At 34.8% G+C, this 51,343-nt stretch overlaps 2 protein-coding genes and 2 pseudogenes across 5 annotated transcripts; 2 read left to right on the top strand and 2 right to left on the bottom strand.

Moving 5' to 3' along the window:
- The first annotated feature begins 928 nt into the window (after nt 1-928).
- LOC145077172 (uncharacterized) lies at nt 929-17,883 on the top strand (annotated as a pseudogene). Its single transcript, XR_013692996.1, has 4 exons — nt 929-1,431; nt 1,542-2,386; nt 2,923-3,032; nt 17,623-17,883. The product of XR_013692996.1 is annotated as an uncharacterized LOC145077172 (transcript).
- A 10,928-nt stretch (nt 17,884-28,811) lies between these two features.
- LOC145075724 (putative ubiquitin-conjugating enzyme E2 26) lies at nt 28,812-31,747 on the bottom strand (annotated as a pseudogene). The gene is made up of 8 exons (XR_013692499.1): nt 31,704-31,747; nt 31,507-31,629; nt 31,336-31,431; nt 30,686-31,231; nt 30,029-30,092; nt 29,802-29,941; nt 29,327-29,637; nt 28,812-29,237 (listed from the first exon to the last, which is right to left on the bottom strand). The product of XR_013692499.1 is annotated as a putative ubiquitin-conjugating enzyme E2 26 (transcript).
- An 11,339-nt stretch (nt 31,748-43,086) lies between these two features.
- Nucleotides 43,087-46,363, top strand: LOC145076807 (uncharacterized). Of its 2 annotated transcripts, none has more exons than XM_079022599.1 (2): nt 43,087-43,966; nt 46,168-46,363. In XM_079022599.1, exons 1-2 carry the CDS (start codon nt 43,275-43,277, stop codon nt 46,208-46,210), a joined length of 735 nt encoding a protein of 244 aa, XP_078878725.1. In that variant the 5' UTR covers nt 43,087-43,274; the 3' UTR covers nt 46,211-46,363. The 2 variants fall into 2 exon arrangements, with proteins under 2 accessions (XP_078878725.1, XP_078878726.1); XM_079022600.1 differs by having other exon boundaries at nt 44,374-46,363.
- On the bottom strand, nt 44,260-47,136 carry LOC145076806 (diphosphomevalonate decarboxylase 2-like). Its single transcript, XM_079022598.1, has 10 exons — nt 46,794-47,136; nt 46,287-46,485; nt 46,130-46,193; nt 45,997-46,060; nt 45,823-45,903; nt 45,618-45,704; nt 45,241-45,398; nt 44,934-44,982; nt 44,718-44,842; nt 44,260-44,592 (listed from the first exon to the last, which is right to left on the bottom strand). The coding sequence occupies exons 1-10, from the start codon at nt 47,007-47,009 to the stop codon at nt 44,370-44,372; spliced, it is 1,266 nt and encodes a 421-aa protein (XP_078878724.1). The 5' UTR covers nt 47,010-47,136; the 3' UTR covers nt 44,260-44,369.
- Between the last annotated feature and the right edge of the window lie 4,207 nt (nt 47,137-51,343).

The raw sequence follows: 51,343 nt of genomic DNA, 5'->3' as shown, positions 1-51,343 counted from the left end.
GGTTTATGATTTCAGTAGGGGTTTACGATTTTAGGAACACCAACATTTTAGTGGGTTTATGATTTCTAGGTTGCTCTATTGCAAGATCGAGTTCTAATGTTTACGATTTTTGAAAAATTGTTTTAAGAACTACTCAAGAACACTATGTTTTCAGACTTGCAGTTCAAAGGTTTTTCTTGCTCAAGAAAACCATTTTTCAAATTCGAAAAAATCATACTTGGTCGGAAAATATGTCGGAAACCGAAAAACCCATCTATTACCTGTCGTAATGGTATATTTTAAACTAAGAAACAAGTTTAATGGTTAACAATGTATGAAAAAATGTTAAGTGACCAAATATGTAGGGATGAGAAAAAACTGAACCGAAAACCAAAAAACTGGAGAAAACCGACATAACCGAAACCGAAAAACCGAAACCAAAGCAATAACCGACGGTAAAACTGAACCGACCCACGTATATATTATTTATTATGTTTTAAACTTTTAGTTTTAGACTTTAGACTTTATCTATTTAGTATTTTATGTTTATTTTCAACGAACTGTTAATGTTGTTAAACTTTGATCTTTTGAACACTTTTATGTTTTTAGAATACTAGAATCCATACTATTGATTTTAGTATATTTAAAGTAAATACAAAACTATTTATCACTTTCACTGGATTTGAACCTAAAAACTAGAAAAAAAAAAACAAGAGCTCATAAACTCATGGTTTAAAACCGAAAACCCATAAACATAACCCGTAAAAACTAAACCATGCAAAAATCAAACCTATATGAATTTAAAAACCTAAAAACCGACTTTCTACGGTTTGGTTTGGTTTTAGAAAAAAAAAAAAAAAAAAACAACCCAAACTCCATCCTCGTCACTACAAATATGTACAAAGGGTATAAATCATTATCCCAAATTTAAATTATGCTGGGCTAAATTGTTAATCCTGCCCCGCACTTCTTCTTCCGTGAAACCTTTCGTCCTCTTCGATCAAACTGTCGATCATCGTTGCTTCTCTCATGAAATCCTTCAAAATCTTCTTACGTAGGGTTTCTTCTTCGATCTCAGATCACCTGAGACCACCGTCATCATAATCACCAATCTATTAATGATTTCGCCTCCAACACTCAACCCTGAGCTGTCAATCGCTTATTACAATCACCACCAGCGCCATGACGGACTTAGTAGACAATCTCGGAGGAGGATTTGAAGGAGATCCGCCGGATTCATGGGAAGTTGCCGACATAGACGCTACCATGAGCAGGTTAATGCTCTCCTCTAAGCGGGAATCCAACAACTCATCCCCCACTTTGCCTTCTACTTCGTCTCGTTCAGAATTCACTCCGGCAAGGTCATCGTATGGTGGTGTACTGGAGGACATGGTGAATTCTGTTGATCAGTTCGCCGTGAAGCTGTACAAAATCCCAGGGAACGTCTAGTAGGTGTGTATCCTGTGACTAGTTCTTTTCAATCATCATAATGCTTTTCCAGGAACTCTTATGAATCTGTTACTACTAAGTTCCATCAACATTAATGTTTATGTGAATTTCAGTGCTAAGATTGGAGCAGGAGGTAGAGAAGTTCATTAGAGATCCTTCACAACAACAAATGGAGTTCCAACAGCTGCAAACTTCTTATCTGAGGTTAGCTGCACATCGTCTGGCTCATCACTATTCTCTTCACTCCATGGTATCACCAGACAAAAACCTTCCTGATGATTCTGGTTCCAAAATTATCATCCAAAAGACTTCTGAATCCCATCTTCCTCTAATACGTTTGGCTGATATCCCTATAAAACAATCCACCCATAACTCCACCACCAAAGTTGTCAAGGTTGCAATCAAACAAAGGCCAAATAAAACATCACAGATTTCTTGTGGACCAAATTCAAATTCACCAAAGAGCAATAGCTTAAAAAGTGTGGAGGAGAGAAAAGAAGAATATAATCGTGCACGAGCAAGAATATTCTGCTTCAATGCAAGCAGTTCATTAGAAGAAGACATGGATAATGTAAGGTGTACAAGTAATAGTAGAGTGGCTATCTTTCGTGATCATGAAGTTGAAAGAAAGGATCCCGATTATGATAGAATCTATGACAGATACATACAAAGATTTGATCCGGGCTTTGGGTTTAATGTAGGCTCGTATCTTGTACAACCAATGTACACACCTGTCTTGAACTACAACACCGAGTTTCCACAACTTGGGTCAACTCATAGGGCTCCATCTGAACACCAACCTCAATGGGTTGCACCATCCTTACGTGGTTACAGACCTTCAGAGTCAACGGTGACTCCATTTAATCATGATCATGGTGTATACATGCAGTACCCTTCTCAGCAGCCTGGGATGACATTCATCCATCCTCATGAACACATACACCAACAATTGGCACAGGTAACATATTTCTAGTACTTTGGGATGACATGTGGCCGAATTTAGCTAGATTTTGCATATATTTTCAATATGTTAATTGCTAAGTTTGTTCCTTGAATGACATGTGTTTGCAGACTCAACAACAACAATTTGATGAGGGTTTTGGATTAGGGCGCCCCCGATGAGGGGTTTGGGCCATGCCTCACCCTGCCAGAGCAATGACCTCCCATGCTTATCTGGCATGGGTGCAGACTGGGACAAAAAACATGTAATTTTTGTCCCATTTACATCGATCCCAGAGTTCAATGCATGCCAAATACAATACAATTTGTTCTGTCTTATTCTATCGTTCTGACAAATGGTCCTTGAAGACTATCACAACTATGAATGTACACTTCTTTTCCAAGTGCACTTCTTTTTAATATCTAAAAACAATTTCATTTGATTATGTATTTACATCATGGCTATAAATGCCGCTCTATTGCTTGCCTTTTTTTTTTTTTTTTTTTTTCAATATTTTGTGAACGTGCTTCAATTTTCTTGTGCTTTTGCATTAGTGTAAAGCATGTTTGGGGATGAAAAGGAACATGATAATACCTGCTTCTGGATCAAAAGCTAGACTAGAGACGGAGATTTATCTATTTTTGCAAGCCTGCTTGTTGTGTAGGTATGCTTTCTTTTCTTTTCAAGTTTTTATTATTTTTTAGATATGCATCCTGTTTATTTAGTATGAATTTCACATAAGTAAAAAGAAACACATGCATTTATTCCGAAGATTAACATCTTGGGATCTCATCTCAAAAAGATCAAAGGTCAGTGTAACACTTGTTGACTATTTCTCTTATGATCTCTTTGGTGAATAGTTGTAAAACTACATATACAAATTTAAAATTTGTCATAAGCTTAGAAACCAGTGACTGAAATCGAGTATTCCCTTATTTTGGTCAATAAAAGTTGGTTTATAGAAACATGAATATAACAATAGTAGAAGTAAGAAACAACACTTGTTGTGTGAAAACACCAATGAAACTAAGAGTCCGTTTGGTTGTGGATAACTGTTTTCATTTTCAGAAAATAAAGTTGAGTTTTCATTTTCAGTTTTCAATGAAAATTTTAGAAAAAGCGTTTGGTTGGACCGGTGAACTTTTCATTTTCCATCTTAGAAATTTAGAAAACTTTGAAAATCTGTAAAAATCATTTTCCTAATTTACATACAATTTGGAAAACAAATTTTTTCATTTTCTTGGATTTTGAAAACTAAATCAACCAAACGCGTTTCCAAAATTTTCATTTTTATTTGAAAATTTTCATGGAAAACTAAAAAATTTCCCGCAACCAAACGCACTCTAAATCTTTCTAAAATTTAAGTAGTTTGATAGTTGAAGTAAAATCAATATAACTAACATAAATCCAGGACAATATATGAATCAAACCAAACTTAAATCAAATTATCAAGTGATCAAGTTCAACATACTAACCATGTAACCAAAGTCCAAATATTCAAGTAAAAGAATCTCGGGTTGTCTTGGTCGACCTTTGCTATGACTTAAATTTTTTGCCACATCATCTTTGTCAAGGTCTACAATTTGACAATATAAAACAGTTATGTCAAATATTTATTGAAACATTTAGTGTTAAAAGCAACAGGATTACCTTCTTCAATAGCTTTAGGATTTTCCCAACTTTCCTAAATATCCATAGGGATCGAACTTTCACGGACCCAATCTTGTGAATAAACCAAACATGTAATCATTTTAGGAGTCAAAGAATTATTAAATGGGTTTAAAACTCTTCCGCTTGTGTTAAAACCCGACTCCGAAGCCACATGAATCGCCAAGACCTATTTAATAAATTGGAAACCTTGGGCTATACCCCCCTACCCACCAATTCAAGATGTCAGACTTTGGAGAATTGGTTTTATCATCTTCACTCACTCTACAACTACCTATTTTCATCGTCATCTTCATTAAGAAAATTCTTTTACGAACATTTCAGGCTCGATATTGGCTGGTGTTAATGATCAAGTTTAGGAAGCTCTAGAAATAGAATGTGGAATAAAAGAATAATTTTATTAGATTTTAAACAGTTCCTCGATAGCATTTATAACAATGTTAAGAATTGATACTTCATCAACTTTTCCATAAACCTCTAAAAGCAAAACCTCCAAATACTTTTTTTTGGATAATAACCGAAAACAACATACAACAACATATGGAACTTCTCAATATTTCTATAGTGTTTATCAAATTTACTTTTCATTAACTTGGCCATATGAAGAAGATTGATATCGTTAGCCCCATTTAAGAATTTCTTCAAAACCGCAAAAAATAGAATTAATGTGATCCAAAAAAGTTTGGCGTTACATAATGTGTACCGAAAACTTTCAAAGTAAGGTCATGTAAAAGTTTAAGGAAGCCACTGTTTTTCTAACATTTGTACGAACCAATGATGTTGACGCCATTTTTTTTCTGAAAATCATCCCTAAAATGGCGTTCTCAATCGTACCTATAAAATGATCTTTCATAAAGTTAAGCTGTTTCTTACATCAAATAGGTATAATACTATCTTGTAAGGACAAAGCCAAACTTTGTTAGTTTTATACTTTTTAATCTTCACATACTGTTTCAATCGACCAAATCTAGACGGAAATTGACGAATATATTTCACTGCACCTGTAACAAATTCGACACCTCTATCAAATTCAACATGTTCTTATGTGACTTAAACCATCTTGGACAATCAAATTCATAATGTTACTGTAGTGAACTAAGATAGAAGAAAATCTAACAGATTCAAGATAGTTTGTATTGCTTTTTGAAATAATTATAGAATGAAAACAGAGGAATAATATTGAAATAACAAGGAAAATAAGATAGGATTGGCACTTTGAGAAGCTAATGATCTCTAAAATGAAAGAAACTTCTAATATTCTCTAATGATGCTCTCTAGGTCCTTTTGCTATCATATATACTCAGTGATGAAAACGTTTGCACTACTTACCATTTTGCCCTTGTTTTGTCCTCACGATTGTTGCTACCTGATGGTTGGCCGTGGTCCCTTTTTAACGTGTCCTTTTTGTTGTTTTCTCCTCTTATACATGAATTGAATTGGTGGGTGCACCACATGACTCCTTTCCTAAAGATTGACTTTGTCCTCAAGGTCAAAAGGTCAAAATTTATGGTATGACCATTCTGCCCTTGTACAATAGCCTTCCATTTTCTATGGTGTATCCGGATGTACTTTTTCCCCATTGGTTATCTCATCTTTCACCTGTTGTATGAAAAGGTCAGCCGCGATTTTTTTCAAAGTCATCCATGGGAATGGACCAAGTTGTTGTGATAACACCCAATTATGGGCTCGTAGTAAATCTTGGGAAGGGGGATCCGCTGCCTTGTCAGTTTATAGTGAATTTCAAAATCAAACTAATAATAACTTGTACATCCATTTTTTTTGATACTCTGGGCCTACTTCACATTGTTCCATTAGATACTTAGGTTATATTGGTCAGTTTGGATCACACAAAGTCGGTTCATGAGATAATGACACCATCTCTTGACTGCGAGGACAATCTCCGTCAACTCTTTTTCATAAATCGACTTCATTCGATTTCTAACCCCCAACACATGGTTGTAATAAGCTATAGGGTGTGCCATCTTGAATTAACACAACTACTAAGCCCGTCTCCGATGCATCCGTTTCAATTATAAAAGGTTTTGAAAAAGTTGGCATTGTTAGTATTTGAGAGTTAAGGGTGTTAAAAGCCTTAGACACTTAGGAATTCCACCCGAAACAATCCTTCCTAAGCTGATTTGTAATAGGGGTTATAATGCTTGTGAAACAGGATATGAATTTTCTACAATATCTTGTAAGTCCCAAAAATCCGCAGAGCTCTTTAATGGTAGTGAGGATTAGGCCTTACAATCGGGTTGGGTTCAAGTAATGGGTTGGTGGGTCAGAAAACATAAACTCAACCCAACCTAATATAATATATGGGTTGGGTTGACAGGTTGGAAACCACAACCCAACCTAACCCATTTAAGTATATGTGTTTGCGGGTTTACAAGTTAGTGGGTTGAACCCAACATGCAAAACCCGTTTAATAACTAAGCGACACATTTTAAAAAACCGAGGTTTTTTCAACGTAAAGTCATAAAGTGATTAAAGTTATTAACATAAAAAATGTTTTAAACATAAAGTCATATAATTGTCGATTTAGGGTCGGAGCAGACATAGGAGCAAGTGAGCGAGAGTGGTCGATTTGTGTCGGTTGGTGATGACATGTAGGATAGTAGGCGATCGACAAATCGGCGATGAGCGGCCGTCAGCCAAGTGGTAGTCTGAACATATAACACTGATGAATGCGTTCTTCGTTCGTGACTTGTGAGTATGTGTGTTTTCTTTTTTGATTAGGGCATCGCAAAAAAACTAAACACACGATTATACAAATATGGAAGGCGAATGAATACAATGATACGAAATATTACGGAAGGAAATAAGATTTCATTAATAATTAAATATATCTATTGTTTTTAAGTGTGTGTGTGTGTGTATATATATATATATATATATATATATATATATTGAGTTATTGTACGAACCAAAAGATTTGTGAGAACTTGCAAACTCATAATAAACTCATCATTTTTCAACACCAAAAACACCAATCTTCTCCAAATGATGCATCTAAGCCAAATCTAGGCTAAAAAAAGATTTGACATTTTTTTTACTTTCGAAATTTGCATGTATGCACAATCAATAGTCATATGGACTGTTGATGAGCATAATAAGCAGTCCATATGACTGCTGATTGTGCTGATCAGCAGTCCATATGATTGCTGATTGTGCTCATTAGCAATTCGTACAACTGTTGATTATGCTCATCACAACTCATATAAAAAAACCGTCAAATCTTTTTTAAAGCCTAAATATGGCTTAGACACACCATTTAGAGAAGATTGATGTTTTTGGTGTTGAAAAACGATGAGCTGATTATGAGTTCGTAAGCTTACACATCTTTTGGTTCTCAAAAGAACCTGACTCTCTCTCTCTCTCTCTCTCTCTATATATATATATATATATATATATATATATATATATATATATATATATATATAGGGCTAGGTTATAATGTGGATGGTAAGTATTGTATGGATGTAGGGTTGAATATGGACCAAGAGTTTAAAATATATATTCTAATAGAATATGTATTCTGATTGAATACAAATTCTGATTAAATGAACATTTTGAAGAATAACAAATTTTTGAACCATGAGTTGTAGAACAACAACATTCTTAAAGAATAATCATATATTATTAACATTATTGAAGAATCTAAGGTCAAAAAATAAACAAAAAAATAATTTTTACCGTCACATTCTATAAAAATACAATGTTATTTTTTGAATTTTTGCCACATTCTATTAGAATACAAGCTTCATAGTGAGTCATTCTTGAAAAAATCTTCATTCTATAAGAGTACAATGTCGTTCATGAAAGAATCTTCATTCTCATTCTTGTTTCATGTTGTTATATTCCATCCACCATTGGTCAAATCAGCTGGAACAACATACATAAATTGACCAATGGTCAAATCAGCTGGAACTAGATATCTGAAATAAAAACATTAACTTGTTACCATTTTGTGGGTCCTATCACATTCATATCTTTTTATATAAATGACACCATAAAAAGAAAATGTAAAAACTGTAGTGATCTAATCAAATCGATGAAAGTAGTTTGTTATTTCTTTCATATAATCCTATATAAACTAACATAGATACAACAAATGGGAAAGGTTAACATTCATACTTCTTTTGGGAAAATGACGTATAGGCCCTATAATGTTTCTAGGGTTGACCCATTTAGCCACTTAATTTATTTTGTGGCTTAATAAGGGATCGAATTATTTGTTACCTAACAATATAGTCCCTTTTACCTATTGTAGCCGGTTAACGTTGCCACATAAACCTAGCTTAACACGTAAGCGATGACATGGCAAGAAGTTAAATCGTCCAACAACCGCAACGACACCGTATTGAAGGCGAATCGTAAGGAGCAAGGATCGACAGTTCTAGCGCCTCCATATAAAATGAAGACTTCCTTGACCTAAAAGGGCACATCTGCAAACTTCATTACCCCAATCTCGTCTCTAAGTTTACTCCAAAATGGCTTCGAGCGAACGTGCAGAACACAGCTGGTCTCCAAATTACGTCCGTCACATGGATGACAATCATTCGAATGGTGTAACCAACGAAGCCATGGCCATCAGTTTACTGCAAACCCAGACGAAACTGTCTCTTATACGGGAGGACTTCTAAGACCAGTTGCGTGAGCTCCGCAGTTAATCGACACTTAGATGCCATGAACCTTGAGGTCGATGACGTTCACGCTGGTCAGATGGATATCTCACATATGGTTGCTGATCTTAAAAATCATTTCGTTTCTCTGCAAGGAGCATATGTGAAGATGGTCTTCAAGGACAACAAACGTAAGAAGCTGATGTCTTGTGTTGGGATTTTTGGTGTTGTTTGTGCGTCTGTGGTGACGTATTTGGTGTTTAAGTAAAAAAATTTGTCTAGGTTGAAGCATTTCACTCCTGGGTTTGTGTTTTGGTGTGTTGCCTATGTTGTTTAGTGTCAATATTAGTAGTAGATTTTGTGTGGGTTGCTGGTATTAGTTTGTGATGTTGGTCTGTAGATTTGATGGTGGTGTTGCTGGGCTGCTGATTGTCATCGTTTTTTGATGAAGTTTTTTGTCGATGATCTCTGTAATAGGTTATTGAATAGCAGAAAGCGATGTAAACAAACCCAAGGGTGAATTGTGTTTTAAAATGTTATTATTAAAAAAAAATTTGTCTTTCACCTGTATCTGTATGTATGCATGAAAGAAAGAAACATTTGGGTATTATATATGTTTCATCGACCGGGACGGCACCACAAGACAAATCAAAATGAATTTACCTTCTTTATGCGCATAGACAGGGACCACAAATGGTGCAGTTTGGGAAAAGGGACAAAAAATACCTTTGCACACGATTGAACCATATTTGCTTGTCTGCAAACCTTTTTTGGAAAAAAAAAAGGAATAAAGTTTTCTAAAGATAGCCTTTTCATGTTGAATGGATTAAGTCACAAGTCCCCTGTTTTTTACAATGACTTAATTACCCCTGCATGAAAAATGGTCAATTTACTTTGTAATGACTTAATTACCCCTGCATCCAAAATGGCCAATTTACTTTGTAATGACTTAATTACCCCCACATCCAAAAATGGTTTTAATTTCTAATGACTAAAATGCCCTCACATCCAAAATGTTAAATTTAATTTCTAATGACTAAAATGCCCCCACAACCAAAATGGCCAATTTAAATAATAATAACTCAAATACCCCCACATCATAAATGGTCAGTTTACTTTGTTTTGGCTAAAATGCCCATAATACCCCTAAATATTCGTAGTACACCATAAAAGAACATACAAAGATCATTTGCTGCAACACACATTCAATACAAATAACAAACAACTACTTAATCCAAGTCCATGGCCGTTGCAACACTGCTACCTTCACCTCCCACATTTTTTGCAAGCTTCACTTTAATGATTCGTTCTGACTTCTTTCGCATTTTAGGTGGTTTAACATGCTTAACTCGAGTATTGACATTCACCCCTTCATCCCGTCCATTGACTCCCACCATTCGCTCTTCATCTGTAGGCCTATCCAAAGCATCAGTAGCATCTACGATTACCTCATCATCCCCTACTCTTGTGGCAACGTTTACAGACTCCTGCGTAGGTATCATTTTTTTGTTTCTTTGTTCCATTTTGTTTGGATGTTCCTACACCTTTACTACAAGTAGCCTTGTTGTGTCCTTTCTCCTTGCATATGTTGCAAGAAACTTTCTTCCCTGCCTTGCAGACGGTATGTTTTCCCATCCGTTCAGAAGCATCTCTTCTTCTCTTTATGGTTGGCCTTCCTGGCATACGTCTTTTCAATGGAGGCAAAGGGGGTATCAAGTCAGTAGAAGGCAACATATTTTGTCCATTCATCCCATGGATTGGCTGTTTGTAAGTATTATGGTATAATGCAGCCAAGTACATTGGATCTACATATGGACCGTCAGGGGTCAAATTTAAGTAGGCTAAGGTGGCAACTGAGTGTACGCAGCCATATCCATTAAGTTGCCATAGCCTGCAGCTGCATTCCTTTTTTTCAACATCCACAGTAAACGCCTCGTCCATCTTCCTTGCCTCAAACTTCATCCCCCCACAAGAAATGACATGCCAATGCCTACATATATAGATGAAAACCGCAAATATCATGAGATGTGAAGAGTAAAGTACTAATGTAATTGGATAAATGTACAAACTTCATCCCCCCACAAGAAATGACATGACAATTGATCCGAATTTGAAATTCTTTGCACAATTATGCTCACTGATAAGAGATTTTATCTGGAAAGACTTATCTTCACTCATCCAAGAACCCCAAAGCCTAAAAGTACATTTGCCATCACAACATTTGACAAGTAATAGTCTAGTATCATTCTTAACAAAACATAATTGATAACCATTCGTGACAGCATAGTTACAAAGCATGTGTTTCAATTGCTTAGGACTCTCAAACCTCATACCTAAAACAGGTTCCTGCTCCTTCCAATTGAGCTTATCATTGAAAATGTTTGGCAATTCGGGATAAACATCTTCATTGTCACCCATGTCTTCTTCGAAAAACTCACCTGCACCTGCTTTCTCACCCATCTCTACCTGAATCTCATTACCCTTTATAAAAAAATGAGGCTTCTGATGGTCATCCTCATCGCCATCGACATCCTCATCCTCGTTGTCATCATCATCGCCATTCTCTACCTCATCGTTCGTGTCACTGTCACCCACATCCCGATACCCTGGTGCAACTTCCTTAACCAGTCCTGCACCATCAAGTACTTCTTCCTCAACATTACCAACAAACTCGTCTGTGTGTTCATCCAACCATTCCTGTATGTTACTATCCCCAAAATGGTCTACATACATAGGGAGTATAACACCACATTCATATGCAATTTCAATGAAGTCGTAATAATCGGGGTCATTGCAAATTATAGTCAAACCTTTTGGAAAATCAATATCAGGTTGGCAGTAATAGAGCTTCTCACACTTTTCCCCAGTGAACCTTTCGATGAACGCAACACACCCATCCTTGTAGATTCCTGTGAAATCGATGTCCGAAAACCTCTGAGTAATTCCACCGGTGTAGCGTATGGGGTTTCTGGCGAACATTCCTTGGAAGTGGACATCTACTTGTAAGAATACGGGTTTCATGCTTGAGGATTCAGAAGCAGCTTACAAAAAAGGGTTTACCGATGAAGTGTTGAACAATGGATGTAAAAGGGCTCTTTTATAAAGCATATACCGACATTACGAAGGAGGCGACTAATTAATGACATGGCATTAGACGAAAGTCACAGTCAGCATCCGATGTGGTGTTAGTAGAAGGAGGTGGACTTAAAATGACCGACTAACCCCTTTAAAATTGAAATAAGGACTTAATCGACCTGACAAAGACTAATTCGTTCCCTTATTAAGCCACAAAATAAGTTAACTGGCTAAATGGGTCAACCCTAGAGACATTATAGGGCCTATACGTCATTTTCCCTACTTCTTTTTGTCTATATTAGGAATGTCAGATTTTTCAGCTTTCTCAACAATCACCTAAAACCAAAATTTTACTTTAGAGCTAAGAGACAAATAGAATAGCATAAAGTTTGATTGATAAATAAACAAAATGTCTTACTGAAACTCTATCTGGATACTTCTCTCTGATGCAAGAGAATTCCGATTTCCTCTTCTCTACATAAACAAAAAGGAGAAATTTAGGTTTAGCAATTGATCTTATTATCTAATTGCACATCTTGATGCAATAATCGTTTAGAAAACAGACATCGAAACACCCAATTAAACAAATATTCTTATCTAATGATCAAGAATGAAACAGGAAAACCACAAAAGAAAAGGAAATTGTGATTGAAGGCACAATACCTAATGGGTGTTCAAGCTTGAACGAGCATTTAGCCAGACCTGCACTCTGATTACTTTCTACAGATTTCAAACAATTGAAAAACATTACAACAAAACCCACAACAACTAAATTGAACGCTTAAAACACGATTAAAGAAGAAAACAAGGCTATCGCAGAAAAAAAATAGATGAAACGTGACAGAGTTGCTTCTTTAAACCCAATGAAGAATGTAACTACAAGAAATTAAAATTGATGGGTTTACCTGTCAAAATTAAGAAAAGAACAGAGAGAATGATTGGTATAATCCAACTTTGTAAGACTTCTTTAAAGGAGAAATTAAGTACAAGGAAAGGGGCGGGATTCTTGATTCCAACACGGAAGAAAATGAAACAAATTTTGGGTTTTCCCAACTCTACTTAGAATCTTTGCGTTGCTGATGAACAGATGAAGGGGTAGAAAGGGTCGACGACTAAAGAGTCGACGACGGACACTGTAGTGAGGATCGACGACGAACTCAAGGGCTTACGGCGACCGACGACGGCGTGAAGGTCGACTAATAGGGGCCCAAGGTCAATGAAAACGGGAGGGATACGATTGTGTGGGTGTCGATTGAAAAGGAAATAAGGTTTTAAATAAAGTAATTTGCCTAAATTAAAGGGTAGATGATTTAGTTAATTAATTATTAAAATTAAATAATACTTGACTCATATTAATCGCTACATCCACACAATATTTGTTCATCCACATTTGAACCTACCTCTCTCTCCCCCCCCCCCCCCTCTCTCTCTCTCTCTATATATATATATATATATATATATATATATATATATATATATATATATATATATATAAACGGGTTGGCAAGTTGGTGGGTTGGCAGGTCAAAAGTCTCAACCCAAACCCATTTATTTTCAGGTTGGGTCAGTGTCGGGTTACGGGTTGGGTCGAGAGTTTCCACCCCTAGTGAGGATAGGCCATGCTTCCACCGCCTTGACTCTTTCATTGTTAACTGTCACTCCTTGTTCAAATATCACATGTCCCGGATATGCAATTTTTGACTTTCCCAATTCATACTCGGACTGGCATAAAGCTTTTGTTTGATCAACGTTTCTAGAACTTCCAAATGTGCTAGATGTTTCTTCTCATTATCATTATAGATTAAGCACTACAAGAAAAAGTTGATTTTGCTAAAAGAAATCCGTTGCAAAAAGCTGAAATTCCGTTGCAAAATACGAATAGCAATGAAATTTGCAACTACCAATTTCCGACCCAAAAAAACCCATAGCGAGGGTTTGCAATGGAAACTATAATTTCGTCGCAATTGTGACAACCGAATATAATTCGCTGTAGATGGTATTCTGTCGTGTATTTCGTAGTAGTATTCCGTTGCGAAATCCGTAGTTCTTCCATCACAAATTCCGTTGTAGTGGATATGTAGCAAGTTCTATGGTCATGAATCCCTAGCAAAATTTGTGGTGATGAATCCCTAGCAAAATCTGTGGTGACTAATCCCTAGCAAAATCCGTGGTGATGAATCCTAGCTAAATTCGTTGTGATGAATCCCTAGCAAAATTCGTGGTGATGAATCCGTAGCTAAATTTGTGGTGATATATCCCTAGAAAAATCTATGGTCTATATTCTATAGCAGATTCTATAGCAAATTACGTAGGAATATTTTCGTTGCAAAGCTAGATATCTACATATGGATAATTAATTTACAAACTAAATCCAAATTATTTTGTACTAACATATAAAAACAAAAATAACAAAAAATCAAATATTATTTATATCAAAATAAAACAATAAATATTTATTACATCAAAAATGAAAAGTGTCTAATCTAAAATACATACTTTGTAATAAACAAATTAACACTTTATGATCTACTAGTTTTGTAGTTGTTGAAAAGCACTAGTAACAACCAATGTTGATTGTAGTTGTTTATTAAGCTGATCAATTCTTATGTTGTGTTGGTCATCTTTGGCCTTCATGATCTCCTTAAGTTCTTCATTTTTCTCTTTTTGCTGAATAATAAGTTCCCCAAATTCTTCCGATTCAACATTTTTTTTTCCGGAATGTAGTTAGATACTTTCGTTGTACTGTTAATCATAGGAACCACCTTTGCATATAGTGAAATCCATATAGCCTTCTTTTGTTGTCATGACCACCAAGAAGGCAAGAACGTCATAAAATATTAGGTCATCCTCAAATTCTTCACCTACAGCTTCTAACTCTTTTTTTCTTGAAAGGCCATTTACAAAATAATAATAATTTAAAAAGATATCAAAGTTATGAATAACATGAAGTCTACAATATAAAACTTTGCACTGACATGATTGTTATATGAATTTTTATATCTTTTTTCATTTGTAAATGTGACTCCATCGTGGTTCCTCGTATGTGTGCACAAAAACAATTCACTATGTGGTATATCACGTCCTAATTTCCTCTTCTGTATAAATACCATAAAATGTAAAATATATATACACATAAACATAAACATACAAATTCTGATGAACCATTAAAAAAAACATAACAAATCAGAAACAACATTCAAATGAGAAGTGAATCCAATGTTATGTGTAGGCTGTAGTATTCCATCAGCCATCCCATTACGTTTATTGATCTTGTTCTGATCAGATTTCTGCTTGTATTCATCAGCCACCCCATTACGCTTATTGATTTTGTTCTGATCAGATTTATGCGTGTATTCATCTGCATTCCATTTTGATTGCTATGAGTTCCATACTTTTACTGTGATATGAGGTGTTTTCCTGCTAGTTTGGTTTCTTTTTATGTTCCGGATGTTGTAGAGATATTAGCTATAACTTTGTACTACTTTACTTTCCTAAGCTTTCCTCACTTGTGTGTTTTTTGGTTCATTCCAATAACAATTTTTCTACACATAAGAATATATACATAATTTTAAATGTAAATGTTTACCAAATAATAATTTAAAACATATAATTAACTACCTTGAACTCCTCAATAATATAATTCATGCATTTCGTTGCTTATTTTTCCCTAAGTGTACCCTTTTGCATCTCCTCTTTGAAGAAATGATTTACTAATATAGTTAGCATAAAGTCCTGGTGGTAGTAGCCTGCAAATAATATGATAGTTTTAGTTTTGAATTCATATGTATGTGTTAAAAAATGTTATATATTGAAAAACTTGTTTAAGGTATGATTGGTGACTCACAGTTTTTTCCAAACATCAATATTTAAGGGTCCATCTGGTCTATAAGCAGAGGAATTGTTTTGACCGCCTATGGTTTCCACAACAGATCCATTAACATTTGTTGTGGATGTAGTCACGGTTGTTAGTGTTAGTGATATGGTAGATTTTGGGGTATGTGTTGGGATAGATGTATCTATTGAGGATATGGTAGTTGGTTTAGGTAAGGAGGATGTGGTAATTACTATAGGTGCTGATGATACCGGTGTCGATGAAGGTGTTGAGGTTATGGTAGTCGATGAAGGTGTCGATGATGTGGTAGTCGATGTCGGTGTTGAGGATGGTGTTGATGATGTAGGTGCTGAATTTTTGGTTGTAGATGTAGGTGCTAAGGATGGTGTCTATGATGTAGGTGCTGAATTTTTGTTGTAGATGAATTTGTTAAGGATGTGGTAGTGATCGATGTAGGTGTTGATGATGGTGTATTGGTTGTGGTCGATGATTTTGAGAAATCGACATCTTCATCAAGTAAATGTTTGCTTAAAAATCTTGCAGTTGAAGTCCTGTTGCGGTTCAAAACTTGAGGTGCGATGAATCTTTTTGACTTAACATCAGATGCTCCTTTTAATTTCAAGTTCGTCGTCTTTCCTGATTATATGAAAAAAAAGTAGTCAATACCAATTTATTGAAGATGATAAAATCATGATGATAACAGAACAAGAAACGATGATCACAACAATAGTAAATAAAAATATATATTTTAGATGAATGATCATCATGATTTTATCATCTTCAATATATTGGTATTGACTACCTTTTTTTACATGGAATCAGGAAAGATGTCGAACTTGAAATCAAAAGGAGCATCCGTTGTTAAGTCAAGAGAATTCATTGCACCACAGGTTTTGAACCACAACAGGACTTCAACTGCAAGATTTTTAAGAAAAAATTGCTTGATGAAGATGTCGACTTCTCAAAATCATTGACCACATCCAATAAACTTACGTATACTACCAAAATCTCTAAACATAAATCATCGACACCATCCTCAACACCTACATTGATCACTACCATATCCTTAACAACTCCATCTACAACAAAAAATTCAGCACCTACATCATCGACACCATCCTCAACACCTACATCTATAACAAAAAATTCAGCACCTATATCATCGACACCATCCCTAACACCTAAATCTACAACCAAAACTTTAGTACCTACATCATCGACACAGCACCGACATTGACTACCACATCATCAACACCTTTATCGACTACCACAACCTCAACACCTTCATCGACACCGGTATCATCAACACTTACAGTAACTTCCACATCCTCCTTACCTAAACCAACCACCACATCCGCAACAGATACATCTATCCTAACACATACCCAAATATACCCCATCACCAAACCAACAACCGCAACTACATCCACTATAATTGCTAATGGATTTGTTGTAGAAACTATAAGCTGTCAAACAATTACTCTTCTCATGGAGCAGATGAGCGTTTAAATATTAGATGAGCGTTTAAATATTGATGTTTGGAAAAAATCGCGAGTTACCAGTCATACCTTACACAAGTTTTTTTTTTCAATATGTAACCGTTTGGTCTACACCTACATATGAATTCAAAACTAAAACTATCATATTATTTGTAGGCTACGGCCACCAGAACTTTTTGCTAGCTATATTAGTAAATGCTTTCTTCAAAGAGTGGATGCAAAGGGTACACTTAGAGAAAAATAAGCAACAAAATACATGAATTATATTGGGAGGAGTTCAAGGTAGTTAATTATATGTTTTAAATTATTGGTTGGTAAGTTTTTTTTAATGGTTCATCAGAATTTGTATGTTTATGCAGAAGAGAAAATTAGGACGTGATTCACCACAGTGAATTGTTCTTGTATACACATACGAGGAATCACAATGGAGTCACATTTACAAATGAAAAAGATAGAAAAATTCATGTAACATTCATTTCAGTGAAAAGTTTTATATTGTAGACTTCATGTTATTCATAATTTTGATATTTTTTAAAATTATTATTATTTTGTAAGCGGCCTTTATGGAAGAAAGGGAAGAGTTGGAAGCTATAGGTGAAGAAGTTGAGGATGGCCTAATATTTTATAACGTTGTTGGTAGTCATGACAACAAAAGAAGATTTTATGAATTTGGCTCATATGCAAAGGCGGTTCCTATGATTAACGGTACAACGGTAGTATCTAATTACATTTCAGAAAAAAAATGTTGAATTGGAAGAATCAAGGGAGCTTGTTAATCAGCAAAATGAGGAACTTAAGGAGATAATAAAGGCCAAATATGACCAACACAACATAAGAATATTAGTGCTTTTCAACAACTACAAAACTAGTAGATCATAAAGTGTTAATTTGTTTATTGCAAAATATTTATTTTAGATTAGTCACTTTTCATTTTCAATGTAAAAAATATTTATTGTTTTATTTTATGATATAAGTAATATATTTTTTTTATTTTTGTTTTTATATATTAGTACAAAATAATTTGGATTTAATTTGTAAATTAATTTTCCATCCATTGATATCTAGCTTTGCAACGAAAATATTCCTACTTAATTTGCTATGGAATCTCATATAAAATATAGACCATAGATTTTGTTAGGGATTTATCACCCCGGATTTAATTAGGGATTCATCACCACAAATTTTGCTAGGGATTTATCACAACAGATTTAGCTAGGGATTATTCATCACAAATTTTGCTACGGATTAATCACCATGGATTTTGCTAGGCATTCATCACGATAAAATTTGCTACGGATCTCCACTATAATGGAATTTGTGATGGAAGTACTACAGATTTCATAATGGAATACTACTACGGAATATCATCTACAACTGATTTTATTTTGTTGTCACATTTGCGACGAAATTATTGTTTTCGTTGCAAACCCTAGCTGCGGGGTTTTTAGGAACGAAAATGTGTTGTCTCAAATTCCATCGTTATTCGTCTTTTGCAACGGAATTTCAGCTTTTGCAACAGATTCCTTCCCTAGCAAAATCGAATTTTTATTGTAGTGATATCAAATATCAGATAACCTTCAAACTTCACCTGTTTGTCACCCTTTTGGTTCGTTGCCTGTGTTTGTGTGAAGTCAGACTTTGAATCGGTGAGTTTTTATGGGAAATATTGTATTTCTAACCATAGTGATTAAAGGAGGTCCGATTAAGGTTCTAGTTGAAGCCAATTGATGGGTGTTTCTCATGTTGTACGTATGTTGATGTCTTCCGATGATGGGAGCATAATTTCTCTTCTACCTTAATCACGAGATACATAGCATGGTGGTCGCTATGGTCTACAGATCTAGGATTCAATAAACGGACTTCATACCTTATATCCGTTTGGAGCCCATTAATAAATTGGCCCATGGTGATATCGTTGGGTAGGTTGTTTAATGGGGCTAACAACTCAATAAATGATCGTTGATACTCATGAACTGACCCGACTTGAGTTAGGGATAGCCATTGTTCGTTAAGCGTACATGCGTTCACTGCATGACACTGCTGAAGCAAGAGCAATTTCATCTCTCTCCACCATGTAATAACACATAGGTCGTCGTTTGTGTTTCCACTGCTCTAGAGGAGCGCAGGGAGCGCATCTCGCTCCTCTCCTTCCAGGGACACCATTGCCGCCTCCACCTTGTATGTTTATAATAATTTATAAAAGTTGAAGAACCGTTCTGCTCTTAAAAATCACCAATTGGCTCCATTGCCATAGTCATCTCCTCCAGAGCCACAACCCCTACTAGAGCCACCATCGCTCTTCGGGGTTCCTTTTGGAGTATCGTCTTTTCTTCTGATGAAGCTTCCAGACTCAAATATAGTGGTTGTAATGGTTTATGTTGCTATTTGTGTCAACTTTTTGGTAAGTTCTTCCATTTAAGATCTGAGTTTAGAGTTGAGCTTTCAGATTATCTTGTAAGCTTGCCATTGTTTCCTTCTTGGATTCAATTTCTCCTTCTAGAACCTCCACTCTAACCCCCACTGTATGGCGGAACCATTTTTCTCTCCAAGGAAGGACGTGCTTTGATACCACTTTGTATTGAACTAAGATAGAATACATTCGTACAGATTCAAGATAGTTTGTATTGCCCTTTTGGAATAATTACCGAATGAAAATAGAGGAGTGATTGAAATAATAAGGAAAATAAGATGGTATTATCACTCGTGAAGCTAATGATCTCCCAAATAAAAGAAACTTCTAATATTCTCCAATGATACTCTCGAGGTCCTTTTGTTATCGTTTATACTCAGCGATGATGGCTTTTTCACTAATTACCATTTTGCCCTTGTTTTGTCTCCACGATTGCTGCTACCTGATGGTTGGTTGTGGTCCCCTCCTTAACATGTCCATTTTGTTATTTTCTCTTCCTATACATGAATTGAATTGGTGGGTGCACCAAATTGAGCAACACATTGAACATAAGTCAATTTTACAAGTAGAGCACATTTTCCTTAATTTCCACACTTGGATTTGAGGTATTAAATCGCCACATCATTAGCTCAAACATTATTTTTTCATAACAGTGCATACATCGTTTATCCCTCACCTAAGAAGACACATTAATGTGGCTTTGACCATGTTTTTCGTAATAGTACACATTTATCTGGACTTCTATTCATGAATAGAAAAAAGTTTGTGCTTTGTTTGATGGAAATATTGGAAGGATTTGTCAAACAATCGACACTTGAACTTCTGTTCAAAGAATAAACTACATGTGCCTTATGGCTCATGTCATAGACAATGATTGGAACTTAAAGAAAAAACTGAAAACTTTCTGTCCCATTTCAAGTTATAAGGGGAAATATATCGGTAAAGCCATTAAAATATGTTTCCATGGATGGGGAATAATCGATGCTTTTACTGTTATGGTGGAAATTGCTAGTGATAATGATGTGGAAGTTGAATACTTGAAATCCTAAGTTTGGAAATTAGGGGATGAGGATTTAAAAGTATAATGGAATCATGTTGGATGTGTTTCACAAATTATGAATTTAAATGTCCAAGATGGTTTGAGTCGCTTCGAAACATCTGTTAGAGTGTGTTTTAAGATGCATGTTGATTGTGTTTTAATGTACTTGTCAATCTCTAATTAGATTTAAGCATTATGTCAAGATTAAAAAAAATTGTGAAAGTACCAAAAGTTTGGTTTTAGATATCTCTGCGAGATGGAATTCTACCTATTTTATGTTAGAAACGACTCAACCTAACCTTATAACCGAACAATTTATTGGTATGATTGCGAGGTATGCCACTTAGGGACTACTTAAAAAAAATGGGGTGCATACATATCATGCAATTGTTAGGAAATGACATCCTTAAACATTATCATGACCTTACTATAAATGTTTCTAGAACACGTATTATGTAACGTTACACACTTTTTTTAGTGACATCACTACTAATTCTTTGGTTTTGAAGAAATGCTTTAATGACGTAGATGATATTGATCTTCTTGACATAGACAATTAGAAAGCTTAATTTGTGTTCTTTTATGAGTTTTCAAAGATGATTTTAGATAATATATTAAAATCGGTCTTTTTTTTTGATGTAGTTGATTCACAAGATTTGTTGTTTACATAGTTGCAGTCTACACTTGAGAGTTGGCAATTGGGATATTGGACTTTTGGCACTTAAAGTTAATACATGGGACAAAATATTTGATAGAAAGTTGAGTTGATGCAAATTTGGGTTAATTCATTTGTTGAGGTTGTTTTATTAGTTGAATACTTGAACTTGATTGGTTTGTTATATATTTCGCTAATCGTATTCGAACCCGCGTCAATGGAGCAGGGGGTTTTCGCTAGTTAGATATTAAACCTTAACTTTTACAAAAAAAGGACATTCAGTGAAGACAATTGCAGTGAAAGAAAATGAAAGAGATTTTAAACTAATCGCTGATAATGTTCTTTTTACATTAAACACTATTTCTTTTATTTTAAAAAAATGTTATATTAAACGATATATTTATTTTAAAAGAAAATTATAAAACTACTAACAAAATTTTTATCTTTGTAATTTAATATTTTATTGCAAATATTTGATTAGTTAATACGATTTCGAATTATATAGTCTTTTTCTTTCTCAACCGTAGTTTCCACATGCTTAAAACTAGTTCATTATAATTTAATCTAATGCATCAATTCACATTACCATTAGTTTAAGGTTTCAAACCTTAACTTCACATAAATAGATTTCACCACTAAAATCACACATAAAGCTTGTTCAAAGATTTTAAACACTACTAATGACATCAATTAACAAGCTTCTTAAGAGTGATCATTCATATCTAATTCAATTACATTGATCACCATTAAAGCCCTAAGAGCTTAAAGATGAAGGATATGATTACCTAATAAGATTTTGATGGCTAATCTAAGCCACAAGCACCCAACACCACTACTTGATCCTTCTTCCTTCTCCAAATCGCTAGAGCTTGGCATAGGAGGGTTTGAGGTTGCTTATAACGAGAATGAAAGGCTTAACAACCTTTAATCTGATATGACAACGTTTCATGGTGGTCTATTCACCGTGCCGCAATGACCAGTTGACTCGTGATCAATGGCAGCCTACTTTACACCACCGTGTCGTGGCGAACATCTTGCTGCGCCGCGGTCACCTGGAGATCAGCAAGTATATTGCTGATTCCATTCCAACTTTGGGGACAACTTTTCCCCCAACTTTTAACGCACATAACTTCCTTGTTTTTAACCCGTTTTCGATGTTCTTTATAACCACACGAAAGTGAGAATACTCTACAATTCTGTTAAGTCATTTCTCATTGACTTAATACGGGCCTCAATCTATTAAGTCGCAAACTTGGCCCAAAAAGCATAAAACTCTCATTTTACCCTTTTGGTCAAAATGCATCTTCTCATGCTTTCTTTCTCTTAAACTTACTCCTCTAACCTCTTATAAGTGACTTAAACTGATCTTGGCCATTTTCATGAAGTCGTAACTTCATAATCTCATCTAATTCTCATTGTTGACCATTTTGCCCCTTTTAGTCAATATTTGACTAAAACTCAACTTTCTCTAAATTTTAGGTTCTTACATGCAAGATCAGGATTCTACAAAAGAAGGGGAACTACAAAATCAGGGCAAACCCAGAAAAGTAAAAACAACATTTTACTTGATTTTACCTAAAAATAAGAACATCCCCAAAACCTTCTAATTGGGTTGTCATGTGTTCTTGAAACACAAATTGGGCTTACATCCCCATATTTGCATCTAATTACGGGCCTGTATTTGTTGTGCAAAGCTCCATCAAAAATTGTGTTGGTTGAAGAAGTTGTCATCATAAAAAAAGAAAAGGTGAAACTCGATTTAGTAAGGGATAGAACATTTATTTAGGGTATGGGGTTGTTTTATGACATGTCTTAGACACAATGGCTTCTAACAAGGTGTGGTTACCGACAAATGGGTTGGTAACATGATAAAAGAAGTTTTGTAACGTCCCACAAATATAGAGTAAAATTTTTCATTTTAATAATAATAAAACATTCCAATTCCTTCTCGAATAATCAGATAACAGATATACGAGTTTGAAATTTCAACATAAAATATCAGAGTCATGAACATAAAAATTATAAAGTGCAAAAATCTTTATTAGATGCAATACAATCACATTGTGCTCTCCCATTTGCAACCAAAACAACCTACACCATTTAAACTTAAAATCGTAAGCACAAAACTTAGTGAGTTCCTCAAGGTACCACATACATCACAAGTAATGGCCCCACTTTGAGTAATGGACTCTGTCTAGTATAATAGGCCCTACCTAGCAAAGCATATCAACGAGCCCCACCCAACAAACATATAAACATACAAACAAGATTCACAAAGACAACAAGCATACAATGACACCCTGTGTCCAATCATAATATAGTGAGAATACTTTCTTCACAGAAATTCAGACAATCAACACAACTCATAGAATGTGAAGGCTGGAACAACAACCACCTAAACATGAAATAAAAGGTCAATCTAGCCCATGACCTAAGACCGTAAAGTTTGACCTAAAGTCAAACCTCGTCAAAAATTCAACAAAGTGAACGGTGGGTTAAAAAGCATGACACACTTTCTTCTGTGCGACCCACACCTATAAAAGGATAAAACAGTTAATGGATTAAAACAAACGCGACCGAGGAAACCCTAACAGTGTGTCGCACTTAAGAGGGCGCGTCACGCCCAAGCTGAATTCATAAAGTAGACCGAGTTAATATATTAAGTCAGAACCCCATCTTTCAGATATGAACTCCAATAGTGTTCAAATGGATAAGTTTTCCAACTTTATCCATTAAGTCCTCCCTAAACTCATAAGATCTAGAATTTAAAGTTCAAAATGACCTAAATCAACCAAAAAAATTGCATGGCTTAAAGAGCATGCCCAAGATACCAACTTTTCGGATCTAAATGGTTCCAATAACAACCTTAAGTGCTTAGAAAGAGCTAGAGTTTTTCTCAACTCCATGCTCATCACCAAAATAGGACTAAAGTGCATAAAAGGGACCATTAGCAAGATCTAACCAACCAGAAGGAAAGTTTGGAGCTTTTCACTTACAAAAGTCTAGAAAAGGTGTGATATTTATGGATCTACACTTGAAACTGCCATCCATGCAACCAAAGAAACCCTTTTGATTTTCAAGCTTCACTAAAATACCCAAATAAGCACCAAAATGGTTCAAAGAGAGAGGATAAGCTCACAACACTCAAAGGAGGCTAGGGTTTCGCTCAAGGAATGATCTAGGGGTGTTAGAGGTTGAGAATGAACAAACTCTAAGGGTTAATGGCCCTTAAATACCCCTAAAACCGTAAAAAAAAATGGACAACCACTGGGTCGGAAGCGCTCCACACTTTTGCCGATAATTCTAGATTTAGTTTTCAGCTTAGAACAATCATAACTTCTTTCTTCTAATCCCGTTTTCAGTGACCTTTATATGCATGCGAAGGTATTGACAAGCCCATAATTATATAAAATTACTTTTTACTTAATTCATTAATACATGCAAAAATTCCGCAATATCACTTTTTCCCATTATACCCCTTTTTGGCTCAAATACACAATCCACGGACTTAAATCACTTAACCAACATTATCAACATCTAATAAGGTTCAAACTTTATCCTTTAAATTCCTAGACCTGCTCTTGACTAAATTAAAGTCCGCCATTCCAAAAACAAACTTCTTGAAACCAAATGTTACATATTTTTGACAAACGCCTTTTGCTTATTAGGCATAAACAAACAAGCAATTGTAGCTAGGGTAATTTTGTTCAAAAGTGACAAAATTAAAGGCATTTCATGTCAAAATCCATAATGAAAATGGTTCATAGTTTAGGTCATTTGAAATATATGCTTCCGAAGTTGATGACAACTAATTAGTATAAAGCAATAACAATTTTTTTAAACCACAAAATATACTACTCCATAGTTACTTCTTTATAAAGTACACTACTCGTTAACAAATTTTCTTTTATTGCCAACCTTCAAAATCACCGGTGAGATCGATTAAATCTTTCCGATCAACTATCGTTGAACTTAGGGAAAGATTTTGAGGATCTTTGTATCATTCATCATCGAATTAACCCCTTGGGTTGATTAGCTTCAGTAATTGATTACAATGAAAATAAGATTTAATGACCTTGGTTGCTGCCACATCAACTACATATTTTAATTACGACTTTCTTTGATGATAGAAACAATAAAAGGGTAAATTTGTTTGAGAACAAGTGGATATGGGGTTTTTCTTGATTTTGCTAAATTGTTATGATATTTTGGGATGAAACTCTTGATTCCCATACTGTTGCAACTATCAGTCACCGATAAAACACAATATACCCATACTTTTATTTCGATAGAATGCAACTTTAATAACCTGTGATTAAATATGTCATGGTATGGAATCGATTTTGGTTTGAAGCATGATTTCTAGAGGGTGGATGTGGAAACTAGAAGATCTTATATGCCTAAGAGTCATTATAGAATGATATTGCTAATGACAGATGATCCTATAATGTTGCACTTTGTAGCGAGTTACTACTAATTGATTATTTATTAGTATAATTTGATTATTAGTAAATATAATCAACACTTGTATTTTATTGGAAAAATATTATTTTATGAAAATAATATTTTCCAACATATTGAGAATTATTGTTTCTAGGAAATAATAATAAAAGAGAACAAAAACTAGCTTAATATCAAATGATATGAATTTAAATGTTATCTACAACCTTTTGGACACTCAGAGTAATCATCTAGTTGGTATATAACTATCTAGTTGGAAGAAAAAAACAAAAAGAATTAAACGGTTATGTAGGTCATGTATGGGTTGAAGTTTCCAAACCTCCAACCCACCAACCCCACCAACCCGAAACCCTCCAACCCACCAACCTGAATACATATATGGGTTCGATTGATATATCTTGACCCGCTAACTTGCAACCTGCAAACCCAAATCCGACCCAATTGCCACCCCTAAATTTTATCCCTCTATATATTATATAAATATAAATGTATTTCATCAATTAAAAATTGTTTAAATTTGGTGGAAATGATAAAATAAATAAATAATATTTATATATTAGGATTATGTAAAAGAAAAAGATAAAAGATATTAGAAAGGACGAAAACGTCATTTTATGTCGGTCGGGAACCAACCATGCATGATTTTGAAACCATAAAAGTCTTTCTTGTCAAAAAAATGTAATAAGAACTAAATTTATGACTTTTTTAAAGCACAATGACCTGTAATTTTGTCTCATTGCTCAAAAAATATTATAAGTTGACAATAATTGTTCATGTACGAATTTTAATGACAAAAAGCCAAAAAAATATTTATGTAATTTTGTCTCCTTGCATTGGAAACAATCCAATTTAAGATCTTCAATCCCAATTTTCATCAATCATTGTTAAGGATGTTTGGGATTGATTTTCAAAATAATTTATTGACTTATTAGTTTTTCAAAAAGTCAATAAGTCTAAAAACGTGTTTGACTATTGCATAAGTGATTTTGAAAGTGACCTTTTGACATGCTTTTAAATGGAGTTTCCAAAAGTTAAGGATCCCAATTTTTTTGAAGTGCCTATGGCCTTTTAAACTAAAAATGACAATAGCACCCTTAATGAACTCTCTCACTCTTTTTTTTTTTCTTCTCTCCTTTCTTTCCATACCCTTTTTAGTCATTTATAATTATAAAGCTTTTTGCCCTCACAAAAGTTGTTCTATACACATTTTTAAAAACTCATATTGTCACCACCATAAGTCAATAAACACTTTTGCCCCAAAACACTTTTTAGATATTGTTGTTAGTTATAATCAATATCACCATCGCCGGTCTATTGATTTTGAAGGCCTTATGCAAAAACTAAAAATGGGCCCTAGATAAGTTGATATGTGTTATAAAATTAATAAAACAAAAATTGTCACCGATTCTATCAGTAATCTGTCACTAGTCTAACTTTTGTTCTTGGCTCACCCTCATCATCATCTTCAGCATAAAACTAATAAAGCACATGTAATATTTTGTAAGTTGAGTTACAAGGTGCATAACTATAAACTGTATATGGAGTTATAAGAATTACATCTTCAAGCAACTAAGTTACGATAAGTTCAACGACTCCTTTTAATCAAAATTCAAGGAATATGTCTTTGGTGAACAAATTCAAAAGTTGTGTGTGTGATACAGGGTCTACTGCATAAACAACATGAGCCCAAACTCCAAGCCTCCTATAAATCATGAAAAAAAAACATCAAGACTCTATCTACGAATTGTTGGCACTGGTATTTAGTTCCACTTTTCATAACCACTAAAAATGAAGCCATAGTTGATCGATATTAAGGACAAAGGAAACACGTTTAACTCCATAAAAAACATTACCATAACCAAAATGTGCATAAATTTGAAACAAAAATGAACTTACCGATATGATGAGGACTTCTATAAGAACCATGTCAAATTAATCCACCTTTCATCCTCATGGTCAAAATTACATTAAATATTTCAAGCACAACTACGTTTATCCGAAACAAATTCAAAATTTAATCTAATTAAATATTTTAAGTGTGTACCTCCGAAAAAAAAATATGGTTATCTCAAGGAAACTTGTAGAAACAATGTGGAGCAAACTCAAAGAAAAACTACACTCCAAATTCATGTGGGCATTTTATCAAATGGTTGTCATGCACATTCAAATCTATTAAACCAACTTAATCAATTCCATGAACACATATTTTTTGGTTAAAATTGAAGCCTTGAAAAAGATAAGTACAAACTGAGAACAGCCTTACCGATTAGCAAAAGATAGAGAACAAGGTGAGTAGTGGTGGCTGTAGATAGAGTTGGCATTGACAGGAGATAACCAAATCAGCCATGGGTGAACACAAAATCAAACCACATGTTTCTAGGAAGAATTAGGATTGAATCCAATACATCAAACAAAGTCTACAACACAGTTTGTTCCTTTTAATATTCCCAGCAGCATAGCTATCAAATTATATAAAAAAAAAATGCTGAATCGGTTCCTGATTTCTTGGGTAATCAAATAAGAAAGGTAGAATTCAAACTGAAAATTCTCTGATATCACTAATTAAGTGGCTGATTTTTAGGGTTGAACATGGAAAGTCTATATCTAATACAATTTTGTAATGGAATAAGAGGAGAAAAACAGGAGTTGAAAAGGTTTTCGGAGTGAGCAGGAAATAAAATAGCAGACGCATATAAGAATGACACGTGGCAGAAATGTGGTATAGAAAAATACCATGTGGCCTAAATAGGATTCTTTAAAAAGATACATAGATATTTCAACAAGTCTTCACGAATCACAAGAACATGGTACTTAATCATTAACATTAGAAGAAAAAGTTAGTGAAACAATCCACACACCCTATATATATAGAGCATTATACTAACTATTGGGGTAAGGGAATAAAATCTGAAAACATAAAACATCCAAATCCAAAATCCAAAATAAGAAAATAATATCTTAGTCCTATCAAAATCCCATATCTTTTCTTTCACCAATAATGATTCTGAGTTCAGCTTAACAAGAGAAAAGAAGAGAAATGGATGGAAGTGAGAAAAAAATAAAAGATTTTTGTGTTCCTGAGTTTCATTAAAGGATAAAACTAGAAGGAAAATGAAATGATCACTTTCCCTCCTAAATTTCCTTCCAATTTGAAAGGATTTGAAGAGAAATGAACAAAATGTTTAATTTTCTTTTTATTTCTCCTCAACTCGGAAACACAAAACACAAATTTATTTTCCTTTCTTTTCTCTTCTTTTCTCTCCTTACTTTCTTTTCTTTTCCTTTTTTTTCTTTGCGAAAATTCGGGAACCAGTAGAAGGCGCTGGTGCATGGGATGGAAGGATTTCCTTTTCACTTAACCAAATAAACTCCTCAACTTCTTTAGCTCCAATGCTTTTAAAAGCAACCACAAGCCTCTTAACACACGCAACCACATTACCTTTAAATTTATCCGAACAGCTGACATCATTACTACCCTCATCCACATCCTGTACACCTCCTCTCACAAGACACCCAACTTGCACACCTTCTGTATACGCCTTACACAACATCAAAATATCACGCACGCGCTTCCCAAAATGCCCACTCACCAAATCCTCAAAGTTCTACACCATCCAACGAACCCATTATTAACCAACATGCAACGTACTCTTAAAAGAATAAAAAATGTGAATATGTATTTTATTAAAATTACCTTGGGTGGTTTTTTCATGGTGTACACCATGGTTTTGAGTGATAGGATAAGAGTGGATTCATTGTATTGTATGGAATTTTTTCCCCATACACGGACCCACTTGTTTTTGCATATCCAGGTTCATTGAAGTAAGGCTTTGCATTGAGGATGAGACCCTGTATAGACACAAGGACTTGGAGCATGGTGGAGGTCCCAGGGATCCACATCTCCTTTTTGCCACCATCCCATGTGTTCAAAAGGCTCAAGCAGACGTAACCACAATCGTAGAGATTCGGATTGATATGAAGGCCACCAGAGTGATAATGCACAAGCTGAAATAAATAATCATTCAAATCTATCAACATCAATCACATAACATATATATATATATATATATATATATATATATATATATATATATATATATATATATATATATATATATATATATATATGGCATTAAGAATTAAAGAAGACAAGACAAGACAAGACATACAGGTGGGGTGTTAGGATAGCTGCTTGGAAAGCAGATATCGAAGAAGAATAAGCCATCATGATATGGGGTACCCTCTGCTCCAATAATTACAGCTCTTAAAAGATCCATCCTTGATTCATATGCCCTAACAAATATTGTGTCTGTATACAACAAAGCATCTCTTCTATTAATTTCCACTTCTAATAAATTAATCAATTTCAATTTGTGAGACATACATACATACATACCAGGCAAGTCTTTATCAAGAATCCTCCACTCATCCTGTATCTTTTTAGCCCAATTTTTCGATGGCTGAAACACATATCACATATATACATATGAAAATAAAACAAACAGCATATTAAGTATATTAAATCCAATAAAGAGGCTGTTTCTTTTTGACTTAATTAATAGGCTAAGCAATTAATCTGGACAGCTATATATCGTTGTTTCTTCTTTGAGCTAAATCTTGAAAGAACGACTTAGGGGGTGTTTGGGATTTGCTTATTTAAAAACTTATGCTTTTTTTTTTGTAAAATTACTTATTAGCTTATACGGTATCAAAACGAATTTTAGGAAAAATTAAAGTGTTTGGATATGGTTTCCATATATAGTAAGCACATTTAAATAAGATAGAAGAAAACAACGTATTAAACACTTCTTACCTAAGTCAATAAGCAACTTTGATTTATTTTCATCCACACACTCAAAACTGCTTATTAAAAGTACCAAACCGCAATGATGTATTCAGACACGAACCCTTTACCTATTTGCCATTATTTTTCCTCTCAACTCCTCTCACGTTAAAATTGATTAATATTGTCAAATTTGTTTTTTGGAACGTAAGGGTAAAATATTCATTCGGTCTCTTTTAATGGAAAAAAAATCCCCAAAATCACACTTACTTGATTCGTTCATGAACTCTGTGTTGCATAATAATGATCAGAAAAGTCAACGACCGTATCAAACTTCTTGAAGCTCTCATATCTTTTGATAACATCTTCATTATCAACAACCTTTGTCATGCTAGAAGAACTTCCAGTTAAACTTGAACTCCTAGGGTTATTGAAGGGCACATTTTCATTTTGGTGTTGGATTTTTTTTGGGGTCTTAAGAAATGAAAGATTCTTTGAACTGTTATTTGCATGTAGACCAGAATAACTAGAAGAAGCCTGAACATGTTTAGATGAATTCTTTTCCATTGGGAAGTTATCTGGAAACCAGGGAATTTGAGCTTCGATACGAGTAGGTGTATCCATACTATCAAAATGGGATTGCAATTTCAAAGCCAAATCCATGGAATCATCATCCTCGAAAGCATAATCATCTAAATCGAAAAAGTTTTCTGCTACAAAGCTCTTTGAAGAATGACTGGGCCCCACTGAATCCATTTGCACACCACTGTGCCTTGAACCTTGTTCTGCATTACTATTACTAGGAACCAAAGATGACTATAGAACAAGATGCAAAAATACAAGTAAGGAGAGTACTATATCATATATATTTCAAAAGGTCAAGAATCATAATAAAGTGGGAAACAAGAAAATTATTATACCTTCATCTTTTTGTTCGATTGCACCTTCCCTTCCATGAATACTACATCATTGCGGTCTTCATCAATGTCAACGTCAATTATTTCATGATAAGCAACCTGACAAATTAATGATGAGATATGAACAAGTTTGATGTAGCCAAGAAACCGGCATTGATGATACGAGTTATGTACCTTCTTTTGTTTAAGCGCCTTGGCCTTTGATTTCGAAGTCTTATTACCGGAAGGAGCGGATAAATTTCTATCCCTTCGGGTTCCATATACGAAGATTTACTACTCCTCGGAAACTCTCTTTTACTAGAAAACAGAATTTACAAATATCAATACACAGAGATAACTCAATAACAAGAACCGATATGAGGATGTTTTACTTGTATTTCGGAGGGTTGTATCTCTCCATATCGGACGACTCCATTATTCGCAATTATCAACAGTAAAACAGAGGATAATGGGGGAACTATAGATGATATAGATCCCCACAAAATCCTATTTTCCTGGGCTTTCTCACTCGGATCAACAATGTTTTTTTTTGTATACCTTTCGGTTTGTAGCATTGCGGGCTTCTCAACCTTCTTATCAGCCCATATCAATAGTTTAGTTAGTTGTTACTTCCACGACATAACGTACCAAAATAAAATTGTTAGGTATGTTAAATCATAAATGGAAAAAGTAATATATATCTACTGTCCGTTCTTGTATATTATACTTGTTTTATTCTGGTGATTGTTAGGAAGAACTCATTACTCAATGAGTACATTACCGGTATCTTACGAGCATCTTTCGATGATGCGTGGAAAGATTCCACTCTTTGATTTCATAATATTATAGTGAAGACCCGGATATTTTGATCCATTTGTTTTAAGTACTTCCATTCGGCATGTTTGTTATGACGTACCTAGGGGCGGACACAGGATTTCATAGTAGGTGTTACACGGGAAGATTAGGGGTTGCACGATAGTAGAAAAAATAAAAAATTTAAAAAATTTCGAAAATTTTTCCACTGCGGCCGGAAAATTTAGGGGTTGCCGGTGCCACCCCGGAACCCCCCTAAATCCGCCCCTGGACGTACCACTTCCATGTAGTACTCAAAATCTTCCACTCTATACGCTATTGCAACCTTACTAAACAAAGTTTTTGTTGTCACATTTTTGTTGTACTTGGCTACTACGTTTGACAAAAGATGAGAACCACAAACACCATGATACACATTCGGAATATATTAGCAATGGACATGACAATGGATGACGCCCTATCAGAAATGAATGTTAATGGTTGTAAGTCGCCGATATAATAATGTAGTTTTTTTTTGTAGGAACCATGACTACGACTTTGTGCACCCTGATCATTCTTGGCTATTCTATATGAAACTGACATAATTTGGTTGTTTCTGCCCATTGCAACCACCAACAACATGGTACCCTTGAATCCACCTTTAAGGTGGGCCCTGTCTATCATGAGGCACGCCGATGTTGCGAAATGCCCGTAGGTAGACCATAATAAAAAAAAGTTAACAAAACACACAAATTATAACTATATAAATATTGAAATTAATCAAAATATACCAAAACAAGAATGATAACTATTATCATGCAACCAATGGAGAGAAACAAGAACTCAAAGGGGTCTTCATCATCAATCTTAATGTATGTTGCTTTACCATGCTTATTCTTATATAGGTTGTAATAGTGTACTATATGGGGATTTTAGGAAATGAGCTTGTTTGAGAGCCTCTTAGAAAGACTAAACGTGTATTGTTTTGCTCGCCATACTTATTTGCAGGAAACGTGGATGTTGTACCTCAAACTGAAATCTAAACAATAAATAACTACATACTGTGAATCAGGTAAATGAGAGAGAGAGAGAGAGAGAGTAGAAACATCAGACAAAATCTCAGACCCTTAAATTTAAACTTGATGTGCACTGATCGGTCCATAGTCTTCTTCCTCTTTGTCAATTCCCAGGGCTCACATAATTGGAACGAGGTGCATCACCACAATGTGAGGCTAGAAGGTGGTAAGGGTCGGAGACAATGAGGGTCGAAGACAAAGGAGGGGCGATATCAGAGACGGTGAGGGGCAAAGACACAGGATGGGTGATATGAGAATAGATGGAAACAATCGTAGGAGAAGACGGCGAGGTTTAAATTTTTTTGGGGATTTCCTTTTCCCTCTATGTACTCACATTTCCTTAAAAAAAATTATAAAACGACAACTTTCAGGACAAGCAAAGATGCGTGTCGTAAATCTTTTAAATTTTATAAGAGATGACATTTTTTTCGACACCCACTTTTGTTTTTTATAAATTCAATGTGTGTCATAGTTCACATGTCATTAAAGGCCTGCTTTCTAGTAGTGAAAAATGATTGGCCGGGAATGATTTTCACGTTCTCTCACACACACACACACAAACACGTAGGTTAAATCGAGAACACTCAAAAGGTTTGCAACACAAAACCCGTTTTGGACCGATCAATATATAAATGCATATATATATATATATATATATATATATATATATATATATATATATATATATATATTAATTATTCATCTTAATTAAATTATAAAAAAATAAATTTAGTTAATACTTTCCAAAACTTAAAGGATTTTGATTAAAAGTTACCTAAATATATATAATTGATTTTTTATTAATAAAAGATTACAATTTTTTTTTCGGTTTTTCTTTCAAATTAATTTTTTTTAACCACATGATACAAACAATTTTCTTCATAAACGAATAGAAAGCAAATATTTTTATAATTTTAATGATTAATTGTTTTTAAGGTCATTTTTATAGATATTAAAAATAACTTTCATGTTATTCATTAATGATTATAAGTGTACATTAACTTTTTTTACGAAATTTTCAGAATGTTATTTGACCTAAATCATATTAATCATAAATGATTATAAGTAATAAACACTATAATTAATAAAGAACAATACAAAGATAAAAAAAATCATACAATTCTAATCATAAATGAATAAAGCACGTTATATAAAGATAAAATATCCAAATACATTTCACATTTGTAATCATAAGTGAATAAATGACAATATAATGATAAAAGAAATTTACATTTGGGTTGTAATCACGAATGAATTAATTCAGAAGATAAAAATAAATCCATTGCATTTATAATCACTAAAACGATTTTGCACCTGTCGTTATTAGTATTGTTGCTACCTTCACACACAAAAACAAGGTGGGACACCTTTGATCATTGTTATTCTCGGATTTACACTTACAAAATCGAGTTCAAAGATATTAAAAAAAAAAACCAATTCAAATATTTATGTATGCATCTTCACAAATTCATAAACAAATACCCTTGTGGTTATAGCTCTATTCATGTTTGATTATAGCTATATTCATGTATGATTATGGCTATATTTATATATAATTATAGATATTAAAAGAAATATAAATTAATAAATTCATTCATATTTGATAACCATCTTTATTAAAAAAAAGATCCGCTCACGTATCAAATTTAATGTTAATAAGTGGATTTCTGGTAGCCAATAATCACTGAATTGAACAAATGAAGAATTAATCTGAAATATAAATAATCATCATATATTGTAAACATATTTAGTTATTTACGATCAAAATAACAAATTCAGGACGTAACTGACACATGTAACAATACAGGAAGAAAACCACTTACAAATAAATTTTGAAGGACATCTTGAAGGACATCTTGAAGGACATCGCCATTGAGGAAAACGACTCGTGGAGAAGTGGGTGAACTAGATCAAACTCACAATGTTATGATTTTATTTTTCAACAAGTTGTTCTTTGTTTTTTCATTACACCTTGTTCTTGAGTTTATATAGGGAGTGGAATGGAAAGGAAATAAAGTAATTTAGAGGGGAAATGTGTTCTTGAGTTTTTTTAAGAGATGAAAGGGGATGGAATGAGAGGGGAGGGGAAGCAACATGTATATTTTTTACCCTCCCACTTTGGGAGGGTTAGGAGGGGAAGACAAAAAAAAGGGTTAAATCCCACCCTTCCATTTCCTTTCATTCCATTCTCCTCCCTCTCCTTTCATCCCCTTCCGTTCATTAGAAAAACTCAAAACTCAAGAACAAGGTGTTAGAGATGTGTGTGAAATAGCATCCAGCAACCCATGTTCATAAATTCTTCAATGTTTTTTCCTCACCCAGTTTCAACAACTAGAGCTATTGTTCACATTTTTGTTTTCTTACTCTCCCTGATTAATTTCAAAGAGGGAATGGTCTCTTGATTTTTTGGAGGTTGTTAACATTTTCTTTTTTGCAAGAATAGTAGGATGCAGATTTGGAACCACACATCTCCCTTATCTATCGAAAACAAAACTAGAATCCTCCATCTCTTTCTACCATCGATTTGGAATGCAGATTCTTCAAGAAACAGATTTGAAAACAATCAATTTGTTCTCAAAATGAAAACCATCAATCTTTATTGATGCGGTTGAAACCCGAATAGAAAAAGAGATGTAAACTAAAAATGAAAATGGAGAGAGAAAGAGGGGGGGAGAGAGAGAGAGAGAGAGAGAGAGAGAGAGAGATGGGGTGGGCCAATTCTCTCTTATTTTTAGTTATTTGAATATTAAGCAAATAATTTAAAAATGCAAAAAAGAAATTAAAAGGGCAAAAAAATCTTCAACTTTTTATCCATTAATACATCCCAATAAGCCAAGATCCTTAAACCTAGGTCCTTAATGGCAACTTAAGGCATAAAGCCAATTATTAAGCACTTAATCCATAAGATCTCAAGTTCAAAACTTCCAGAAGGGTTTTAGGGACCCTAATGATCCCTAAAAATGCAAACTTTATGAGCATGCATCCCCCCATGCATGTCCTTTCCCAAATCTAGGCCAAAAGATGAAATATGACCTAAAATTCATCCAAAGTCTTCAAACCACCACCAATTCTTAGATCTATAAGATATTATGTTCAAGGGACTTAGAGAAACCATAAAGTTGCAAAATTTATCTCTTCAAACCATACAAACCACATCAAAGGGACCAAACATGTCATAAAACCTAGATCTAAAGAGGAAAATGTTAAAAGATGGAAGTTTGAGGACTTACTAAGTTCCAAAATATGAACACGAGAATGATGATGAGGTCCCCTTTCTGGATCAAACACTGGACTACTTCTTCTTCTTCTTCAAGCTACCAAAATGTAACATCCATAAAATTCATAAAAAATTAAAACTTTCTTGAACATCCGTAAACCATTATTTATTACAAAATGTTTTCGAAATAGTTTCATATCAGAGTATCCCAGAAATCAAATCATAAAAATGAATGGAGGTGCACGATCACGCCTTTGCCTTCCCGCGATTATCTGAAGTACCTGAAACAAAATCCAAAACTGTAAGCCCGAAGCTTAGTGAGTTCCCCCAAAATACCAACGCCATACAAACCATAACCATATCATAGTAAATAGCATGCATATAGAGTAGAGTCTACAGTATGACTGGACCGCCCTCACCGGGCCTTCAGTCTATCTGGTCCACTCTCAGAACCCTCAGCATGTCTGGTCCGCCCTATCGGGCCTTACCATTCTCCGGGCCTTCTGCCTGACTGGTATGCCCCATTGTGCCTGCAGTCCATCTGGGCCGCCCTGGGTATATTGACCTACAGCACAAATCAGGTCCACCTCAACCCACCCCAAGCATACAATCAACACATAGATAACAATGTTAGCATGTACAAACAGTCAAGCTGATCTAATAGATCACCAATCATAGCATCATCCTATATAGCAGAATATTGATCTAACATGTCACTAACATAGCATCATCCTATATACCAGGATACCGACCTAACAGGTTACTAAGCATATCATCATGCAATAACCAGTATAACAATCTAATAAGGGTCAACATTGGTGCCTTCGACCCTGTTAGTGTAGTAAGGATAACTCACCTCACAATGTCGATTGGAAATGAAATATCAAACTCCCGAAACACGGCTCCAAACACCAAAATCTACAACCACCATTGATCCATTTCCATAAATTCCCAAATTACCAAAATACCCTCAGAACTCAAACAGATCTACCCACGGTCAAAGTCAAAGTCAACGGTCAAGGTCAACAGTCCATGTTAACCTAACTCGTCGACTGCAGCTTACAAACTCGTCGAGTTCCTTCAGAACTTAGAAATTCGCGAAAACCCTGGTCAACTCATCGAGTCCATGCATTATCCAGAATATCGGGAAAAACCCTAACCAACTCGTCGAGTCATCTCGTTAACTCGCCAAGTTCATGCAGAATCCAGAAAGCGGGAAACTCTCATCCAACTCGTCAAGTTGGCTATGCAACTCATCGAGTTCCTTCAGTTCTTTTCTCATTCAGACGCTTTTAAGCGAAACCAAGGCTCCAAACTATAGATCTAGGCTCCTAGGGTGTAGTTATCACGTAAAGTTGCTAACTTTACGTGCATGCAAGGCTTCAAGAAGCTAAAACACTCAAAACTAGCCTTAAGAAGAGGTTTAGGTCATCGAAAAAGGCTAGGGCTAGATAAAGTCGAGAACTTTATGTTAATGAGGGCCTAGGGGAGTCCAAATCTGAAACCACGTTCTCATGACAAGTTCAAACCCGAGAATGGCCCCCTTTTTCACTAAAAATGCCCTTATAACATAAGAAGAGATCTAAGAAATGGAAATCCAAGGTAAAGACTTTTTACCCTCAATTGGATGCCAACACGATGTAGATACTGGATCTACAAGCTTCTTCTCATTCCAAGCCTCTAATTCTTCAAGCCTTTTCAAGAAATGCACCAAACACACACTTTTAGCCTCACACACACTCAAAATAGGGTTAGATCGATTAGGGTTTGCTTCTGGACGTGAAAAGTGGTAAGGGTGGCTGGGGAAAAGGACTTAAGGTCCTTAAATAGGGTGCAAACCCTAAAAATTAGGGTTTTCATGCACAGTCTCTACTCGTTAAGTTAGGGTCCTCCAACTCGTCGAGTTGGTTCCATAAACCACGCGGCTTGATTGGTCTCTAAACGACAAGTTTGGGCAACCAACTCGTCGAGTATGTCTCTAATAATGAAAATAAAAACTTTAAGATTTATACCTGGGAGTCGAGGTGTTACACAAAAGCACTAAAATGAGCCAAAAATCACCAAAGGGGGTTATGGTTAAGGTTTCTGAGGATTAAGGGTGATGGAGGCTAATAAGGATGTCCTAATCCTTAGGATAAGATGCTTAAATATGATAGAAACCCTAAAATCATGGGCTTGGGCCATAATAGCTACCACGTCGTGGCCACCTTACTGCTACGTCGTGGTACTCATAAGATGTATGTGTTCCATATTGGCTCGTCACATCGTGACCTCCCTATGGTCACATTGTAACACAAGACTTTTTCCCAAAAACTATGTATTTGACTCCTTTTGACCTATACTAATCCAATATGGAAAATGGGTGTTACATTTAACATTGTTTAGATTGTAAGGAAAAGATGTAACACCACCATTTTGTTTGTTTTGTTACATTAAATGAAAGGAGAAAGTGAAAACCATTTTCCCTTTGAATATGCATAGTTCTTATATTTTTCTTCTCACTCTCTACGAACATACGAAAACACCAAGCATAAACCCATCTTCTCCTTTTGTTTTTCTGTTTAAGCTAACAAAGCAAATGCCCAATATCCAACAATCTAATGTTACACTTTGTTTAGTTATTGTATTTATAATAAGAATAAATACTTATTATTTATTAGTTACTTATCATTCAACATGAATAGATAAATATTTAACAAATAGAAAAGTTTCGGATTCCTCAAAGGCAAGTGATGCTGATTTTTCTAAACATAGTCGTATGGAAATTATTTTATCATATCTTCCCTCAGACCCTGGAACGAGGACTATGATTTTAGATTATGATCCTAATGTTCCGGACAAGGTTCGAAGAGCATACCTCTTAGAAGGCCCTTTCCAACCTAAATGCGGCAAGTTTCCTTACATTCTTTTTGGAAAAAACCACGAAGATTCAATGTTGCATGGTTTAATGTTAATGAATATTCTACATGGCTAGAATATAGTGTAAATCAAAATGTTTCATGTTGCTTATATTTTATTTGTTCAAATCATATGTTGGAGCATAAGGAGGCGATGAAACGTTCGTTGGTGTGGGATTAAAAAATTATGGACATAAAGAAAAGTTGAATCATCATGTTGGAGGTTTCAACAGTGTTCACAGCCAAGCTTGGGCTAAGTGCAGGAATTTATTGAACGACAAACAACACGTTGATGTTGCATTTGCAAAGCATTCAACACAAAGTACTACAACTATTAAGACAAGGTCTTGCATTTAGATGCCATGATGAAAATGAAACTTCAAATAACAGAGGGAACTTTATAGAGTTGTTGTAATTTATAGTTGATTATAATCAAATTATTGAAGTTGTTACTTTCAATAATGCTCCTCTAAATATGAAGTTGACTTCACCACATATCCAAAAAGTCATTGTTTGTGTATCTGCAATTGAAAAAATATCTCATTAGTCATTATAAATGATATTATTGGTGAATCTTTTTTCTCTCTCCTTGTCGATGAATCTCATAATATTTCGATTAAAGAACAAATGAGTGTTGTGTTGTAGTATGTAGATAGGGAAGGTCGTGTAATTGAATGTTTTCTAAGTATTAAGCATATCTCATATACTATAACTATTACACTTAAAGAGACACTTGATAATTTGTTTTCAAGACATGGGTTGAGCATCTCCAATTTGTACGGACAATTTTATGACGGACCAGTAATATGAAAGGTAAACTTGGTGGTCTTACAACTCTTATTATAAATGAAAGTGTGAGTGAATATTATGTTCATTTTTTTTGCTTAGCAGCTTCAACTTACTTTTGTAGACGTGGCGAAATTGATACGAAAATAGTTTCTTTATTTGTCTTGCTAACTAATGTTGTTGGAGGTTCTTGCAAGTGTCTTGACCGTCTTCGAGAACAACAAGCTTCCAAATTTATTGAAGCGATTATTTTAGGTGAAATCATAAGTGGTCGAGGCCTCAATCAAGAAACATATCTTATCAAACCGAGAGATACACATTAGGGATCCCATGATGGTACTTTGATAAGTATGCTTCGATTGTTTCCATCTGTGTTAGATGTGCTTGAGATTATTGTAGAAGATGGAGCAACCCCAGAACAAAAATGTGTAGTTGATATGCTAATTAACTCCTTACAGACCTTTGATTTCATATTTTCTTTGCACTTCATGAAAAAAAATTATTGGGTATTACTAATGAGATGTCCCAAGCATTGTAAAGGAAAGATCAGGATATTGTAAATGCAATGAACTTGGTAGAATTTTCAAGCTGCAATTGCAAATTTTGAGGGATATCTGATGGGATTCTATGCTTACTTAGACTATATTGTTTTGTGAAAAACATGATATTGATATTTGCAACATGGATGAAATGTTCTTACTTCCTGGACGGTTATGTCGAAAAAACTTACACTACTATCGTGTTGAGTTATTTTATGATGTCATTGATTTGCAACACACAAAACTAGAGAGTCGTTTTAGTGAGACTAGCACCAAATGGCTTATTTTCATGGCGTGTCTCAATCTAAATAACTATTTTGCAGCTTTTGATAAAAAAATTTATTTAGCTAGCTCGTTTATATCAGGATGATTTTTCAGATATAGAATTGGAGATACTTGATGGTCAAGTTGAAGCTTATATTCTTGATATGTTGAATATGTCATGTTTTTTGAATCTAAATGGCAATGGTGATCTTGAATAGAAGATGTTTGACACAAAAAGAGATAAAGTGTTCTCTTTAGTTTACCTGCTCATCAAATTAGCATTGATGTTATTGGTTTCAACAACAACAGCTGAGATATCGTTTTCTGCTATGAAGATTGTGAAGAATGGGATGCGTAATAAAATGGGAGATCAATGGATGAATGACAACTTAGTTGCTTATATCTAAGAATAGGTTTTTGAGGATATTCATAATCAAGATATCAACGATATGTTTGATAAAATGAAAACAAGTGGACGACCTTAGTGAATTTGTAATTTATATATGTTTGCAGTTTGTGGATGTTTGATAATTTATATATGTTTTCATTTTGCAGATGTTTAATAATTTATGAGGAACTCCCTAAAAACATTTGTTAGCTTCACCCCTATTCATCATTACCACCTTCAATCTGACATGCACCATCATTAACATCATAGGACTTACAATGCTTGAGAAGGGACTAGAAAGTGAAATATTCAACTGAAAATGGCTTCTCCAAGCACTACAAGCTTTCTTCTTCACCAAGGATCTCACAAATACACCAAAATCTCTTTAAGGGGGCACAAGGGGCTAGGTTTCGTATTCATAGGATTGAGGTTGGTGATAGAGATAACCCTAGAGTGTTAGTTCCTTTATATAGGGCCCAAATCCTAAAACTAGGGTTATGTGTAAAACCGACATCACGTCGCGACCATCTCTTGATCGCGTCGTTACTTATCATCGTGGTTTGCGCCGCGTCAGTTAAGGATTGTGTCACGATTCGCCAAAAACCATTTTCCTCAAATATAATACAAAATAACTTGATAGTTACTCATACCTTAGAAGTGGGTGTTACAATGTTATTTTGTGTGGCCGAAATTTGTGGTGGCTTATTTCTTGTTTTTTGGCGATGGTGGTTGATAGGTAATGATTGATTTTCAAGTGTGTGTGTGTGTGTGTGTGGAAGATCATGAGATGATGATGGGGTCAATAACGAGGAAGATGGGTCAGACAATGAAGTCGATTTCGGCAATGGCTCAAAATCAAATTCTTAGAATTGTGTCTGTAATCACAACTAAAAAACATATAAGGAGCAAAAATATATTTGAGACATGGGTTTTTGTAGATGTTTAACGGTGTGGTAAGTGTGGATGCTGGTATTATACGTGGCTGATAGGGGTTATAAGGGTGGTTGTCTGAAGATTTTAGGTGGCTACGATGTGTGGTGGTAAGCGGTGGAAGACAAGGAAACGCTGGAGAGGTTGATGTTCGAGAAAGAATGATGAAGTATAAGGTTAGATGAGAGAGAGTTGGGTGGTGGGCCCAACTGATAAAAACCGAAATCACATGAACCTTCTATGAAAAAGTTAGGAACTAAACTTTATATTCTAAAAAATGATAAATACCATTTATGAATATTTTTTTAAATATGATGAGATGTTTTCATGTATGATTGGAAAATAAAGTAAAATCAAATACTAAGACTTTTATTTTTAATATTTGTTTATATTATGATGAGTTGCTTAAAAGAATGTTATAAAGGGTGTTTGGGAATGTATTTTGAACTTGAAAAATATTTTAGGGCAAAAATGTTTATTGACTTATAGGGTGATAAAATAAGTTTTTTTTTTTTTTTAAATGTTTGGATTAACTTTTATTTTGACAAAATCCAACAAGTCAATAAGTCGTGTTATAAAAATATATTTGACTTAGCTTATACATGTAAAATGACCAAAACATATATGTTTATCTTATGCGTACACAATGTGTTTCGGTTAATGAGTGTATTTGTGGTATTTTGATATAAAAAAACCAAACATAGTTCTGAAGAGTCAGGAATGTCTTGTTTTTTTTTTTTAAAACTTATTTATGAATGGAGTTAAAACTTTTTAATTTGCCAAAACATATTCTTTAACTATTTTTTAAAAGTAAATAAGTTAATTTTAAATAAAAATATAATTGGTAATGTAAGAATTTTAATGACACAAAGGCAATATTCATGTGTATTTTCTTTAGCCATTACTTCACCGCCACTTCATCACACTTGTCCATGGTTTCCAATAATCCAATTTAAGATCTTCAACCCTAATTTTCATCAATCATCGTCTAAATCTTCTTATTTGCGTCAAAATTCTGGTGTGCAAGTCGATTTCTTTATCGATTTCACACCCAATCTTTCAGTTTCCGTCAATATGTCGAAGGAATTCAACGTTCCGCCTGTGGTTTTCCCCTCCGGTGGAAACCCCAACACCGGCCCACAACAACGTCGTCTCCCAACAGCACCGTTTCAGCCTGCGAGATCTGCAAACGCCGGTATCCCTTTCATGTCATTCGACATCGGATCGTCTCCGGCATCCACATCCTTCTCTACTCCCCAATTCGGCAGCACCATCAGCAGCGGCAGTACGAATTTTGACGACGAGCCACCTCTCCTGGAAGAGCTAGGTATAAACACGAAACAAATTTGGAACAAAACCGTGTCAATTTTGAATCCGTTTAGAGTCAAAGCCGATCTTCACGAAGACGCAGATCTATCCGGTCCTATTTTGTTCATCATGGCATTCGGATTGTTTCAATTGCTCGCCGGGAAGTTACATTTCGGGATTATTTTCGGGTGGACAACCGTCGCGTCTCTGTTTTTATACGTCGTGTTCAATATGCTCGCCGGACGAAACGGGAATCTCGATTTATACCGATGCTTGAGTTTGATCGGTTACTGTATGCTTCCGATCGTGATACTATCTGCACTTTCGCTGTTTGTTCCCCAAGGTGGGGTGTTGATCTTCGTGATGACGGGGGTTTTCGTGATGTGGGCGACGAGGGTTTGCACCGGTTTGTTGGTGGAGCTGGCTTCTTGTGGAGACGAACACCGTGGTCTCATTGCGTACGCTTGCTTCTTGATCTACATGCTTTTTTCCTTGCTAGTTGTATTTTGATATTGATATCGTCTGCTTCATCATAGTTTTTCGCTTTTTCTTGATAGTGGTTGTAGTTGTTAGCTGTTGTTAAGTCCAGGTTTTGTGATTAATGAATGCAAGTATTTATTCTTGTATCTATCTTGTCTTCATCATGTTCTTGCTGCTTATATTTTTGTATTTACTTGTCAACTGATTAGGAAAAAGTCATATATGAGATTAGATATGTTCTTTTTGGGAGGAAATGCACCTTTGATTACTGTGAACAAAAATTAAGGAGCATACATTGAACACTAAAATACACACACAAAAGGTATCATTACACCATCCTTTTGATTCACAAATCTAAACAAAAATTCAAATTGCTGTTTTTCAGTTTGGCAAGCCGGTGAGTGGGTCAAGTAGGGCTTGAGTTTCATCAGAAAGAACCACGGGACCACCTCCCGGTCTTGTACAGATAAAGTAGCTAACATCTCCCTTTGATTTCTCTCCCACAATGTTGCCTTTTGTTTCAGGGGGACCCACCAATGTTTCTACATCTTTCATATCCTTAATTCCCGCATCTTTTAGTATCGACTTGTCCCCGATCACATAGCTATTCAAAATAACATAAACCATCATCAAACAGTTTGAATTCCATCCATCTTGCAACCAAACACGCTGTGGAATGGAATCTCGAATTCCAATTCCATCGATGAGTTATGTAATTAATATGCATACCTGTCTAAATCGGTGTCGGGTTGTGGAGGGAAGTTATAAAGCAGCCTTTGTAGTAAAAGGGCAGCAGTTTTCCTGTCACGTGTTATCATAACCGCATTTGGCCCCGCATCAAACGTGTATGCCACCTGTCCATCAATTTCAAATCAAATTACTCAACATCCCAAATTTTAATAAATTTTCAATCCACCAGTTCCCATAAATGTCAAAAGTCCAAACCTGAGGTGTCTCTTCTGCACGATTCCATTTCTCAACACAACTGATTATTCTGTAACAACATTTATAAAAACTTACAAATTAGATTTTTTAAGGGTAATTACCTCTAATAGGAATGCACTTACATTTCTTTACTGATAATAACATATTGCTATTATTGGTAAAAAATGCCAGTGTGATGTTATTATGGGTAAATAGTTACAAGTATATTGCTATTATTGGTGAAAAGAGTATGTATGTTGTTATTTTCTGCATTTTCCCTTTTTTTTTAATTCCCACATAAAAATGGTATGCAAAATGAGCAACTTACCTGTGGGAAGTGTCGTTCATGTAGAATATAGGGGGATACGTGTCCAAACAAACAGCATGAAACTGATTACTGTCTGTACACGCTAAACGTGCAAAAGATGCAAAATCACGGTTTTGTATCGCATTTTCCATTTCGATTATGCGCTTCGGTACAACTTCCTGTCCCGACAAAATTTAGACTGTTACACAGGACATGACAGAACAGGCTATACTGTGTTGTGTGTTCATTGGAAGGGACTGGCACTGAGACTTATGTCAATAGACAAAAGTAGAAACTTTTTGTCCCATCCAGAATTACGGAACAATTTGGGACATGTACTTGTTCTAGATCGATGATCTATGCAAAAAGACGTAAATGCCCTTCTCATAGAGATGTACCTTTGCTCTATGTTGTATAAGTGCACTTGTTTCAACGGTATCACGCATTCCGGATGTGCTACTTGTTTCTTTTTGTCGTGCACTTACCTATAAACAATATAATCACCATTAAGGACAAATTTTAACACAAGATGTTTGTAATATTTAAATAGGATGTGGTAACTAACAAATATTAAAAAAAAAAAAAAGGAAACAAGAAAAATACCACAGCAATGATAATTACGAGTTCGTCCCAATGTTTCTCATCTGCAAGTTGAACAGCAAGACTATCACTTCCATTTTCCTCCTATAAACAAGAAAGACAAAAGTTAGAACATTTGGCTCCAAGATTATATATTTTTTTAATTGGGAAAAAAATTTAAATCACAGAAAAACTTACTTTTCCCATGATCCACTTCACGAATCCACCATATAAACTGCGACAAGCACTACCTGAACCTTGCCTGTGCATAAACTTTATATATTAATGAATTTTTTATTTTAATCTATTGAGGTATGTATGTATTAGGTACCTGGCAATAGCAGAAAGTTGACTGTTATCTTCTTTCAGGTTCATCAATTTGGCAAGGGAAAATACTGCAAAAAAAGATTAATAAATTTCTTATATAAAATTGAAAGATTTCTGAAAATGCATATTGGTGCAACAACAATGAAGCATGAAATGAGTACCTAAACAAGCAAGACCAGCAGCTGAGGAAGCAAGACCAGCTGCAGTTGGGAAGTTGTTATATGAAGCAATGTGCAGGTGAAGTTTCTGCCAATCTTCCTTGTTGATTTTGATACCTTTCTTCTCATCTTCTACATCATTAGCACGAGCTCGGATTTCTCTTAAACAACTTTGGAATCTACCTCCTTGAAGTGATATCTCCTACCATAACCAGGAAAAACAAGGAAAAACGCCACGAATCAGAGAAGCTGAATGATTGATGATTCATAACCTGCTCGTTTCACACTAATCAACGCATATCAATCAGTATTGTTGCAATTTTTGTGTGTTGAAGATAGTTAAATACTTAAATTGAGCGAGATACAAGTACGTCGACTTCATCTGAATCGAAGTGAACTTCGGATTTTAAGAGGACTCAATCCGATCACAGAATTCAATATCCGCATCTCTGATTGCTTAATTTTGAGTTGATCGATGGATAAACAGAGAGAAATTAAGTTCAGGTGTACCTTGCCGTTGAGCCACATGCGATCTTCAACAAAGCTAGGGCTCACAGAAACGGTGGTGGTTGTACAGAGGTGATTCGGATCGAGAGTAACACTAATACTATCATTAATCGGCAAAATCAACTTCTCGTCCCTTTTCCCCCAGTACTTGATCACAGCTATGTTCGTCGGCGTTCTCGCAGTCACCATCAACACCCATTTCTCTGCTTGAGCTCCCATGATCAATTCAAATTAATCTAACGATAAGGAGATTGAGAGCGATTAGAAGGAGATTAAAGTTGTATCGTATGCATGTGAATTTATAAACGTAAGGTGTATTTTTATATATGAAGGTTTAGATGTCACCCTCCAATCTCCATTGTTGACTGAAACTGATCACTGATGTGCGTGTGCGTCTTACAAAGTTCAATTTGGCCCCTGAAGTTTCCAAAGTTCAAATTTTGACACTATAGTTTGTTCCTTAATACTTTAGTTACTAACATTTTCTTAAATTCTGAAAAGGCTGATATAAAGTTTAAAATTATAAAATCTCTACCAAACCTGTAATAATTAAGAGGGTAGAATAATAAAAAATGGGGTGGTAATAACGTATCCCAAAAAAAAACTAAGATTTATTGATTTGTTTCTTTTAAGAGAGAGGTAAAGAGGGTAGTCAATCTTGAAAAACTGAAAGTACAACCGTCAAACTTAAAGATGTTGATCATTGTGACCGTATATTGAAATTGACAAACCAATGTCCAATTTCTTGTCACCGGATATATTATAAAATGCATGGAGTGCGATTATTTGGACTCTTAAGTTTCTCTTCTCGTTCCAAATATTGGTATTTCTCAAGTAATTGTAACAGATTATATTGGGAGTGCTTCAAATAAGAATAAAAAATAGTTAGAAACTTAAGGAATTATATTTTTAGTTTTATTATTAAATTTGCTTTTGTCATTTTAACCTTTTGAAAAATTGCAACCCATTAATCTTAGCCTTTTTTTTTTTAATGGATGAATTTGACACCATTATGAAAATCTCATTCATTTTATTTTATTTTTAGTTTTAGTGAACAATGAAAAGAGTGTAATTTTCAAGCTTCAACCAAGAAATATTCTAAATACTATATTCATTATTTAATAAACATATTAATTCACTCATTCATAATTTAACATAAAATTCATACAAAATTCACAGCCGAATACAACACATTCACAACTTATTCATAATACATTCACAACTTTAGACATTCTATTAACAATTTAATACATAAAATTCACAGTATATTTACCGCTCATTCACAAGTTAACCCATTCGTTATTTAGAGTATTCACAACTTATGCAAAAAACATTCATATATTTCATCATAAAAATTATACAAATACAACTTTATATATATATATATATATATATATATATGTATATATATATATATATATATATATATATATATATATATATATATATATATTCACGATTTAAATTTAATATTCACTACTTAATATAGAAAAAACTACATTCACAACTTAAAACATACATTGTTTCATTGAGACATTTCATCGCACTTTCTATGCACCACACATCAGATCAATAAGCATCACATATAATTCATACAACATTGAATGCATGAGAGAAAAAATCTCAAAATCTACCATCAAAGAACAAATCTACCACCAGAGAAAAGTTTATACATTATTCACAATTTAAAACTTATAGATCTTCCATTAGAGAACATTTCATCATACATCTACAACTTAAAAACATGCATAACTCATGAGACATTTCATCAAACACCTTGTGTACATCTTGTATCGAGAACTTCAATATTTAGATCTACCACTAGCAAAAAAATCAGAGAGATAGCAACAGTGGAACCACTACCGACCACCAATAATAGGGTTGCGAGTTTCCATGACTTGTCATCAGATCTAATTTGGGAAGCAAGGGAACTTGTGGCTATAATTTATTGGTCAATTTCCAGTAGTGTATCATGGATCATACATACCAATTGGAGTTGCCATCGAAGTTTGATGAGATACACAATGTATTCCATGTCTGCTATCTTCAGAAGTGTCTAACGGAGGAGCCAAACATTTTACCTTTAGAGGACCCTCGAATGGATGATTCTGATGGGTTTTAGGCATAAGAAACATTCCTATGTGCTCATGCAAACCCTAATGCTTGGATCTAGGTTTCACTATTGAACATGCTTCGATTCCAAGACTTACAAACCCTAATCTAGCATATAAACAACTAAAATAACATATAGAATCGGATCTAGATGTTTACCTCTTCAATGGTTGGCTTAGACCTTCTCTTTCTTCTTCTCTTGAGCTTAGAGTCACAAATGCAACTCCTCTAATGGTTCACAAACCCCACAAGCAAGAAGGCAATATAAGAGAGGGAGAGAGAGGCTAGAAATCGGCCTAGGGATCTCTTAGAATCAAGTGGTAGCCGAATTCAATGCCCTAGGGGTCATATTTATACTTATAGGTTACTAGGGTTTCAATCTAAACCCTAATGGACAGCTTAGCCACCAAGCAGCCCATGGAACCTTCTGGAATAAGGCCTTGGACGAAAATATGATGGTTACCCATCATAATTTCGTTCCCCCTTAAGCCCTTTAGGTTTCCTTAACCCAAAACTTAACTATCATACATTTGACAGTTTATACCCCTTTATTCAATTAATCTCTTTTGATCACCAAATTAATTCCTAATTAATTTATGACCAATACTAATTAAATAAATATGATTTCTCCTTTAATATATTATTCTTATAATATATTAATAAATCATAATACTCTCTCTTTCTCCTTAAATTACCTTGTCAAGTTGCTTTGGAGAAGGCAACCCAAAAGGACCATGCACAACCGGGTCAAGTACATACCAAATATAGTTATGGGCTTAGACACTATTCCAACAGTCTCCCACTTGGATAAGTCTACTAACTGTATTTCACATATGACTTCAGAATCCGATTTGCAATCGTAGCTCTTATACTTCGCTGTCAACTCTGATCAACTTGTTCTTTAGATAAGGGATCGTATAATCCTCTGTTCTGGATATCATGCTGATAATGCTTATTGTCCAGTAGTAGTTCCTTGATTTCCGATTTGTTTGACATAGAATTTAGTTGAACACATCAACTTCATTCTGACCGGGCCCGACACATAAGTCAAACCAAATCATCAAGTGGCCAATATATCACTTTTATTCTCATAGAATAAAAGGAACAGATCAACTTCGACTCATATGCATCTATTATTTACTAATGGATCACACACAATAATGTGTTTTATAACATCAAGTTACTGATGCGTTTACACATTATCAATGTATAACCAACCAGCAAACAACAACCATATCTCTATGTTTTAGGACTATATGATGTTATCGCTTTGCAATCACTTAAGATAAAACACCACTAAGTGATACAGCAAACTCGGGTTTAATCCAATGCTCAATTCATATTCATAAGCACTCATGAACTTTGCAGCAAACCTTTTCTATGTCTAAAACCTTTTAGACAATCTACAAACAATTCATGACAGTCTTCATTCATATCTACTTCCAAAATATGACCGACTGCGGGCCTTTTTGAATAATCCTATCATTCAGGAAGTCAAAACATGCAAAATGGAAACAATAGATAAATAACCAACACAAGATAGTAGCTTTACTCATAAATAACACATTTTATTTATTCATCGAATGTCAAGTACAAACTATCTATTACACATTTCCTATCTAATCCGAACTTATATCATCCTTCAGCCCAATGCTCCTAGTGTGCTGCAAGTGTTTGACCCTTCTCAGTCCCTTCGTAAGGGGATCTGCTAGGTTTTCTTCTGATGATACCCTCTTCACAACGAGGAGTCCCTCTTCTACCCGATGTCTGATGAAATGGTATTTTCTGTCAATATGTCGAGATCTGCCATGATCTCTCGGTTCCTTGGTCAAGACAACCGCTCCTTCATTATCACAGAAAATTTCCATCGGCTCTTTTATGGATGGCACAACTCCAAGGTCTCCAATGAAGTTCTTCAACCATATAGCCTCCTTTGACGCTTCGCTCGCCGCAATATACTCTGATTCGCACGTTGAATCAGCTACGGTCTCTTGCTTGGAACTTTTCCAAGTCACTGCTCCTCCATTTAGGGTAAAGACCCAGCCTGACTGTGATCGGAAGTTATCCCGATCCGTCTGAAAACTAGCGTCACTGTACCCTTGTATCCTTAAGTCATCACTCCCACCGAGGACTAGAAACCATTCCTTGGTCCTCCAAAGGTACTTAAGAATATTCTTAACTGCAATCCAATGAGCTCTACCAGGATTCCTTTGATATCTACTGACCATGCTCAAAGCGAAGGCCACATCAGGGCGAGTACAAGTCATAGCGTACATGATAGAGCCTACTGCGGAAGCGTAAGGTACTCGGCTCATATCAGCTATCTCTGCCTCTGTACTCGGGCTCTGAGTCTTACTCAGCTTGGTATTGCTTTGGATTGGCAACTCCCCTTTCTTGGAATTTTCCATACTAAAATGCTTTAGTACCTTTTCCAAGTATGT

Source organism: Lactuca serriola, chromosome 9 (assembly GCF_051521515.1).
Source record: "Lactuca serriola cultivar US96UC23 chromosome 9, Lser_US96UC23_V15, whole genome shotgun sequence".
In the NCBI taxonomy this organism is placed as follows: Eukaryota; Viridiplantae; Streptophyta; class Magnoliopsida; order Asterales; family Asteraceae; genus Lactuca; species Lactuca serriola.
Note: the sequence above shows the minus strand (reverse complement) of the source record. Positions and strands in the feature narration are given on the sequence as shown.

Excerpts from the sequence above, each read along its gene's own strand:
- LOC145076807 (XM_079022599.1), top strand. The coding sequence starts at position 43,275 with ATGTCGAAGGAATTCAACGTTCCGCCTGTGGTTTTCCCCTCCGGTGGA. Across the intron at positions 43,967-46,167 it reads GAACACCGTGGTCTCATTGC|GTTCATCAATTTGGCAAGGG; the intron begins GTACGCTTGCTT and ends ATCTTCTTTCAG.
- LOC145076806 (XM_079022598.1), bottom strand. The coding sequence starts at position 47,009 with ATGGGAGCTCAAGCAGAGAAATGGGTGTTGATGGTGACTGCGAGAACG. Across the intron at positions 45,705-45,822 it reads TCGTAATTATCATTGCTGTG|GTAAGTGCACGACAAAAAGA; the intron begins GTATTTTTCTTG and ends TATTGTTTATAG. Across the intron at positions 44,843-44,933 it reads GTGCAGAAGAGACACCTCAG|GTGGCATACACGTTTGATGC; the intron begins GTTTGGACTTTT and ends ATTGATGGACAG.